Genomic DNA, 60,902 nt, shown 5'->3' with positions numbered 1-60,902 from the left:
ATTATCGCACCTTAGGCTGTCACAAGAGAGCAGGAAAAAAATAGGTGTTATCAGGAATTTTTTTATTACTCTTTTACCACAGAAAGCCATCAATGAAATTTAAGACACCAGGAGGAAAAGTGAAGAACATGGTATATGGAAGGTAAACTGAAAAAAAAAAAATCAGAACTAGGAAATGTAGAAACATGGTCTTAAATTTTGGCATGTGTTTTTCCCACTGAAACTCTATTGAGTCCTATCACATGCTTGAGTTACACCCAGCAGATAGGAAAAGTAAGTCTGAAGCCCAACAGAATGCTTTTAATTTCTGGAGAATCAAGAAATAAGAACAACAGAGGGTTCAATAGGAGAGTTATTCAGATTTTGAAAAAAAAAAATATATGAAAAAAATACAATCTTACGAGACCAAATAACATCTTTTGAAAGTGGGATAGGAGATTTGAATGATTTTATTTGTGTAACGGGGCTCTCAAAAGTGACCCCATGTGGCAATTCCAGCTGACACTTGCCTCTCCCTGATGGGATAAAAGGGGAAATGCACTGTAAGAACTCACATCCATCAGTCACTGGAGATGTAGTACTACCAGAAAAGTCAGCCTGGCAAGTAGAAGAGAATAAAAAGTAATATTAAAGACAGTCCCCAAGAAATGCTGCAACATCATTTGGAATCAGAGTGCTTCAGACTATTATTAAAAATTGAAAATATTTCAGATTGTGTCTTTTTAATGTGTCAATGGAATATCATTAAGTTTCTATAAAAAGATAGACTTAAAAACCCTTTGAAAGCATCAAATAATGAATATCAAATGTTTTGATAGGTGTACTTATACTTACTATTCTATAAACATTCAGAAAAATCAATTTACAGCTTTTCAATTGTCACAGTGTATATCATAAGTGCAAGATAAAGTTAATAGCTCCCAGGTTAGGAGTTCACCCACAAAGATGGAATAAAGCAGAGTCTTTGTCAAACTCTTCTCATATTGAACTTGCCTGTTTACTGGGACATGTGCTCACTGGAAGGCATTGTATGGTCTACAGAAAACTCATCTTCTGTTTCCTCTTAAGCTATAGAGGGAATTGGAAAAAAATGGACTTGTGGCTTCCAACTATTTGGCATAAGACCCTTCATTTTCCATGCACTATTTAATAAAATCACTTGTAGAGTTTTCAAGTACTCTTAGATTAACTCTTCTAATTAAGCCAAATATTTGTCTGCGCGATGTCTTTCGCCAAGCTGCATATGATCCTTTCTCACTTTTTCATAGAATGGCCTGGGTTGAAAAGGCCCTTAAAGATCGTCTAGTTCCAACCCTCCTGCTCTGGGTAGGGTTGCCAACGTGAGCAGGCTGCCCAGAGCTGCATCCAGCCTGGCCTTCAATGCCTTCAGGGATGGGGCATCCACAACTTCTCTGGGCAACCAGTTCCAATGCCTCACCACCTTCTGAGTGAAAACTTTTCTCCTAACATCTAATCTAAATCTCCCCTGTCTCAGTTTAAAACCATTCCCCTCATCCTGTCACTATCAACACACATAAACAGGCATTCCCCCTCCTGTTTATATGCTACCTTCAAGTACTGGAAGGCCACAACGAGGTCTCCCCAGAGCCTTCTCTTCTCTAAGCTAAACAAGCTCAGTTCCCTCAACCTTTCTGCATAGGAGAGGTGCTCCAGCCCTCTGATCATCTTAGTGGCCCTCCTCTGGACCCATTCCAAGAGCTCCACATCCTTCTTGTGCTGGGGGCCCCAGGCCTGCACACAGTGTTCCAGGTGGGGTCTCACAAGAGCGGAGCAGAGGGGGACAATCACCTCCCTCCCCCTGCTGGCCACCCCTTTTTTGATGCAGCCCAGGACAGAGTTGGCCTTCCGGGCTTCAAGCTCGCACTGCTGGCTCATGTCCAGGTTCTCGTCCAATAGGACCCCCAGGTCCTTCTCTGCAGGGCTGCTCTCAAGTTCCTTGCAGCTGGCCTTGTTGAACCTCATTATATTCTCATGGGCCCACGTCTCCAGCCTGTCCAGGTCCCTCTGGATGGCATCCCTTCCCTCTATTGTACCGACTGCACCGCTCAGCATGGTGTCAGCTGCAAACTTGCTGAGGATGCACTTGATTCCTATAATCCTATAACCTATGTCATTGATAAAGGTGTTGAAGAGCACAGATCCCAAGACCGACCCCTGAGGGACACCACTTGTGCCTGGCCTCCACCCAGACATAGAGCCATTGACCACAACCCTTTGGCTGCGACCAGACAACCAATTCTTTGTCCACCTAACAGTGCATCCCTCAAATCCATACCTCTCCAATTTGGAGAGAAGAATGTGGTGAGCGACCATATCAAAAACTTTGGTCAAGTTTTACAAGGTAGACAAATTGGTAGATTTTTGAATAAGTTTAATACATCTCACACGTATACTACAGGTTAGTAAAGTGTGTGCTGCTATTTTGGAATTGTTTGTTTTTAATGAACTATTTTAAGTCTCACTCGTTGGTTCACTAGCTTCAACAACATGCTGTGTGGGGGACACCAATGCAAAATGCTGACTGAAATCATCACCCCGCTTGTCTCAGTTCACCATTAACCACGTCCCCCTGCCTCGGCACCTCCCCATCTCACACATCCCTCCAGCCCTTCTCCCCCCACACCTCCTCTTGCAAATCTCCAGATTGCATTTCTAGCTTATTGGTTTCTTTCACCTCAGTTCACCTGATGGATTTTTAGATTAAGAAATTGCTGCTTTAGAGTGCACTTTCGCTTTTTTTGAGCTAAAAAAAAATGTTGCATTTCTACAAAATAGTAATAAAATCCTCATACTTAGCATGACCTTGATGTTAATTCTTTAGATAGCACCGCATTCATGACGATTGTAGGTTGTCAGTCTCACGTCAGTGCCTGGTAAAATCATGGAGAAGACGGTTCTCGAACTTATTGAGGCACACCTGGGGGACAAAGCAGTCATTGGTCCCAGCCAGCATGGGTTTGTGAAGGGTAGGTCCTGCCTAACTAACCTGATTTCCTTTTATGATAAGATCACCCGTATGGTGGACCAAGGGAAACCAGCTGATGTGATTTTTTTGGACTTCAGCAAGGCTTTTGACACGGTTTCCCATAGGATCCTACTGGACAAAATCTCCACCATACAGCTAAATAAAAACATCATACGATGGGTGAGAAATTGGCTAATGGGCAGGGCCCAAAGGGTTATGGTAAACGGGGCTGCGTCAGGCTGGCGGGCGGTCACCAGTGGGGTCCCTCAAGGCTCCATTTTAGGGCCGGTACTTTTCAATATTTTTATAAACGATCTGGATGTAGGAATAGAAGGTATTTTGAGCACGTTTGCTGATGACACCAAACTTGGAGGAGTTGTGGACTCTGTCGAGGGTGGAAAGGCCTTGCAGAGGGATCTGGATAGGTTGGAGAGCTGGGCGATCGCCAACCGCATGAAGTTCAATAAGAGCAAGTGCCGGGTTCTGCACCTGGGACGGGGAAACCCTGGCTGCACGTACAGACTGGGCGATGAGACGCTGGAGAGCAGCCTAGAAGAGAGGGATCTGGGGGTCGTGGTAGACAGCAAGTTCAATATGAGCCAGCAGTGTGCCCTGGCAGCCAGGAGGGCCAACCGTATCCTGGGGTGCATCAAGCACGGCATCGCTAGTAGGTCGAGGGAGGTGATTGTCCCGCTCTACTCTGCGCTGGTGCGGCCTCACCTCGAGTACTGTGTGCAGTTCTGGGCACCACAGTATAAAAAGGACATGAAACTGTTGGAGAGTGTCCAGAGGAGGGCTACGAAGATGGTGAAAGGCCTGGAGGGGAAGACGTACGAGGAACGGCTGAGGGCACTGGGCCTGTTCAGCCTGGAGAAGAGGAGGCTGAGGGGAGACCTCATCGCAGTCTACAACTTCCTCGTAAGGGGGTGTCGAGAGGCAGGAGAGCTTTTCTCCATTAACACCAGCGACAGGACCCGCGGGAACGGGGTTAAGCTGAGGCAGGGGAAGTTTAGGCTTGACATCAGGAGGGGGTTCTTCACAGAGAGGGTGGTTGCACACTGGAACAGGCTCCCCAGGGAAGCGGTCACTGCACCGAGCCTGTCTGAATTTAAGAAGAGATTGGACTGTGCACTTAGTCACATGGTCTGAACTTTTGGGTAGACCTGTGCGGTGTCAAGAGTTGGACTTGATGATCCTTAAGGGTCCCTTCCAACTCAGGATATTCTATGATTCTATGATTTATCTGCTTGAAGGTGCTCGGGCTCTGAGAGCATTGACTCAGACAATTTTATGTGCCACGCTAATACCTGCCCCGTGGGGCACCATTTTTGATTTCGTACAACGTAACGCCTGCTCTTGAAGAACTGCGGCACGGAACCGCGCTGATGACTCACAACGCTCCACACGGAAAAACCCCAATGGTACAAAACCGGGGAGCCCCCAGCAGCCTGCAACACAAAAAAACAAGGGGCAGGGGCCGAGGGCGCTGTGAGGGAGCGGGGCGTTCACCCGGGGCACCACGGGACCACGACCCGCGCCTGACGGCAGCCGGGCGGCGTTGTGAAGCCCGCCCGCCACGGCCCCGCTTATATAGTGCGGAGCGCGGCGGTGACGTCACCCCCCAGCCAATAGCCGCCTCTGTTTACCTCCGCCCCCCTCTCCGCGCCGTAGGGGCCCGGGGAGGGGGCGGAGCCAGCGGCCGGGCCCCGCCCCCTCCCCAGCCCCGTCCCCAGCCCCGGCCCCGTCCGCGCCGGAAGCGGCGCAGCGGCGGGCGCGGGCCGGAAGCGGCCGTTGCCGAGGATGAGCCAGCGGGACACCCTGGTGCACCTCTTCGCCGGCGGGTGCGGGGCGCGGGGGGGGCCTCGGGGCCCGGGCGGGGGCTGAGGGGGGATAACGGGGCCCGTGAGGCGGTGGGGAACGTGGGCAGCGCCCCCCGGCCCGCGCGGTGCGGTGCGGGGGCCGGCACCCCGCGGTGGGGGTGCCCCGAGGGGAGGCCGCGCGCTGAGGGCCCGGCTGTGGGTGCGCGGCCTGCTCGGAGCGGGGCGGGGGGCGCGGTGCAGCTTCCGCCCCCGTCTGCAGCGGGCGGGGGGACCGGGAGCGGCCCCACGCCGGCGGTGAGCGGAGCCCGGCCGAGCTGGGCAGGGGGGAAGCTGTGCGGGGTCACCGCCAGGCGCCTCTGCTGGCGGGGGGGCTGCGGATCGATCTGCTGGAGCCCTCCTCAGTCCTAGGGGGGCCCTGAGAAGGAAGGAAGCTCGGCTTCCCTTCGGGCTGCAGGGGAGGTTGCATGCAGCCAGCGCTGATGTCTTAATCTGCTGACCCTTGTTGTAACGTCTGCGTTAAGTCTTTAATTCCCGTTTTCATTACTGAAGCTCTAAGTGATGACATTGCTGTTTTAGCGACGTAGGTGGGGCCGTTCTAGGATTTTTTGGTAGCTGCCTAGCTTGCTTCATGACAATTCAACATCAGCTGTCAAACTGCAGTGCTTCTGGGCTATTACTGGTTCATGTGGAAGTTGGCATTGTATTTCTAATAATCTCTCCTCCCTCTTTTTCTATATCTTTCTGTATCCATATCCCCACCCAAGAGGTTTGGTTGACCATTTTAGCAGTACTGGGTAGGGGTACAGTAGCGGAAGAAAATTGCTCACCAATTTCTACCTGATTTGATTTCTTAAAAGTAATTTTACTCTGTTAGTTTCATTATTTTTTTTTTGAGAATCTCACCTTTCTCTGCCTCGTAACTGCATGTCAGTTGTAAATGTGGCTGATATTGTGTAACAGAAATACTAATCCTGTGTTAAAAATAACTAATTCAGTACTTATTTTGGAATGGTGGGCATATGACGTCTAGCACCATCAATGAATTGAAATGGTGCTTCTTTATTTCTTTAGAAAAGGAAGCTCTTCTAAGTGATTTTGCTGGACTGGTTCGTGCATCAGCCAATACATCAACAAAGTACTATTTTCACGTGCAGTCCCCACCCAATGTATGTCTTAGACTTCCTTGACTTTAAATAGATTCTCTGAAGGTGTACGTGTAAGCAGTAACAGCAGTCCCATTCAGAAGCAGAAAATACATAGCATGGGAAGAACATCACTCTTGTTGGAAATAAGGTGGAAAAATAAGAATTCCATGTTAATAAAAGAAAAAGCGTTACAGCCTTTTACTAACATGTTCCAAAAAAAGCAGTTGTAACTGCTACGATTTGTAACCAATTAGTTCTATGCACTAACTTTAGGACGTGTCTTAGGACATTTAAACATAGTTTTCTAGGCTGTTTGCAAAACCACCATCATGCACTCCTAACTGTAGAGTGATTGCAGGGAGCCTTCCAGAATGGATCAGCAGTGGACCTGAAGTTCAGTTTCATGCTGTGACACATTTGCAGCCGCTTACTTAGCTCATATTTTGTCCTGATGAACTTATTTGTCAGGATCTCTTTCCACAAACTGTGTAGCTACCACCCAGCTCCCTCTGCTAATTGTATCTCATCCTTGTGGGGCCATAGCTGGGATGCCTGTAATGTTGGATCCTGACACAACATCATATTTCATGGGAAGCTCAACTTTCCGCTGAGGTACTTGGTTGCATCCCTCCGAACTCACCCTTTTCAGGAGTCAAGCAGTTGGTTGTATTTATGTTGTCTGTTTTTCCATTTGGTAGTCAGATAACCACTGCTGTCACTGTAGACAACGTGTTGGCCGTGTAAACTCAGGTGCTTTTATTCCAGAATCCCTGTAGTGGTTAAAATAGTCAAAATTCAAATAATGCACTTAAGATAGTTAGAATTCTTTAGAAAGGTAGATACTGTACATGTGAGAGACTCGTGGATTTTTCTTTATTTCAGTTAGGAAGATGTTAGTTAATAACTTAGAGCGTAGGATGGTGATTGGTGGTGTTTTTTTGCCTTTCTAACTGCCTGTCAGAAAATAGGCACTTGACCTGTAATTGAGTTACCAAGCACCTGGACTCCCTCCTTCCTTAAAATACATTCCTGGCATAACCCTGAATGTCTTTGAGAACTAGTTCTTCCTGTTGTGAGGCATAGGAGAAGGTTAGTGCCTTTCTGCCTCAACTTTAGGTTAATTTTGTGTTTAGGTACTCTACTGCAGGGGGGGAAAAAAAAGGCAATTCTTTCTTGAAGCATTGAGTAGCTTGGGTTTTGCTCCGTGATATGACCAAATTGCATTAAAATAGCTGTATCTGAAGAATTGTGAAGCTAATGTTTCTCATATTTCCTTCTAGTTGACTGATGTTTTCAGCTGTCAAGCTGTTTTACTTGATACAAATGTCACGTTGTAAGTATTTATTTGCCCTGGGTCCTAATAGAAGCTATGCTCTCGGCGTTAGTGTTTGTTTTGGATAATGGAAAGCAGTTCCCCTCGTGTTATTTTTTCCAATTTTCACTTGTATGTTTTTGTATGTCAGCACATCAGGGGGATTTCATTTTTACATTGTTAATTAGAAACAGGTTTGACTAATATTTCTTAGTTTAAGGAAGTTAACTTAAAATTGTTACTTTTTAAAATTTCAGCAAAAAGTATAATCTGTGAACAAGGGCGCTGTGGGCTGCTGGCTGCTGGTACTCCTAGCCAGTGTATTAATGAGAAAGGTGTGTGTAATGTACAAGTTTAGCAGTATAATAATCGGAAACCCCTGGAACTTGCAGATTAGTGAGATGCATTCTTGCTGGTTCTGAAAACTTCACTTCCCAAAGGTCTTAAATTCCTTCTCAACAGAGGGATACCGTAGGTTTGATATTCAGACCTGCAACTTACCTGTCGACGTGCACACCCGTTACTCTTGTGCTGTAAGATGGGTCTGTGAAATTGCTGCCAGTCTGGTGACCTGAATTTGTGGTAGGTGGTAAAGAGATTAGAAAGCGTTCTGCTTGCAAGTGGCTCGGTGTTTTCCTGACGGCTTTTTGAGATCAGTTTTCTCACTGTTTATCTTGTCAGTCAGTATTTGCAGGGAACTCTTTCACAGAGGAAAGAGAAGCAGCAGGTAAAGTACATGAATGAATGTAGAACCAAGATAACGGAGTCAAGGGTTATCTCTGAGGCTTTGAGGCCGCAGTGCCAAATACAGTGAAAGGTGAATCTAAGGTAAGTGCTATGAAGCCTCATCCTGGGCTTGTGTAAAATAAGCAATTACCTAAAGGAAGAGAAGCTGGTGGTTCTTAAACAGCGCTAGTTACAATTATAGGTCAGCTGTACCAGCGCTACTGGGAATATTAATCCTCTTGGGAGCGTTTGCAGACAGTCCAGTGGCTGTAATGCTGAGACCCTCATCCACACCAGAGCTGTCCCTGCTTTCACTGCAGGGGTGTCCACACGTAGCAGCAGACTGCAGCCCACAATGCTGCACAAGGGCAGCGACTCCTAAGCAGGTACTCCCAACCTGAAACACCAAAACGTTTTCTTGTCCAGCTGTCCCTGGAAATAAATCCCTTGATTTGAATGCTGGGCAGGATTAGCTTATGGAGCATATGTGTATTTCTTCCCTTGCATATCGTCACAGTAAGAGAGGTTGATCTGGGACAAGGGGTTGACTTGTTCTGAGGATCTGTGCTGAAGTGCTAGCAGAGTGTAAAGCCAAAATATGTCCAAATACATTAATCAGGTGAGGTGATGGTCTTCTAAATATACATTTGGAATCAAGTGCACTTTTTTTTTTCCATGGGTGCTCTCTGGATTAGGCTTGTATTGCAGTCTTCGGAAATTCTTCTGTCCAAGAGATACCAAGTAGAGACAACTGTTCTTGGTTTTGCTGTAAATCTGTTCTGAGTTTGTTTGGTAGCTGTATATCTACCAGTTTTGCTGACTGCATCGGCTCTTGTGCTGTCTTGTGCGGTTCAAGCTGAATATTTAATTTTCTGACTTGTGTGGGTTAGTAGTGGTCTTTTAATCTTCCTTTTTTCTCCATGTGTGTTTTTTTTTTTTTTTGTGTGTGTGGATTTACTTTAAGTTAATTAGTACCTACAGGGAGATTATCATGCCCTTATACAATCAGGTGTTTCTGATAAAAGTCAGCTTTCTTATAAGCACTTGGCAAAGCTCACAAAGGCTTGTAGTAAACACTGATGAGAGGCAAATGTCAAGTTTGGGATAGGTAAGATAACTAGGGTCTTTCATGACATTCATTAGAAATCAGTTTTTACAAAATGATTTTTTTTTTTCCAGTTTGGAAGCTTTGGGATTAAGGGCTGGGTCTGTGTCCTGGTTTACACGTTAGCAAAGTGCCTTGCCTTGCTTCAGGAGTTAGCACTGTGCCCTGTGTTGCAGCGCAGTGCAGAACTTCAGGTGACTCTCACTTGCTGACTGGCCACCTTCGGGCAGGGGCGCCTCACGCTCTGCCCTTTCCACTTGCAGTTTATGCGCCGTCAGCAGAGTAGTTGCTTACCCACTTTCTCTGGTGAAACTCAGCTAATCTTGAAGCAAAAAAGTTACATATTTGTAACTGTTTTTACAAGTCACAGTTAGTAGGGCCCAGCACTGGAGATGCTGAAGCTCTGGTATTGTTAGGTAACAGAGATTTCTGGAGTAGTTTACAAAATCCCACGTGTGGTAATCAGAAGAGAAATAAATGTCACTATTTTCTGATTTTTGGGAAATGTTTTTCAGAACTGTGCTACTCCCTAAATTGTGTTAAACTACAAAAAAAAAAAAAAAAAGCCTGAACCAACCAAGCAAAAAACCTAGATTTGATCCTGGGAGGAGGGCAGCCAGAGTGATAGTGGTGATCTGCTGGCAATTTATAGAGCGCTCCTAAGCTGGAGCTGGAGGCTGCCTGTGCCTGGCATGCCAGGGTGAGGAGCACAAAGAATTAGTGTCTCTTTCACAGTGCTTCCATTAGTATGTTAAATAAGCAAGGCTTGAAACATATTTTTAAGTAAAATACTGCTGGTGGCAGAACACCTGGCATGTTCCTCAACAGTTGCTTATTTTTACGGGTCACATAGTTACTGAGTTGTCTCTCTTTGTTTATCTACAGGCTGCTCACTGAGGTTTCTCATGAACAGATTATTTTGCCAAGCCTTGCAGTATTTACCTTAAAATTCAAGTGAGCTATATAAATCGGTGTGGTTCCCGGGTTATCCTTGCACTTCGTGGGTCAGTTCTAACTTGGATCTTGGTACTACTAAGCAAGACTGGTTCCTTGGTGTTGCGGGGGGGGGGGGGGGAGGGGTTCTTCTACTTCTTAGACTTCAGGTGCCGTCTCTGTTGCATGAGGGTTTTTGAGGGCCGGGGAAGTGATGTATCACATTTTGCCAGGAGTGGAGATTTGGGATTTTGCAAAGACATGTTGTGAGTGGTATGGATCCACGTAATTCTTCACAGAACTTCTCCGCTTTCTTCATTTGGAAGTTGCCATTTGAGATCTTGAAAATGGGGAGGGAAGAGAATTATAATCCAGCCTAGCACTACTGACCGGTTTATCTGAGACATTTTATCTTGTTTAAAGAAAGAAAGCCAACCCCTTGATAAGAAGCAGTGCCCAGAGTGCTGATCACTGGAAATCATGATGTGAACGGCAGCAAGCGGGGCAGGCAGCGAGTGCCCAGCTCTCCCAAGGAAGCAGGTGGTCAGCTGCTCTTCTTCCCTGGGGGTAAATGGCTCCTTGTCACGGAGCAATTCTTCAGAAGGCAGACTTGAGAAGAGCAAGCATGGAGTAGCTGCATGTCTGCCCTCTTCCCTACCAGTCTCATAATCCATTGCTGGGGGCCTGCTCGTAATGCAGCTGCAGGGAGCGCCTGACAAGAGCTGCTGCAGTCAGCCAGCCGTCGGGGTGGCTTGGGTGTGCTGCAGGGGAGCGTGCAGCTTGCAAGCTCAGTGTTAATCTTCAACTTCGGAAAAATTTTCCAGTGCGGAGTAGCTGGAGCCAGAGGCATTAAAGGCTCCAAATTCCAGGCCCTGTCGCTGAATGGGGGCCGAGTTTTCTCCTGCTCGTTTCTTTCCCCTTCCGTAGTATTTATCATCACACAAATATAAACCCTACCACGTGCTTTCGCTTGAAAACAAGTCCTCATGTAACCTGCCTGAAATCAAATGCGGAAAGATCTTAGTGGCAGCAGGCTCCGGGGGATCAGAAGCAGAGGGGTTGCAAGAAAGGAAACAAACCCTGAAGCTGGCTGCCTGTGTTGCCTGCACACACACATTGCCAGGCAGCACTGGCTGCTGTGGAATCGCAGGAAGAGCAGTGACTTGCTCAGTCTTAAAGACACACTTGAGACTATAAAAACTCTGTCAGGCTGTACCAAGGGCTGGCCTGCTGGTGGCTCACATGGTATTGCATGTCATCAACCCAAACGTGTCAGGGGTTTCTACTGCTTGCAACACTGGCTAAAATATATTTTGCTCCCCTAGTCTGTGTATTCCTGCAACTCCTGTTTTAAAAATATATTTGTAGCTGAACATTAGAAGTGCTGGCAAGCAAAATGCTCGTTCAGTGATGCTTTAAAGATACTACTCTGAAAGCTGTGTCGGTCTGCTACTGTGCAGCATGTCAGGACCTGACCTCCATCTTCCCGTGAGACTGCACTTCTTCAGACTCACAAACTTAATTTCTTTCTTCAGACCTGAAAAGAGGGCAAACTTCAGTGTAATGTTGGAGTTAGGGCTGGGACGAGATGCCTTCATGCTCTAGTAGTAGGCTGTCTCTAGGTTGCTAATTCAAACAGACCATTAAGAGAACATCATCAAACATAATTCTTTGCTTGGTACTATCAGTTTAATTCATACAAACATCAGCCTTTTAGGATGTGACACTGTACTAATAACTGCCATTTCTGGTGTTGTTTGCAGCAGAAAAGAGCGGTACTTGACAGACTCTGAAAGCTCCTTTTCCATGAAAGCCTGCAGGAGTACTTGAGTCCCAGCTATTCCTGCTAATTTGTACTGAACTCTCCTAATTTGTACTGAACTCTCCTTTGCACTTAGGAAGACCTTGTTTAAAAGATACTGATGAACAAATCTTGCAGCATTTAAAAGTTTGTTTCAACAAACTAGCTGATAGTTATCTTATTCTCAGTGCTTGTCAGGGTCATACACCAGCTCTTCGTACTCCTTCAGAGGAGTGAATACTGAGCCCTTTGAGTTCAGTGCAAACTATATTTCTGTGGTTGTTAGTGGATTTCAGGCTGAGTTGTAACAAATGAACACCCTAATATAAATCTGTTGTTTAAAAACAAAACAGAAAACCAATGAGTGCATACCATGTCTAGGTCGTAATTTTAAGAAGTGTATTTGGCAACGTCAAGAGAACATGGGAAAAGTTTCAAGGGTAGCATTTATTTTCATAACAGTGAACTCCAAGAATTTGGGGTTATCTTTGGAATCAAAATTTGTGGATTTGATATTTTTCCCTCAGAGGCTGATGCGGTCGTAGTTAAACAGGAGTGTGGGTAATTATTAATTAGCCTATGAACAAGCACCAGAGAAGCCCTCTGAAGAAAGCTGCTAAAAGGCAGCGTGTCCCTGGCTGTGCTCTCCTTGAGCAGACTGGGAATAACGCCGCTGATAGCGTAAGGCACGCACAGCTTCCCGTGGCCTTCATACAGAAATGAGCGGCAGACTTCTGGCTTCCCAGATTCAGCCCTACAGGGAGCTGTTCTTGGAACCGAGTGTGCCTTGCTGTACGGGGCAGGACTTGGGAAGCACTCACAATCATTGCTGTTGTGGTATCACGTCCAAAAATACAAAGGGAGTTTGTTAATTTCAGTGGTATAAAATTGCCACGTTACAGTTTTTAGCAGCTTCCCAAGATCTGATGCATGTAGCCCTGTGTGTGTGGTGCATAAATCTGTTCCACCCTTAAGGATTTTTGGCACCTCTGTTGTGGTCAGGAGCATGCTGAACATTCAAAAGAAGTTAAAATTTACCACAGGAAGTTAAACATTGGAGATGCTGAGCTAGTTTCCCGAAGTGATTTGAACAGCATGTGATGAAGACTGTGCACCTTCACTACTTCAGAAACTCTTTTTGTCTGTTCAAATTTTCACTACACATTAAGTGATTAACAAACTGACTGAAGTGTGCTTGCCTTCAAGGGCACGTAACCACAGTTATCACGCACATTACAGTTATTTCTTCCCCTTTTGCAATTCAGATGTGTTCAGTATAACATTAATTATACGTTATTGTATTCTCTTTTTTTTTCAGTTTAGAATACGCTGATCCTCTTTCTCTTTGCAGATGTGGAGGTACAGTTGGTGCAATTCTGACATGTCCACTGGAAGTTGTGAAAACACGGTTGCAATCCTCCTCTGTGACTCTATACATCTCCGAAGTCCATCTCAACACTGTGAATGGTCCCAGTGTCAATCGAGTAACTAGAGTTTCTCCTGGACCTCTCCATTGTTTGAAGTGAGTGTGCATAGGTAGTGGGTTTCTGGTTGGGCTTTTGGGGAGGGGTGATGGGCAAATCCATGTAAAGGATTCACCCTGTTATGCCTATTATGATGTTACTATGAGATGACTGCATATTTTGCTGTTCAACTGTATCACATTCTGTTTTTCCAAATGTCTTTCATGTGTCAGTTTGCACCATGAATTAGTCGAAACATACATCCCCTGTAGGACTCACGGACCCAAACTATATCCTAAAAACTCACTGGGAGCAATGTAATGCTTAAAATTAGAATAGTTCATTTGGAAGAGACCTACAAAATCATCAGCTCCAACTCCCTGACCACTTCAGGGCTAAACAAAAGTTAAAGCATATTATTGAGGGTGTTATCTAAATGCCTTGTGAACACTGACAGGTATGGGCCACCCCCTGCTAGGAAGCCACCTCCAGTGTTTGACCACTCTCACGATAAAGGCATTTTTCCTAATGTCTGCAGAACAGAGGCAAGATTCCCTTCACTCTGGGGGACTCCATCTTGCCAGTGAGGGGAAGGTGGCTTCAGCATTTGGGTATAGGAGGAAAATTTCCTTCCAGGAAAGATGTGCTGCTGCTTCTTGCATTAGGCAGACTCAGACAAGTGTAAGAAGCTACTGTTATCTGTAATGAATCAGTGAGAAGTAGTTTGTAGGCAACCCCTTCTGGCAGTTGCAGTGAAGGATTTAAGTGCTCAGGTTAGAGCACAGTATTTTTTTAAATGGAGCTTGTACCTAAATAGCATGTTGGGCAGAAGGTTTTTCTTAGTCTGGAAGTCTTGATTGAAAGTTTTTTGTTTGTTCATTTGTTTTTTTTGCGGGTAAGTGTCTGATGGGTGAACACGTTGGGAACAAGTATGTGAGTGGGTAGGGCTCAGGTTGTGACAAGGAAGGAGAGCTCCATCTGAAACACTGGCTTTTGCCTTACTAACTTTCTCATGGTGGAAGCTGAGCAATTCAGCTTCTTTCCTGAATGTTCTGGATTTTCTGCCTTCTACTTAGAAATGGGTCCAAATAAATTGCAGGATGATCAGATGTTTTTCATATGCTCCTCTGATAGAAGCCCTAAAATGCCTAAAATAGGTTGTTTTTCTATCCGTCTTTGCAGGAAACAAATTCAGAGTGCGGTAGAGGTAGTTCATGATGAACTTCATTGCTAGGGCTGTTTTTTTTTTTGTTTGTTTTTAAATTGCTACTACACATGTTAATTCTTGATCCTTGGTATGAGAATATGTATCTACTGTTCCTTTTGTTCTTTGCTTAGATGTGTTTTATTCCTTGTAAGTATCAAATTACTGAAATGCCACGTAACTTCTGTAGGCTTCAAATTCTTTGAATACAACAAATATGGAAAAAAAAAATCCCAGATGACATGGCAATGTGCTGTGTCTGTAGAAATATGTAGTTGTAGAACATAATTATTTTAGGCCTCTGCTTTAAGATACTAGTGATCTCAGTGGATTTAGCAGGGAACTCAATCTGGATCTCCGTCACTTATGCCTTTATCGATACTTGATGTTTTCTGATTTGTGGGTTAGGGTTTGGTTGTCTTTTCTCACACCAAATTCAGTGCAGTGTGCCAAGGCTCTCATGAGTGAGCTTAAAGTACTTGTTCGTCTAAAAGCGAGTTGAATTAGGCAAATGCTGTCAGAATTCCAGTTAGCTAACTGTTGTGGAGTCAGTTCTGCATCCTTAGTGTCAACAGAGGTGACTTTAAAGGCATCTGTGCCAGGAAACAAACTGAGAAGAGCTAGTGCAGGTGACTGCATTCTCTGGCAACAGAAGCGAATTCCCTTATTCATAAGTATCTGTTGGGCATATCATGTTGCTGATGCCTGTTATATCTAACCTCGACTGAGTTTAAACCAGAGGTCTTAATAATGGAAATCTGACCGACCTTGCAATGCGGACTGCCCCACATAACACTGGCAGGTCAGTTGAGGCTGTATGGAACATTTGTACTGCTCTCCCAGCTGTGGGTTTGCCGTTCTCTGGTTTCACTAAACAGTGCAGGCTCTGGGATCTGATCTTTAATGCAAAAAGATTGTGTCTTATTTTCAGAGTAGAATTTAACTCCTGCAGCTGGTGTCTGGGAATGCAAAAGAGCATCAATAACTACAACCATTACAGTCCTTTCTGCCTGCTGTTAGGGGAAATTCTGCTGTGACTTCCCTTGAATTCTTAGTTACTCCAGCAAGTCTTGGGACGCTGTAGATCTAGAGGAAACAAAAAAGAGACTTTACTCATAAATTTCTCTGAGACACTGAGGTTCCTGCTGCTTTGTATGCATTCATATTTGTGCTTACACGCATGTATTTGCAACACTTCATATTGTGGTGTAAGGTGATGTTCAAGTAGTAGTGTGTTATGTGGGCACAGATCACGTGTTAATTGGGTACAGCTTTGCTATCATCTGATGCTGCGACCATGCTGAGCTTTATGGAATATGCTAAGATTATCTCAAACAGTTCATTCCAAAAGCGTTAGAATTGCTTTTAGGATAACACACTTGTCCAAGTAATGAGGATTTCCAAAGTGCTTTTTAATACTCCAATTATTGCTGTGAAGCAACTTTACTCACTCAGTGGATTCATATTAATTGTTGTAGATATGAAGCTACGGCATTGCTGGACATATGATATGCTGATTTTCCTAAACAGTCATGGTGACTATTTCACACTGACGCAACAGTTCACAAACACTGCTTTATTTTTGATTACTGAGAACAAACTTTGTAAACTTTTGTTTTGATTTGACAGCAAAACTGTGATAAAATAGACAATCTCAGCTGCTGGAAATCAGAATAGATTTGGAATCTCTTTCAGTGCTATGGATGACTTTCTTCTGTTTGTTCTGATAGTAAATTGCAAGCAAAATGGCCATTTATACAATGGTAGTTTGCTTTATTGAGCAATTGACTTGTCATTAACCTGCACATCTCTTTGAAGAAGAAATATTTGTGTGTATTGGCCCGTGTTTCTAAATAAATAAGCACTGAGTTTTATGTTGCAATGTCCAGTGAAGCAGTTAATTCCTAACTTAAAAGCTGTGCCTAACTGAATTGCTAGAGCAGTTTGCAGTGATAGGGACGCAGGTAGTCCTCGTTTCTCCTCCTTCGGTCTCCCATATCTTGCTGTACTTTTTAAAATACTGTATCTGATTAGCATCTAGTTTGTTGGACAGATTGGTTTCACTGAAACTGGATATTAATGGGTATCCTCGTAATGTACCAAGATAACTTGTTGCATAATGGTCTTCAACCTGGTCTCTTTGTTTTAAAAAAACATAGTTTTGTGGGAAAGATATTCCAAACACTGACATACGAGTAACACCTTGCTTGATGTTTCAGTTGACTAGTTACCCCTCTGTTTCTCTGTAAGTCCCACAAAGGTGGGAGGTCATATCTTACCCGCAGAGGTGGGGATTGTCTTTTCAGGAATGAGTTAAAGAAAACCCACTTGTTGCATGGCCAGCAGCAGTACTTGGCCAGGAGCACACAGGCAGTGTTTCAGAACTGATAAGCGGTTGCTGATGGATGGATGGAGGAGGGAATACCTCCTAGCCTTATGGGAGGGCCACTTCTCACATCGGGGGGAATCCGTTTCCTTATATTTCAGCAGAGTCAAAATAATCACTGTAACTTATAGAAAGAGTAAAGCTAAGAATGATTTCTAGTGGAACACTTTGTAGAGTATCTTATATACTCTGATTACCACCAATTTTTCTCATAACCACTAGAAAAAAGATCTCAAAGACGTTGAGCGCTTCTGGCATAGAAGGAGCTGCATTGTGGTGCTGCAACTGACACGGATGCCTATAGGTTTGTGAAGCAGTGCCCAGTGTAAGAGGAAGCTCTCTGGGGGAATAGGGAGGGCAGAGCAAGGGGTAGGGGGCTGTAGAAGGCTCCCTGACACTGAAACAGTTCACATACCACTAGAGGTCACGTGTAGTGTAGTTTGAATCTTGCAGTGCAAAGGTAAATCTTTCAAAATCATGTGAATGACACAGCACGTTTTGAAACGTGCTGATTTAAATCATATGATTTATAGGGACAGTGGAGGCAACACTTCTCATCCAAATGGCTGCTTTACATTGAACTTTTGACGTGTACCTTACTGTACTGAGTCTTGTCGAATCAAACCAGGGTAGCACATGCAAAACCATGCTGTCTTTTTGAGAAGAGTGGGTGATAGCTTGCAAAAGATGTGCTTGGCTGGACATGATTTAAGCATCAGAGTGAACGTCTCCTTAAACTGCCCTTAGGAGGCACCCGACTGTTCCTGTAGCTGAATCTTTATAAATTTTCCTGTTTTCCCTTTCACTCCCTGCCCCTCTCATCCAAAGAAAGTTCCCAAATTAGGAGCTAAATGGTGATGAATATAGAGCAGAAACTGATATTTCTCTCTAAAGCAATTTAGAAGAGCTTACGGGAACATGAACATTTAAGTGCTTACTATTTTCTCTCATATAAGGACACTTTAACTGCTTAACAATAGGTAGCATCATATGTGCTTGATCTTTGGGGAGAGTCTGTATAGATGTCGTAAGCCATTACTTCTGTCTTTATTTCCTGGATTTTTATGGTATGTCAAGCAGCCGTTGAATTTATATTATGCCAGTTCTGGGAAATGATCCATCTTTTGTGGTGAACATTGCATTGTCAAGGTTATTAATGGATGTGTACACAAAGATTAGAGCTTAAAATGATTTTGTAATGGTTGTTAGTGTGTTCTTTAATTTTGATGTGAATATTAAAGTATGTCACTTTTGTTTTCTAGGATGATCTTGCAAAAAGAAGGTCCTCGTTCTCTGTTTAGAGGGCTGGGTCCTAATTTGGTAGGCGTTGCTCCTTCCAGGTAAATACAAACAGGCATTCAGTAAGTGAAATAATTTCAGTGAAATTTTGGTTGCTGTATATTTTTCAAGGGATTTAGGGTTTATTTCAAGTGTGTTATTGCATCTGTAGTGTAAATAGTAAATATCTAGTAAATAGAAAAAATTGTTTCAGGGTTAGTTTGTCTGAAACAATGAGTCACTCGTGCTGCACAGCTCTAGTCCAACATCCCTGCACCAGCTACCTGAGCATTTACTAACGCCTCTTTCTGAATGTTATTTGTTATTGAGCTTCTTCCAGTTAAGAAGTTGCACATGTAAGCAGAAGTTTGTGCCTTATGCACAGGTAGATTTAGCCTTCAGTTAATCCATCATCTTCAAAAAGCAGTTGTGTGACCAGCTTCAAAACACCGTGTCTTTCTCCCCTCCTGAATTCTGTTGAAGCACAGACCACTGGCCTAATGCAGTGGGAAGCCTGTTTTGAAAAAGAGCAAGAATGGGCTGGGTGAGACACAGCTGTCACAGATGAGGCTGATCCAGCAGTGGGCTGGACTCCAAAAAGTAGTGGGGCAGTGACAGAGAATGCAGCAAACCAGAATGTAAATCTGGACCGACTGGCAGTGGTGTTGTGGCTGTCAGTTGTTCTGCCGCAGCCTTAATGCTCTAGCTGCTGCTGTTAGCAGAGTGAGGTTTATACAGACCTCAGTTACACCAGTTTGAATTGATCCTTGCTTACAAGTGTTAGCTGAAGTATGTTCCAAAAATAGAATAGCTAAGGAAGAGCATGAAGGCCAAGATGTGTAAAACTACTTAGTCCTAATGAGGCTAGCTATCTTTTGGCCTATTTTTGTTCCTTTCTCTTCTGTTTTTAAGGGAAATGTCTTTTTGCAGCAGGAATATATATTCACAATGGTTTTATTCCTCCATTGACTTAGTGCACTTCTTCCCTTTACTTCTTGGTCTGAACAGAAGATTATTCCTTATTCCTGCACGCCCAGTTGGGGAATATTTTAATGATAGTGGTTCAAGGGTCTTGGATGCTTCTGGAAAATATTATTCAAATACATTTTCTATTCAGCATTGCTCTGTCTTCTACTTGAATCTGACACATAAGATGTTGCTATGTAGGTTCCCTGTATGAAGAGAAAAGCATAATTCAGCAGTTGGAATACTTTTATTTTAGCGGGTTTTTTTTTTTTTTGAAATACTAGGAATCCTTGAGGTATTTTCTGATCATTACCTTAGAATTGACATGTGGAGAAGCTGAAATCATTCTAGTAGCTGTGTTCTTGACACCTGTGGGATCTCAGCATATAATATTTCATCATTCTGAATATAATCCCCTCAATGAGGAAATGAGCATAAGGAAAATCTAGGGTCATGTTCTCTTAATCTGCTGTTGGGAAATTAGCATTTGAAGACTTTGCCACATGCAATGCTACTTGTATTTTAAAACCAGGAACCACCAACAAAAAACATAGGTCATAGGTAAGGAATTGTTTTCACATTTTCTAAGCCAGATAGTTCCTAAACTGAAGAATGCAATTCTGCTCGGTAGTCCAGTCTGGTTCTAAATGTTCATTATGGATGCTTTCTCTCATTCCAACTGTTGCCATTGCTAGGAAGTTTTCTCTTCCTGTCCCTTTAATCTCTTCAGTTTTGTTCTGTGTTCTCCTTCTATAATAAAACAATGCATGATTGCAGTTTATATCTTTAGTACCTGCAGCTTTATTCACCCTGCACTAAAAGCATGCAAATGTCCACCATGTGTGGACCGCAGGCTTGCTCTGCCAGCTCTCACTTTATCCTCCTGCACAAAAAAAAGAAATTTTCACATATAATTTATCAACCCATAAAGGCCCATTGATCTCTGCATCATCATTCAGGGAAAGTAAGCTCTTGGAACTTTAGCACTTTTTTTTTTTCATAAACATGTTAACTTTTCTTTTTCCTTTGTCAAGAGACTTAAAAGATGCATTGCAACCATCATTCTTAACTCATGATCATTCTTAGCACCACTGAATTCCATTTTGTGATTACCCTCAATGAAAAAATCCTCAATTGCAAAACAAACAAACAAAAAACCAAAACCAACAACAACCCATCAATCAGACTTTCAGTAAATTGCTTTTCAGTAAATTTTGTTTAGTTTCCTTTCACATCTTCCCTCACATAAAATAGTTAGCTTGCTTTTTTCAGTGTTCATACTAAAAATGTCTACTTGCTGTAATGCCTTATAAATAAGCACATCTCCCTTGCCCTCTGGCAGACTGTTTTCATCCTGCACTTCATTTCAATTTGGTACTAGCTAAGTGGACTTAACAGCAGGTCTTTGTTTAAATAAGCTGTAGAGAAGCATGTTTCGTAACACATCCAGTATACTTAACTGGGCTCAGATTCCATTTTAGAAATTACAGCCACTGAGCAAACACTATCATTTTTTATAATAAAGAAAAACATGTTTGTACTGCTAATGAGGTTAATGGTCTGTTCATGAAAGCTTGGATTTTTTTTCTTTTGTAGAGAGGTGTCTAAGTTGTTGAAAAACAACAGTTGCAAATTCAAAATGTATTTTCTGTGTACTTAAAATCATTGTAATGGCTCTAATGAATGAAAACAAGTATCTTCATCATATTACATTGACATGCTAACTTTTTTGCCTAGCTTTGTCTTGATAGCAGGTTACAAACTTGAAAGTAGTACAAGTTTAGAAATATTTTCTATGTAGTATATTCGGGGGGGTAGGGGGAACATACAAAGTGCCCAATCAAAATACAGAACTATAGAAAGCAAGTGTGGTTCCCATCTTCAGAGTTGCCGAAGCTTTTAAAATATAAATGTAATTATAAATATTTAATGTTTCTTTTAAATAAACAAGTCCTATATATTTTCTATTTCTTCTCAAATTGTAATGTTGAAAGGAGCTTACACCTTTAGAACAAAGTCTGTTAAAGAAATACCAAACAATGTAACTTCAGTTCTCACTTCAACAGTGTTCTGCTTTCTGGGCTAAACTTCCTAGTGTCACAGAAACCGTTGCTGTACTTCTATTTATAATTAGGTATTCTTCCCCTCGCTGAGTGTTAACTGGAGCTGTTGTGTAAGAAATAACATTGTAAAGTGTGCTCATTTTCTTCATTCCTAAAACAGTCCCAATGCTTTGCAGGAATTATAACGTTGAGTGTTTTTTTTACTTAAGAAATAAGGCTTGAGAGAAGATGAGCTTGAGTTAGTGAAGTTAGTGGCACTGCTAGTAAGGGCATCAATGCATAAAACATAGCATAACTCAGATCTTGTTCTAATTTTAGAGCGATATATTTTGCTGCTTACTCAAACTGCAAGGAAAAGTTGAACAATATTTTCAATCCAGATTCTACCCAGGTACACATGATTTCAGCTGGTGTGGCAGGTAAGGATCTGTAGCTTTTTAGCTTCTTCATTCTAGATTCTACAGACAAATGAGAGGTGGCAGTAAATGTGGAAAAAATAAAGTGTTCAGTGGTTGAATGACTTCTTTCTGCAATGGTTACCTTTTTTGGCCTCTGGTTAAACAAGCCACCTGGAGACTGTGTGCATGAAACTTTGCACTTGATGTTAATTGAAGTCTTTAACCGTGTGTGTGAATAGCATTTTCCAGGAAAACTTGCATGTCTGCTTCCTCAATTCTAAATTTGTGAAATGAAAAATGAGTGCTTTAAACACAGTAACTATCTGCTCTGCAAACTATAAACAACACAGTGTGCACTGAACTCTGGCTAAATAGTTTGGAATCTATTTTTTACCCTCACTTTTTCTGTTGCAGCTTTGTATATCTGACTTGTTTTTGCCTTTCTGAGATATACTTGCACATATTTGTGTAACTGTGTAACAGCCCCCTCCTCCCCTCCAAATCCTTTGCTCAGACACTAGTCTACATGAAGTTTGCTCAACCACTCAAGTGGCATAGAAGAGCAGACTTCTAGCATATTCATATATTTTCAAGTCTGGAAATGAATTCCTACTTCAATCTGCAGTGTAACTTTGTTATACATGTATTTCAGCAATTGCCACTGATTGTTGCTTGATTTGTGTGTTCTGTGCTGTGGGATTGTTAACAAGGGGAGTTAAAGGCAACTGAGCTGGTTTCTGATAAAGGACTTGTCCTGGGAAAACCAAAATGAGCTGGCAACAATTTGTTGCCTGTCTTTTCTACGAAACAATGTTTCTTTAGAAACAAATATTTCAAAGTTTTTCTTTTTTTCAGTATAGGTCATAGATATTTCACAGATGAATTCTGACCTGATAGCCTCTTGAACCTTATAATTCATGTCAAATTTTGCAATCAATCTAAAATGAACTGTCGAAGGTGATATCAGAAAGATGAGTAGGGTAACTTTTCTGTTGAATACTTGCTAATAATCTGGTACAAAGAAAATGTTAGATAGCATAGTAAATTTAAGGGACGTTAGCTTTTTAGTTAAATAACACACTAATGCTTATCTCTATCACATGAGAAATGTGATGGCTGTATTTAACCTTCTGACAGACATAAGGACAGCTATTTTATCTTAAATGGGCAAATTAGGGTGCTCAAAACCACAGTGTTTTTATCACCTGCCAGTGTGTGTTCTGTTTGTAGGTGAGCAGCACGGGGAACATGCTGGAAAAGGGTTTTCATGAAAAGTTCATCCTAATCAGCTAATCTCCTCAGAAACCCTAATTATATAATTTTTAATTTTTTTTTGTCTTCAACTGTTTGTTAATAGGAGAAAACATAAAAATAAAATTTGGGGGGGAGGGGGAATGTATGGGCAATAGGGGAAAAAAATTAAGTGTATCGTCAATTGAAGACAAATTGTATAACTTGTGCATTGCTGCAGAGAATTGAAGCTTCAGAGTGTTCCTTATTTTTCAAGTTACTGTCCTGATTCCATCATAAAAATAAGTTTTATGGAGATATGATGTAGTGGCTTTTCCCAAGCACTTGCAGATGCAGACTATAGCTTGTCCAGGAGTTCTGTATCTGCTTACTGACTTGCTTCCCTTTCAGAAGGTTGGTATTACGCATTTGCACTTACAACTTCTGGAGACTGGGGTAAATCTATTTTACCTTAACTGCTGTTTGCCTTTTTTGCATTTCTATACCAACTTTCATATTGAACGCTTCTGTGACTGTTACTTTTCTCACACTTACCTAGTACTGCAGCTGTATTGCTGAACCATGTAGCTGATGAAACTGAGGGCAGAGCATAGGTTCACACTACAGGTCGTGGATTTTTTTTGTTTTCTTCTTTGTGACCAGCTTGGCACTGTATATTCCAGGCGTTCTCTGGAAGACCTGTAGAAGGAGGTTCTTTGACAAACAATTTCTTGATATTCAGCACTGGCAGTGTACTGATATACATGGACTGTAGTTAAAAGTGCTTTCCTGGGAACATGCTAACCATGTTTTTGCAATTCTAATATATTTCAGAAAATGCACTTAAAGCAGCCATTAAGTTTTACCTGCAAGGTTTGTATTGCTCTGTGATGCAAAACATCTCAAGGAAATGGCAAAAGAACAGGGGCAAGATCAAATGGGAATTTGTAATTGGTTGACTTAAACAGGTTAACACAAGATCACCATAACATGTTTTGGATATTAAGATTTCAAAATTGGCAAGGTGGATAAACTTGCAACAACTAGCAAAAATAATCAGTATTGGTTTTTTCTTTTGCAGCTGCCATGGGTTTCAGTAAGGAATTGAGTACCTGAGTGTTAAATAAGTGATTATTTTTTTTTTCTTTGGATAGACCTTTCTCTCACATAAAGGCTTCTCATACCTGATGAGCATGAGATGACATTTGCGTTTATGAAGTTTTTCGTGTAGATTGCAAAATACAGTAATACAAAAATGTAATTAAAAAAAATTAAAAAAAATACTAAGTTATCCATGGCTTTATCTCATGCATACATGAAAGTACTTTAAATAGTGAACTTCAGACAGCTTTAAATACTGTTTGCATGTATGATAGGTTAATACATAAGTATCCCAGGCTAGACTGATGCTATATTAAATAAGGATTTATTTATGCACACAGCTTTTTTGGGTGCAAGAAGCTGAGGTACAGTTTTTTAAACTTTTTTGGTTTTTAGGCCTGATTCTTCCTTCTCAAGATAAATATACATTCTTAGTTTTATTAACACTTCTTTGTTAAGTTTGTTTTATCCGAAGGAGGACAAATAACACTACATATTAATAAACCGATGCCTTATGCAATTCAAAATTGTTTTCCTTTTTCTATGTGCTAGCTTCCAGCATATAATTCACATTACCATAAATCCTAAAATACCTTTATATCCCCATAAAGGAATACTCAGCAATCCTTTTTGCTCACCACCTGGTTTATCACACGATTCTTGCATGCTTGCACAGTGAAGAGATTCGAAGCATACTACAAGAATGAGTGTTTGCTTTTGTGAAGATGGTTTCTCTGTACATTGCAAACTTAGGCTAAATTCTCAGATTCACTGCAAACTCTGCCTTCTCATTGTACCTACTCAACCTCTCTTACCACAACAGAGAATAAAATCTTACGTAGGGAACTGAATGAGATGGTGACTTCCTGTTTGGCTTTCTGAATTGCCTTTTTAGTGATTTATAGCATTATTCAGGCAATGCAGATGCAAATCTGCTGCAGAACTACTTTGCCTAGTATACTATTGCTGCTGGTTTTGGAACTCTACTGGCAAACCAACCCAAGTGCAACTTTTTTTTTTAATTTGGGACCACTTTATTACCTATTAAGGTAATATACTTTTTGTAGCCTTTTAGTATATACACAGATAACTTGAATACCAAGTACAAGGCACATGTAATTCATTGATTATTGACATTAGAAAGATTGATTTCATAAGGCATCTATTTTTTTCCATCCTAAGATGACTTTACTTTTTTTTAAAGATATTTGGGAGGTAGTGGGAAAGGAGAAGGGCTCACTTGTAAATCTCATACATAGGTAAGTATTTGGAGATGTAAAATTGAACTGCTGCAAATGAGCAGAAATTTCAGTACTCAGTGCATTTTACACAACTATTTTAATACCTGTGGCCTGTTCTGATTATTTTTCTTGCGTTTTTTCCTAAACTTTTACCTGAAAAAAGTTAGATCTCACAATAACTAATTCACAAATCCTTCCAATGGGATTCGATTTGTACACATGTGTCTGATGAGGTCACTGCTTGTTGTTATGATACAGAAAAGCCTGTGTCTATTTTAGGCATTTACTGTACATTTCTCCCGTGAAAAGAGTGAGATCGTGTCATCTCATGCTCCCCATCCGCAGGTCACTTCCTGCAGAAATATGGACTAACTTAAACCTCGTGAGTACTGAACTGAGCGTCTCTTGCAGCCTCTAGTGTAAGAACCACACATTGGGTTTGTAATATCTATTAAATAAACAAAATAAGGGGAATTCACTTTCATTATCTTGAATTCACATTATGTGCATTGTGCAAAGACATCACGTCTCCTGAACTCTGTTAAGAGTTAACTTTGTGCAGTTCAGGGAAAGGTGGAAAATACCTTTCACTGATGGCTGCTACTTTTACTTAGCTCTGTTGGCTAATTCCAAGTCCCTTGCTGAGTTAAACAAGTTTTTTGTTGTTGTTTTTTTTTTTTGTGTGTCCCCAAGCTGCCTTTAAAATGCTGCAGCTGATATTCTTTGTTGTCACGTTATTTCAAATACCTCTTTTTTTCATTTTCTTTTTTGTTTTTAATATGTATACAATCTCCTTTCTGTCTCTTTCTCTTTTCTCTTTTGGTTTGTTTTTATTTTACCACTTTGGATTTCCAATTCAGCATTCCATATTCACATGCGTCTATCAATTACATTGGCTTACAGATCAAAAAAAAAAAAACCACTTCTGAAATATGATGCATAATAGGAATACCTGGGATCTTACCTGTCATTAGCTCATATAGCTCAAAAAGTAGATTGCGATATTTTCTGTCTGAAGTTTGGATATAATTTCATAGAACAAACTAAAATACAGACAATACAGGAATTTCTTGTATTGCCAGATTGATTTTAAAATTAATCTGGAATCTTAATCTCTTGAGAATACAACACGTTGATAAGCATTGTAAACCATTATAAAGTTTAGTTTTAAGACTTCAAAAAAAAAAAAAAGAAAGGAATAAAAATGAAATGATAGAGCTTAATAGTTGTTGAAAGCCCTGCACCTATGTTTTAACTAGTACTTTTGCTATAGACTTACTGTATTTAAAAATAAAAGCTTATCTTATCAAAGATCGCCAAATTGTGGATATTTCTTGTTTTGGAGCCTCTTCCTTGAGGTCAGCATCACTCAACTCTTTATTTTTCTTCTTGCACTGGCTATTTACTATATTACCTGTAAGAATTGAGCTGTAGTCATTTCATCTTGAAACCTGAATTATTGAAGGCTCTTTGATTTGAAAGCTTTGATACAAACTGTTGTGCTACGAAGGCTTATGGCAGCCCTGGGGAGAATAATGCCTGTTGCTAAGTGTCTGAGCCTACTGTTAGGAGTACTGTGCTTAAATAATGCTTAAAGCAACCTAGGGAGAGGAAGTTCAGACAGAATAAGCCAACCTGTGCCAACCACTATTTGCTGACAGTTTCCAATATACTCTCCTCAGAAATATGAGGCTGCCGCTGCGGGCAAATGTTACTTCTTGGATAACATTTGGACAGCAAAAATTGCCTCTTGTTGCCTCTGATTTCACCTCTGTTTCCTGTTACAGATTTAGCATCTTCAGAGACCAGTTCTCCGACTTCGATAGGAAAGAGAAAGGGCCCAGCAGATAATGCTTCCAAGTACAGGCTAGCAGTAAGAACATTTCAGAGCATGTAACGCTAGATAAATAAGAAGCAAAAACGTTTTGTTCTTGTTTGACTCATTAAACACTCTCTAAGAGCTAGGAGGCACTTTAGAACTGATCTTGGCTTTTTTGAGAGAAGCCTTTTCTGGAATACGTGTGTTTGTAGTGGAATTGAGTTATTTTTTTGCCACCTTATTTCAAAGCCTTTCTTTCAGTCCTGTTAATTACTAGTGCCTTTCATGCACTGTAGGTGTGGAAAGATTCTGATTTTAAGGTAAGAAAATTAAAGCTTTGCTAGTGCTAGTATAGAGGTGTACATTTAGTTCAATTTAGTTCAGTGGAATTCCTGTACCATAAAGCCTTAGACAGGTCAGAAGGGCTCAGACTAGTTGAATTGCAGAGCTTTTTTGCAGATATGTTTAAAAAAACATCCAGTGCCTTGTTAAGGCAGAGTAGGTCGCTGATACTTTGAGTTTTTTACGTAATAATTTGACTGTGTGGAATGCAGGTATAAAAACATTTTAGGCTTGTTAGTATTTCACTCCATCGTATGGAGGGCTATTTATTTACTTAGACATAGAAAAAAATAAGTAGCGTATCAAAAAGCAACCCCAAATCTTTATGACCAATGAGTTCACAGGAAGTTTTTTAGTTAAGAGGTTTGAGACAGTTTAAAAATCTATTTAATCAAAAGATTAAACTGAAATCCCTTAAGTGTTCTTGCTATTTTGGCACAGAAGTATAGCTAAATCCTAGTACCTGCTAAACCTCATAGTTTGTCTGGAGAACTGTAACTGAAAATCCTAATAACCTATTTAAGACTTGGGGGTGGGGAGGGCAGAACAAACCTTACAACAGTTAAGATCCCCTGGCATTTCTCAGAGTATTGCAGTCATTTGTGTGCAATGTAAACATAGATTATGATTAAACAGAAGTAACTGGTATGCAAGCAGTTCTGCTCAATATTTATATTTATGTAAGCTGTTAATGATCTCCATAAACAAGCTCATCAATAGCCTGTTCGTTGTATAAGTATCGTGCACCAGATATGCACTGAACGAGATAACTCCTCGTTGCTTTCCTGCAAGCCCCGTCCCTTCCCTCGCAGGAGGGCAGCATGTCTCTGTAGTGATATATCAGTGATGTGTGTCACTTAGAAAGCAAGTGTCTAAATTTATCATCTTTTGCCTGGCCATGTTCCAGCTCTTCCCTTTTCCTTTCCTCTCCTGCAGACATGTCACCTCATTAATGGTGCACGTGTGGTATTATGACTCGAGATGGTTTTTTATTTTGATTTTTTTTTTCAGAGCTGCCTTTCACTCTGCTCTTTTTCTCTCCACGGTTGTGCAGAAGTAAGAATGATTCTTACTTCTTTTCTTTCTTTCTTCTTTTTTTTTTTTTTTTTAATTTGTTTCCTTCTTTCTCTTCCTTTTCTTTTTCTTCAGTGGACAGAAAATCAAAGCTTTAACCCATAGTCCTGATGCAAGCCTGAATAGTTGCTGTCTGTCTGGATAGTTAGAAGTCATACTATTTACTTTAACAATTTAAACACTCATACGCTTGTAAAAGTATTCCTGGGCCAACCAACAATCTCTGCTTTGAATACTAAATAAAATATTACCTGATAAATTTAACTGCTCTTCCTAGTTCAGTATTAAAGGTCTCTTAACTGACAGTAACACACGCCTTTTAACTGCACCAAAAGTAGTATTTATTCAGTTTGCATGCTTGTAAACTCGGATTGTATTTCAGGTAGCAAATTAAATTGACACAATTGTTTAAGTTATATTAAATGTTGTAGCTGTATCTGCAACCTGTTTGTACTGAAATATTTTCCAAATTGATTGGCTGATATTAGTCTAGCTAGCTTTGTTTATCTGTACTGTCAAAAAAAAAAAAAGGGTTGGTATGATTATATAGACAGAAGTATACATAATTGGGCTTATTTTATATGTGGGGAAACCCTTGCTAAGAGTAAACTTAAAATCTTAGTGTGAAATTAAAAAAAGCTAGATGATTATTAGCTGTATGGGTTCATAAAATGTCAGTAAAAGGCTACAATGGGTACTTTGTAAAAATCAGTATAGTCCGAGTTTTTGCATCCTACCTTTCTGTGTGTGTTTCAAACTTAGCTGCAGTTGCCTTTATGATACTATCACATCTAACTTTTTCTTTTTTAAATATTAGGTTTTACTGCAATCACAACAACCAATCCCATTTGGCTAGTAAAGACACGATTACAGCTTGATGCAAGGTAAGAATTTACTGGTGACAACTGGAAATCTCACTGCTGTTAGATTTAAACTTTGCATAAGTGTTCTGAACCGAAGTATTTGGATCGACTCTTTCAATATCCAAAACTTTTGAATTACGAAGTTGGTACTGATCTATCTGCGAGTTACACTTGTTGTTATAATCATTTTTCTTTAATCTCTCTGTTCTAAGGCATGCTTGAGACACTGTAGTACACTGGCCAACAAATTTGGAACGAATTACAGGGTTAACAGTCTTATATTCTACCAACATGTGCTTACGTTTCCCTTCAGTAATGCGGTCTTTTTGTTGTTAGTTGTTGAGCTAAAAGTTCCTGAAATAAGAATTTAAGTGTTTTAAATAAGGATTTAAGTATTTTAGTGAAAGTTTAGTAAAATGATGAAACCCCAATCTGCTCTTAGTTTTTCACGTATAGTGAGCTCTAGTCTATAAAAAGCAGAAGCCTGCTTTCATTGATCCAAACACAGGAATTTCCCTAATGTGGAACAGGCAATAGAAGTTGTCTGAATTTATTACAGAAATTGATTACACAAAGTGTTTATTGGTACAGTACTTGTAATGACGTAGAATCTTATGCAAATGGAGAGGAAGACTGACCTCTATTGTCATCTATTTAAAACTAGGGAGAGACTGATGAGATGCAAATGTCTAAATACAACCGTCCTGTTCATTTTATAAACTTTCTGTAAAGGAGTGCAATATCCAGTTCTCTTTGCAGCTGTACTAAATCCGTTAATGAGCCACAAAACTTGGTAGCTTATCTGTTTCTGGTTGTAAAGCATGAAAGCATTGCTTCAGAAAATAACATTGCTCTGTGATAATTTCTCAAAGGAAAAACAAAACCAAAACAACCTACCAAACTGACGTTGTCAGTTCTGAGTGACATTGTCAAATGAGATTCATTTCTGGGGAGAATTGTAACTATCAAGCCTAGGCAACACTAATCTTACATGTTTAAGAGTTTACTGAAATAATTAATAGAATTAAAAAACTAAATACAAACACAGTGAAATCAACTTAATTCCTTCCTTATAAAACAAAGAAAACTGAAAAACCTCTGAAGGTTGCTGGGGCAGAATGTACTAATTTATGTAAAGAGGGTTGAAATACACCAACCCTAAGCCCAAATAAATGGTTTAAAACTATAACCTTGATTGTTCTTTTAAAGTGCATCTGTTACAGTCTGTGCCAGCATACAGTGTGATAGCATTTGTTTGGGAGGATAGGTGTCTGTGACAAGTGGTAATTTCTGATGTACATGTAACAACCTTAGATGTACAGATCTTCTAACTACTTTAGTGCAGTGGTGTTCTCCTGAATCTTAGTCACGACAATGTGTATCCTAAGGAGTATCTGGGCATCAAAATGTCATTAAAACAAAATAGATTATTGCGAGCTCTTCTTGCTGTACAGCCTGCAGTTCAAACCTTAGCATGTTTTTGTATTGCTTTCAAACTAACGAGTGCACATTATTTCTGTATGTAGTAACAAACCCGTTGCTCATATGGGAGCTTCCTTCTAGAACAAGGAAATCCATCTTTAAGTGTAGAACACAGCAGTTATACAGGCTAATCTAACACACGCTGTGTTTTCAGCTTAAAAGAGTTTTAGTTTTTAATATTTCAGGTTTTAGAGGCATAAAACACTTGGCCTGTATGATTATTTAAAGGTTGGACTAGATGATCTTGGAGGTCTTTTCCTACCTGGTTGATTCTATAATTATACTCACTTGGTTTTGTTTATGGTGAGGTTTTCTTCAAAATTCCCACTGGTCCCAGTAAAAATGGGGAGAAGGCATGTTTTGTTTCCAGAGTGAAGTTGTTATAGACTTTGAGGCAATGCTAGGGCTCTTAAATGTCAGAACAATTTCTTGCAGCAGTCCTGTAAGAAAGGTAAGACAGGTTTACCTGTTCAGGTGTAGAGGAGACATACAGATTGGGCTGTTCTTGGAGTTGCAGCTTCTAGGTTTAGCTGTTCCTCTTGCTAATTGTTCTTCATCTCTGTTCTCCTGTCCTACCAGCAGCACTACCCACCACTCCACAGCATCTGCCACCTAGCTCAGTCAAGTTCTGATTCACAGCTATGTGTACACATGGACCACTTAAAAAAGTGCCTGATACCTTGCTTCAGTGCTTTCTGCTGCAGAGTCAAGCCATCGGGATTGAAATTCTGCCATCTAGCGATGCCTTATTCTACTTGCATACTGTCTGTCCTGATTTGACAGTATGCATATGACTTAATGTAACTTCTTAAAAGCTTATTTGCTGTTTTAATCTGTGCAATTTGCTCACTCAGGAGACCTCTGCTGGCAGAATCCGTATGCTTCAAGTGCCTGTGCTCCCTGCTGCAATGAAGCAGATTTTATGTAGTGTCATAAGGGTCATGCATAGTTGTGTACAGTGTGTTAGATCTTTCAGTATGCAGAACTCAATTCAGTAAGTAAGCTAAAAATGGGAATTAGATTTTCTTTACCCAAATATTTTTTGATAATGTCTAATGTAATTTGGCTTGAGTTTTTGAAGTTCCTTCTGTCATGAGAAAATAAATAGCAAGAGGCTGAGGACAAGTATTTTGATGTCCTTCAAGTCCGGTGTGCATATTGCAAAGTGTAAGGAGCATATGCCTTGACATCAGCTGTGGCTTAGCTGAATCAAATAAAAGCTGCCTATGTTGTGTTGGTTGTCATGCCCTCTTCAGATGTTTGCTGATACCTCTGATGCTCTGAGGCCTGTTGGAACCCTAGCTCTCCTCTGTTTCTTTCATGTTTATGAGCCTCTCACCCAATTCATCCTAAAGGCTGTACTGCAAGACATGCCCTTCTGGAATGGGATGGGTAATTGCTGTAGGAGCTGTTTATTTGAGGCAGAATTTAGGGGAGAATCTACTCATTATGCAGAAGGAAATTGTATTATTTTTTTCTCCCATAAGCCTTAACTTATAAAGTCTGCTTGGGAGTCTGTTTTTAGGCAATTTAGTCCTTTGTTCCACAAGACACTGGGAGGCCTAGAGCCGGTTGATTTGTCTCTGTAATATTTTACTTTAATCATACTATAAAAAGTTTGGCTTGGAATCAATGTAGTACTTTACTTGTGTTCAGTGCTGAAGGTATTTAGGACATTCACTTCCAAATTCTGTGTTCCCGTAAGTATTTGAATTAGGGACCCTTAGCATCAGTGTGAGATGTTTCCTAAATCTTCTTGTCACTCAAGAAAAACTGCTTAATTATTTTCTAATCTCAATTTGCACTATCTTGATGTCTGTCTTGTTTTCTTCTTAGGAATCGTGGAGAAAAACGAATGAGTGCGTTTGAATGTGTCCAGAAAGTTTATCGATCAGATGGTATTAAAGGCTTTTACAGAGGAATGTCAGCATCCTATGCAGGCATATCTGAGACTGTAATTCATTTTGTTATTTATGAGAGTATTAAGAGAAAACTACTGGAGTATAAGACTGCTTCTGCCATGGACAATGAGGATGAATCGGCAAAAGAAGCTTCGGACTTTGTTGGAATGATGATGGCTGCTGCCACTTCCAAAACTTGTGCAACATCAATAGCATATCCCCATGGTAAGTGGGGCTTGTGTAGCTGAGATCGTGAATCAACGTGATCAAATGGAGTTTTTCCAGCGATTTGTAGCAGACTTGGACTTGCTTGCTCAATAACAGTGCCTTTATCTAATGCTTTTCACATTCAGCTAGTCAAAATGAGTATAGTATTCAGAAATGAAAATATTTTAAAATGGATATCTATCACGGCTATTTTTTTGTCAATGTTTATTTCTACAAGGGAATTGCCAGGCTGTGGCCCAAAGTACTTAGGGAGAAGGTACTTTGTTACTTGGAATCTACACAGCCAGCAATTTCACATAACTCAATAGTGGACTGTGGTGGTTTACCACCAGTAGATAGTTAACCACCACCACACTGCTGTCTTACTCCTCCCCACTCAGGATATGAAGAAAATACAAAGGAAGAAGCTCATGGGTTGAGATAAGACTGTGTCAACCCAATGCAGAAAGAAGAACTTTCTGGCGTGTAAGAAAATAGGCAGCCTAGTTTGGTTTTCAGTGGCATTTGATTTTTCCAGCCAAGTAGTTGTATGTACATTAAGCTTGATGGATTGAGTACTTCATTCATGGCAACTTTGAAGTTAAAACATAAGCCCAAACAGTTCTCTTCTGGATTTTAACTGAGCAAAGTCTTCTTGCTTAGCGATTTAGTAGACAATACATAAACATTTAACTTGTTTTCCTCTTACATGTACCTGCTTTACCTCTTTGTTGTTTATTTTTTTAGAGTTTTTCTGTTATTAAGAACCTGAGGAAGGGGATTGGTTGCCATTTAATGTAAAATTACTAGTTGGTTGCTGAGAAAGATAAGTGGCAAACATAATCATGTGTGGTTTTCTTTATACAGAGGTTGTACGAACAAGACTAAGAGAAGAGGGAACAAAATATAGATCTTTCTTCCAGACGCTATCTTTGCTTGTGCGAGAAGAAGGGTATGGATCCCTTTACCGAGGTTTAACTACACATCTGATCAGACAGATTCCAAACACAGCTATCATGATGTCAACCTATGAAGTGGTAGTCTACTTGCTCGATGGATAGCAGCGTGTCAAGGCTTTCTAGAGGAAGCTGGAAGATTGAAAGACTGAAGTGGACCATTGAATGTCAATGCCAAATGCGGTGGGCAAAAGGAAAGTTATATCAGGAACATGCAGCTATGGACAAAATAGAAGGTTGTGGGCAACTGAATAATTTTGCTGCCTTATTGTATGGTCTCAGAAGTGTGGCAAATGGGAGCTGCCCCTTAGGGAATGCATTTATACATCTCTTAATTCCAAATTGCTACTTTATTTTCATCTGTTAATCTAGACAACGCTATTCAGTTTTCAGAGACCTGATGAGTGAGAGAGGGGGTGTAAAACATTCTCGGGCAGCCTTATTCCCACTTAATGATTGCTCTCAACTACATCCTTTTTTGTTCTGTTTTACCGCACAGTAACCTGTTGGAAGAATGGGGAAGATGATACTTTAATACCTTTCCATACCTGAAATTTCCATTTGGTTGCTCTGAAGTTTCGTATAGAGACTGAGGTAGTAGTCAGTGTGTAAAGTTTTCAGTGTTGCTACCTCGAGATAGGATATGGCGCAGGGACCCAGAACTGAATTATTTCTTCACTTTAAAAAGGTGATGCTCGTTGGCTGTTTGTGTTTTTTTTTTGTTTTTGTTTGTTTTTTAAGTTTGAGCAGTGTTCTAGGTTAGTGAGAGAGGATCTGATTGCTGAACTCTTCAGGTTATCCATCTCTTAATATTGGTGTATGTGGATTTCTAGTTCTGCTGCATCATTGTTTTTAATTTCTGAAAATTTCCTTCCTTTTTAGAAGAAAGAGACCTATGAAACACTCTCCTATATCATCTGGTTTCCTTGCCAACTTGTCAGGTCACTCGCACAGCTATGGTAGTAGCTGAATGCTGCTACTTAGCCTTTTAAAGGATACTTACTGTGATAGGATATCTTACCTAGTCCAGCCTAACATTTGTGAAGACAGGATTTATTCAAATAGCTCAATGCTACCTAAGAACAAGCTGTTTTATCCTAAAACTTTGGGCAAAGCCTGACCTAGCTTACTAGTATCTGTATCGGTGTAGAGGGGAAGAACATGCATCACCATGGCTAGGGTGACAAAAAGCAGAAAATGTTGAAGCTGAGATAAATCTCTTCAGTGCAGACAGCCCCCGTACAGAATGATGGAGAAAAGAGTAAATTAGATTTATTTTTTTGATCAGCATTCCCCTTGATAATTGGTGTATCACTTCTTCCAACTTGAGCCTGTGTGCAGAATTTCAGTTGACAGTATAACCTTGTCCTCCAGATTGTTTGAATTTTCAGGAATTGTTTTTTGTTCTATAAACCAGTTGCAAAACCATGAGTTGCATTCAGCAACAAGGCTTAGCTAGTTAACTCTGTCATAACTTAGAGCATTTTCCAAAATCATACAGTCGGAGTGTCAAAACCAGAAGTTTACTGTTACAAGAACTCGTGTTTGTTTCCAAACAGAAATCTTCTGTCTGCACCTAGAATATTTATCAATATGCATCCATGATCCTTATGAAGAAGATGGCCATTGTAATTTGGGGGCAATAGCTTTCTACATATAAATGCCACTACACTGGTATGACAGAACTGTGCTATCAGCTCTTCCAGTGTGGTGCTTCAGTGTACTTAAACTGTGCATTGTGTGCAATGGCTTTCTTATAAATGACTCCTTATGCACTTTGTGGCCTTCTGGCTTGTGACTTTTCTTCCTCTTATCGATTATCTGTAGTCAAACTGTGGTTAGTACATGCTGTTGGGTTTTAAACAAGGCATGTGGTTTGATTTCCGTGTAACTGCAGGATAAAGCATTTCATGCTGTAGATGTGTAGGATCTCTGTTGCAGTAGTTCTGTAGGCTTTATGTGAAAACTTGAAGCTTACAGAGCAAGCAGTCTGTTTTTTTTCATTCCCTTTATTTTGATCTTGTCATGTTCTCCATGCTGCCAAAATTTTGAATACTTCATGTAACTACTGATTGCCATCTATAGCACACACAGTGACCTTGGAGTGGAAGCTTGGCTGTACTGACTTCTTTGTCCTTGGAAAATCATGTTTTACCTTTTTAAAGACAAATACTGTGGTCTGTGATCTGTCTGCGAAGGTGAACTTGGTTGATTTAAAGAAGTGAAGGGAGTGCTTATATGTGTGCTCTAAATAAAATGCACCTTTTTCTAGTGATTTCTAGGAAAAATCGGGAGTATTATTCATGACTCTGAAGTCTTGCTGTGATGCCATTATTCGGATAACTAAACTAAGTGCAGGCATAGCTGCTTATTGTAGCTTTAAATCTATAGAAAGTGGATTACTCTTCAGGCTATCCAAGTTATTTGGTCACAGACAAACTTTAACTTGGCAAGACAACATTCAACTGTGGAGTTTGTGAGTATAGCTGACATTAAGCCTTGCATTAGCCTAGGCTTCATGCAAGTCGCTCTCCTTTGTTTATTGGAAACAGTCTCCCTTGATTACACATACATCTCTTCCATTAACTTACTGGGTACCTCCTGTGTGCCTTCTCTGGGTGAGATCTGACCCCTGCAGTTGCTTTCAAAACAAAAGTTGAAGTAGAGAATGTTGACAAGGCCAACTGAGTATGGGAGACAGCAGCTAGAAGTAGACAATCAGCTTATGGTTCCACCTTCTTCAGGGGGGTTTAAGCAATGTTTTTGCCTTCAGGGGGTGATCATGTTTTTTGGCTTACTTTATATAATATAAACCCAAAGTTTTTTGGCTTTTTCATTAAAGTACAGTACATACAAAGTTACCTCTGAAATACTTCCCAAAGATCTTTAAATTATTTATGTAGTTTTCCTGATTATTTATTCCAAAAGCTCAAAGGGAATTAGAAGATGCTACACTCTGTACTATTCTTCTACAGAACCAAAAGGAGTGCATTTAAACTTTCTTGTAATTTAAATGGTCATCCTAATTTCTATTTGAATGTAGCTTATTTACGTCACTTTTTTTTTTTTTTTTCCCTGCTAAAGAGGCAAATTGTTTTTTGGATGTTTAAAACAAGCCTCAGTAATTAGTTTCTTTCCACAATTTCCCTTGCCTAGATAAACCCTTACTAGCTACCAGTTTTGACTCAGCAAAAGGTTAGGTTTGGGAAGCACTGAGCCTGCACTTTGCAGAACCAGCCCAAAGATGGCAGTGGAGCCTGCATTGCTCAGAGGGAAAAGGGGCTGCCTGGCTGCCTGTGTGGCTGTGCTGCTTGTCACCCAGCTGCTGTAGCATCCTGGGGGTGACGTGCCAAGGATGGCCCGAGTTTGGAAAGCCAGAAAAAATCGATTTCAGCGAGTGCCGTCACATTTCACTGCCCCTCTAATTGCCCTACAGTCCCTGTAGTGCTGCGTGCTGACAGGTGAGTTGTGGTGTGTTGCAGGGGGCTGAGCCTGGCCTGTAAAATGACCGATAGTTCTGCTGTTTGTCTGAATTACTCATCTGCTAGACTATGTTGTTTTAAGTAGTTTTACACTAGGGTTTTATGGAGTTTTTGTTTATTTTAATTGTAATTGAAACATCAGCCTGTCCACTAGTACATTGATATTGCACCTATCTAGTTCCCTGTTTACATAATGCACTCCATTTGTTTCCTTTCTAATTGAGATGTTTGTTAATGACAGCTTCTGCTGTTACATTTTTGTTCTTATAATTACATTTGTAACATTCCTCACACTGTAGCATTTGAGAAGAATACTTCCAGATCCAAAATATTGGAGAGCCTCTGTAAATGTTGCTTCCTGTTTGAACTGTTTAAATTCAGAAAACAAGCTGAACACTGAAGTGTGCCTAGGTAAATGTAATCCTTTTTCAACTTTTGTCTGTAAAGATTTAGTTAAGTAAGTTTTCGGTTCTTCTATTTAAGTGAGTCTGCCTACCCTGCATATGTGAACTTAATTATGCCCTAGGAGTCATAGCTAAACACTCACAAATGACAGTTCCAGAATACTTTCATGCTCATGTGAGGTTTGCTATTATTCTTGCATACATGTAGTTGGCTGTAAACTATGTGCATTTACTCTGTATTTATATAGTTAACTCTTTTGTTTGGATTGCTTTAAACTTCAAAGCAAATTAAAATGATGAGCTTCTACTCAAATGTTGCCTTCTGTGCTCAACTGTACACCACTTTGAACCTTTTTGATTTCTTATTTTTGATACATACCAGTGCCTGGACAGTTGTGATTAAAAACGAGCATTTTAGTAGGAGACCATGGTGAATCATTTGATCTCGTGTCTTTTTATAATAACGGCACGTAATGGATCTGTGTTGTACCTATGGGTTTTTTTGTTGGGGTTCATGGGTGCTTTATATTAGTCTGTGTTCTTGCAGTTGAGTTTGAATACTCGTGTTACTGTTTGTCAACTGAGATTCAGTAACTGGTGTTCAGAAAGTTTGTGCCATTTAAAGTGCCATCTAGCACAAGCTACTGTTTGCAAAAATGAAGGGCAGTAATTCCTTAAAATGTTCAGACTTCATTGCAAGTGCACTTACAAGTAAGTCTTTGAATCTGAAGTGCTATTAGATACGATTTCTTTTTAACTGTAAGCATTTGATCTGAAGTCTGTCCTGAGAACTTCCTCACAAATCATTCTGCAAAAACATACATGGGTTTTGTTTGGGGTTCTTTGTGCCGCATTTCCTTCCCCTCCCCTCCAAATCAGTGTGTTTTGGAACTGAATCCTTAGCAGCTTTTGATATGGAGCCAGATTTGATGTTTCCAATTTCATTATTTCAGATGTTCAGAAGTTTTTCAAACCTTACATTAAAACAGCATGTCTGTGATAACTTTCATTTCTTTATTTTCTTTCAGTACATGTTAATTTGAATTGACCAAGCCTGCTCTGCTTCTGAGACTTCTTAGCATCAAGGTCAGCCAAGCTTCAGAGGTGGTCAGTCGTCTGGAATTAGTGCAGGCAAGCAGCGTGCTTATCCCTGACACATCTGAAGTTACGCCTCTAACTGGCATAATTGTAATTGTCTGCAATTGATCTTTCAGTCGAGTTCTCAGAGAGGCAAATTGGCAGGGCAGAACTCAGGTTAAGTGCTTGGGGATGTTTTGACGTTCATGCTACTTCACTTCTGCTGGAGGGGTTGTATTAAGCTTGCCCTGGACAAAATCATGTGTGTAAAGTAAAGGTATGTGAGGTCTGAATTGAGTTACATTTTGGCATTAACGCACTGGTGGTCTGACACAGATGCAGCTGAAAACCATGTGAAGCTTAATAAAGATCTCTCACAAAAGAAGGCCCTTAAATTTGATAATGCACTTAAAATGAGGTAACTCCAAAGACAAATACTCCTCAAATCTTCTAGGCAGTGTTGCCAGCAAGTGTGCTTGTTGCTGACTCAGAGTGTGATTTATTTATTTTTTTCTTGCACAGCTTCTGTCAAATGCAGGGGATGCCAGGACAGGAATCTAGTTCTTGTGAACTAATTGGTGCAAACAAAACATTGTATTTAACTGAGGAAGATATACCGGAGAGAAGGAACTTTCATATTTTAAATGGAATGTTGCAAGGGATGCAATATTGACTGGTTTCACTAATGCAGGCCTACTTGTTACTGATACACTTGTGTAAAGGCAACTAGAAGCCTTTAAAGACAAGCTCCAGATGATGAATCTTAGTCCTGCTTCTGGGTGGATTGCTACGTAAGGGAGTGTTTCTTCCCTTAACTGTGGTTGTTCAGAAGTCAGTAGCTTTTTCTAATCTTGCTCCTGCAGCAGACACCTAGGACGGGACTGAGGCTTTAACTGCTGAAATTATTGCATCTGGAGTGTAAACAAAATTCAAAGCAGTCTGTTCTGGAACTTCAGCATCCGTCTAAAACTCTGAAAATAGGCATGGTAAAGTGCAAGTCTGCAGAAAAGATTTCAAGAATTCTTATAATTTAGGACTGTTGCTACATAATTAGGGACTAGATAATGTACTACCGGTATTTAAGAGGGAAAACAATTAAAATGAGGGAACTGCAGGTTTGTGCATCTCTACCAAGCAAAACTCTAAGCAAATCTCTCTTCTGCAGAACGTTGGATGCAAAGGTAAATGGACAGTAAGTAAGAGTTGATCACTTTGAAATAAACTGGTGATTGTTTGCAATAATGTGTATTTTAGATGAAGAAAATGCAGGAAATCCAATCCATATGAATTTTGTGGAAGTATCTGAAGTGGAGCCACAAAGGAAATCTCTAGGTTATTCCAACATGGGTAAGATCTTGGCCAAAGAGAGGAAATGTTTTGTAGTAGGAACTGATGCATTAGTGATGAATAGTACAAGTACTTAAGGAAGGCTCAAGAAGATTTCTGCAAGAACTGTACTTGGTATTGTATTTAGTATGTATGTCAGTGCTTCTGGCAGAAGAAAGATTTGTGTATAATCAATTGGAAAGAATTAGCAGTACGCGGTAAGTGTTGAACACAACAAAAGAGAAGTAGATTGTCATGACTAGCAAAATAAGATTAAATATTACTGTAAAATGCATATTCGGTCAGTTATAAACTGCTGTAGGCTGGGAGTGTTACTTTGTAAGCTGGAAAGGACAAAGTACAGTCAGTTCAATAATGATGACTGCTTTAAATTTTTATAGATTTACAATATTTTAAATATATTTTAAAATAAAAATATAGTTCTAGAATGCTAAAGCAAAAGCACTTTTATATAAGAAAGTTGAGCTGCCCTGACTTGGGATACTGTACTCAGCTCTAGTTCATCACAGCTAGGAAAAGAAGTTTAACAAAAGTAATTGGGGAAAGAAGTGTGCATATCCTGCCAGCATAACTGACAGAATCTGAAAAGGGATATGGTGATTTGAGCAGCCTGGTCTGGTGGAAGGTATCCCTGCCCATGGCAAAGGGGTTGGAATTAGATGGTTATTAAGATCTATTCCAACTGAAACCATTCTATGATTCTGTGATTTTACTGCCAGTATTAAGTTATAAACCCCAGTGCTACAAAATGAAGGGTTATTTGTTGGCTGTTATTGCATCCTACATAATAATCAATGCAAAACAGTCTTAAGTAGTCCTGAGAGCAGGAAGGAGGGAGGCACTTGAGTGCCTGAACAGCACATGGAAGAGATGCATGGTGTGGTCACCTTTTGATAGCATGGGTCTACATTTACTAACCTAGATGGCCTCCTCTGTGTGTTTAGTTTGAGTTAGGTGCTCTGTTTATGATGGAGTTAATCACCCTGTGCTTGGGCGGTGCATGTGTCTGTCTTTCAGGAGGATTTACAGAAAAGAATTAGGGCTCATTTTACCGTTTTCCTCTGTCCTCTCTTAGAATCAACAAAGACCAAAAACTTGTCTTTTTAACGTTCCCTTCACGTATTTGTCTTTAAGCAGTTGAAGCTTAGAGACAGATAAGCTTAAAGATCGATTCTCTTAGCAAGAAAATATATGATGTTCAATTGATCTGAATTTTTCTTTTACCACATGTTGCTTTCTTGCAAGTCTTGCATTTTGATAGTGTCTAAGGGATGATGTTGTTTGCTGTTAGGAAAGAATACCTTTTCACTGAGTGTGCAAGGAGACAAATTCCTGGTGTAAAACTATTTAGTTGATTTAGGCTGTGACTGAAATTTGCTAATTCTTATGCTAATATAAATAATTGTATCCTTGTTTTTTTGTTCCTGCTATATCTAGCTGTACTGGTTCCAGGTCCCTACTGCAGTTTAGTGAGTTCTTACAGTATATTCCAAACTGTTCAGTTAAATACAAATCCCCGAACTATCAGTCTCTCTCCACTTTTCACTTTCACTTAATATTAGCTACTGTTTTGACTTAGGGTAGATATTACAGGGAGCTTCCTCCTGGGCTGGTTCAGCTTGCTTTGTTACTCTTGCACACAGTTGCTTCCCTCCAGTTTCCCTGGGAAAGGAATTTGTAGATCTAAAGTGAATTGGGGTGATAAACATGCTGGATCTCCTGACCACGGGATGACTTTCTAAAGATGATGTGGCAAGAGTCCCATATAATCATGCTGTGCTCACTGAGGGTAGACTTTGGCTAAAGGTGAAATGAGGGAGTGGTGTCACAACAGATACAGGATGAAAATCCATCACTTCCAAGGTGACACCTAACCCTGTAAACAATATTTATGTACTGAGGGCAAATTTCTGCATTAAGCAAGGCTTTGGGAAAACTGAGTGGGGAGTGACTGGGAATGTTGTAAGGGTGTCAAGGGAACTTGGTGCTGAGGAGTTTGTCTTCTCCAGCTTACAGGTTAAGAATTTCCCTGGAAAGCATCAAAATTTGGATGTGACATTGATATATCTCAGAGTAAAAGTAAGATTTGTCTTTGCCATAACAAGAAGAAAATTGGGAAAACAAGGACCAGAAGGAAATGTGATTGGGTGTACTTTTATTCCTGTTTTAATGATCTGAGGCTAGATATGTAACAGTACTTCAAAAACAAACAAACAAACAACAATAAAAAAAAAACCGTGAAATATAGTCCCCTTTGCCAGCAACTCCCCCATAAGGGAACAATGCTCTACAAGTACAATTCTGCAGAATTTCCATTCCAATTTTGCTGTGCTATATTCTTCTACTGACCAGGCTGGGCAAGGAGTTTTCCTGTAGATAGCAATAGTATGAATAATTCTCGGGGCTACATCTGGCTTCTTGCTGTCGCTAGCTCCTCGCAGCATCTCCAGAAGCGTGTCCTATAGAAACGTTTCTGTGGACTGAGGTGACCCGCCTCTCAAGAGAAAAGACCAGTTCCTACAGGACTACTCAATAAACACTCGGAGTAGGCTGGCTAAAATTAGTGGGAGCCTTGTCATAACAGATACTGAAGGGAAAGAACTTTTCTTGGGAGGAAAACGCACCCTCATTTCTCTGGTTTAACCTTTGGATAGGGAAAGGAAATGAATGATGAAAAAACCCTAACTGTTCTTGCTGAGATACTGTAGCACGTGTAAGTCTCCTTCCAGAGATGGGACAACTCTGCAAGGAATTCTGTGGGAAATCACAATGGATTGCTCTGTGTGCTCCCTGTTTTCAGCTGTACCCAAGCGCATGGTCTTCAGGTAAAAAAAAAAATAAACAGGGAGTTCCTTCTTCATCCTTTGGAAATAGGTATCTTATTGTTAACTCTCCTTTCACAGACTGCGGGTACTATTTCTTACAAGGAATAATTCTTACTGATGTGCAAATATATATTTTATTTTTTACACCTTTGTCTTCTAATGGCAGGCAATCAGAATTTTTTTCCTGAGTTGGTAGGTTTTCATGATGGGTCTCATCAGCTGCCTTCATTCTGTCATTCCTTGAGGTGTGCTTCTTTCCCTTCGGTCTCTTCTGAAACTTAGCAATCTGTAAAAGTTTACAGAGTTTCTATTATCTTTGTCTGCCACTACAAATGTTTCCTGTCCTTCACAGCGATTGAATGACTTGTAAGTTGCTTTGGGGAGCTCCAGCTGGATATGCTTAAATTAAGGCTTGTGAGTATGGTTTGAATTACTTGCAACAAAAATGATCTATTATCATTCACACATTTTCCTAGGAGATTAGTTGAGGAAAAATACTGAAAAATGACAACTATCCAGCTACACTTGTAGGGTGGTCCAGTATTATTCCCCAATTCACTCGGGCAATAAACAGACATTTAAAATGCTTTCTTTGCAATGCTAAAAATCACAAAACCAGTACAAAAATATTGATCTTTCCACACTAGATGGAAGAATATCTGCCAAAGTCCTTAATTGTTGTAACTGACGGGACTATTGCCAACTCTTTATAGCTTGGATGTAAATGGAATATTACCTCTTGAGCAACAGCAGCTCAGAGCTGTTGAAACCACACACCGAAAATACCTTAACCATACAGGGGTGAACCAGTTTGAGCTTTCAGATGCTCTTGCAGTTTCTTCATAGCACAGTTCAGCCAGAACTATACTCTCTTTCCAAGATATCACTGTCTTTCCCAAGATAAGATATTGTTTCCTTAGAGCAAGACAGGGACATGGGACACTCCTCACATTCTGCTATTTCTGTAGGACGGTGTTCTGGTAATTCTCAGGATCTGAGCTTTTCATTTAGTAAAAATGCCCCTTCCCTGAAAAGGGATGCAGAACTAACTTTGGAGGCATAGGATATTTAGAGATGATACTCCTGAAAAGATGTTGAAAAATAAGTAGAAAACATGGAGTTTTAGCTGACTGGAAAAGACCAAAAGGCATAAAGAGAGCCCCTAAAATATGTCAAGAAAGAAAAATCTTGGAGAAACTTAGCGTTTCATTCTTTCCTAGATATGAAAAGATACTTCTCATTATTCAAATGGAGAGAGTTGGTGATGCATAGTGGTAGTATCTGCCAGGCTTTCCTGTTTCTTCACAAAGGTGATAACATTGGGTTTCAGAGCTGTAAATGCCTTCCTAAAGAAGGGTACAGGTGAGGAGATGTTATCTGGAGAAAGAAAATGAAGTTGTGATTTTGAGCAGCTTATCTGAACCCATAGGATAAATTGAGGCTCTGAGAAATGAAATCTATATTCAGTTATATATACCCTGAATGCATCTTACTCAGTTTTATACGGTCTTTCTAGTCTGTGTGTCCTGGGGAATCTGTAGGGAGCTTTTCCAGTATCTGGTTTCTCCTTAGCATTATGTCAGAATACAACTTTGAACGGAGACGAAATAAAGCTGTAGCAATTACAAACAATTCCCTGTTTGTACACCAAGTTCAGCTCCTCTTTGCTGAAGCTAGATACAACAGCTGGGAAAAGGTGATGGATTTCAGCTGTTTCACCTGTTAAAAGTGTTAATGGATGCCTCATTATCTGAGAAGTCTGTCTTTCTACAAAAAAACTAAAGTCAGCATTGCAAACAATGCTTTTAACATTCAGTAATACCTACAAACCTACTGAGCTAACAGACGAAATAGTATTCTAGAAGTCTGAGAAAGGCAGAGGTCAGAGCAAGGTGTCAGCAGTGTCACCAGAGAAAATCAAGGTGTGCTGTGTGTAAATAGAAGGCTGAATGATTTTCATAGTAAATTTGGTTCATTCAGTCGTTTATGTGATATTAAGGACAGGACAAAAATAAAAACTGAACTTTAGGTGTTAGTCACAGTGAAGCTTTGAATCAGCAAAACCTGTCCCAGATGACTCCGGAGCACAGAGCATGTTAATAGTAGTATTCCCAAAATGGTTTATTCCATCTAAGTAGATTTAGGGATAAAGTCGTTTATTTGGCAAATTTCCACTAAAATGCAAATATTGTTTTACACAGTAGATCATGGCATGCAGGAAAGAGCTTTTTCATAAGCGGTGTGTCAACGTTAGCTCTGTACTGCAGTGTTTGGATGAAGGCATCAGTGCACAGACAGGCACACGTTGCGCTGTTTCCCTGGCTGTGATGGATGGTTGCATTCAGGCCTCAGCATCTACTAGACCTGCAGCGTGGTGTTACAGTCTTTGTGATACAGCAACGTAATGTGCTGATACGCCATGAAGTTGTCATGACACAGCATTTCTTTCCTGTATTACCGCAAATGAGAAACTTCACTCACTTTCTTCTCTCCATGTCTGTAGTTGCTTGTGCTAAATTAAGATGATACATCAAAGTGCAGCTTTTAAGGGTTGATTTGAGAATCGCAGAATCACAGAATTTCTAGGTTGAAAGAGACCTCAGAAGAATCTGTTATCTTTTCATTTTACATCAAAATGAAGAGTTAAGGTAGCTCTGTGTAATCTGCATGCCCAGGTTCCCTCTTGGTTGATGGAAGAAGATAGAGAAGGTGGAGGAGCCTCATCTTCTTGTTCTGATGCCCTTGGAAAGAGTTTGTTTCTCAAAGGAGCATGTCAGCCCTGGTTAAATGGGAAAATGGAAAGCTTCCTTTGCAGCATAAGCACTGAAGTTAAGATGTTTCCAAGTATTACAGACCAGAGAGAAGATAGTTACAAAAAAGCATTAAGCTGTTGTAGCTGATGGATTTCAGATGGCTAAATGCCCAGGGCTGTAACCAAAGCTGAAACTTTGCTAACAAACACCTTTGAAAAGTTTTATGTACTCCACAAGTTATTGCTATCAGCACCTCATTTAACACAAGTAGAAACCATCGCAGCAACAGTGCAGCTGTGCAAAAACGGAGTTACCTCCTTATGTTGTAGCACAGGTAAAATAGCGAAAGTCAGTAGGCAGTGACCTTCAGTTCTACAGTTAACCCCTCTTTTATTGGATCTTAAAATTTAGGGATGAAGAGTATCTATCTGGACACTTGATGATATATGCAAAAAGGGACTTGAGTGCGAGACTTGGGCATTTAATGTTTTGCCTCAGACCCCTTGCTGCTCCTTCCTGAGGGTAGATGAACTGTTGGAATGCCCAAGCACTTTATTTTGCCAAGCATCTGGAAATTGTTCTTTGCTCATATCCACAAATGCCTCAGTGGGACAGGAACGTGCAGCTCAGCCCTTAGCTCGGTTGAGATCCTGGAACTCAGCATTCACTTTTACAGCTTCCTTAAGGAGATCGTCCTGGGAAAATTTATGAACTAAAAATGCAAGGATGATTGCTGCTTTCTTTAGCAGTATAGGTGGTGTCATTCCAGTTTGTTGTTTGTTTGTTTTGCTTTACAAGTAACAAAGGTGAGAGTGCTCAGGAAAGAGAAAGGGGGCCCAGATTCAAACTCCTTTTCTGTCTAGAAGACTCTTGCCTTTCAGAAGTTGAGACAGGCTGTTCCTGGCTCAGATAAACATTTCCTGCTTCTCTTTTCAGCATGCATCACAACTGTAAAGTATTCAGGAAACTTGCAGAAAAGAAAGGAGGGAGATAGAGATATTGTGCTGGCTGGTTCTTGCCTCTTTCCTCAGGTCACTAGCTAAAATTGAGAACAAGGAACAGAATTGTGGCTCTGCTTCAAAAGAGCAGTTTGCCTTTTGCCATGGAATTTATTTTTCTTGTGTAGGTTCTTTGACTTTCCTTCTACAAAAAAATTTTGTCTTTGTTTTCTGCACAACAAATCCACTTCAGCCCTGGAAGTTAAAACTGTCTTTCCCAAGAATAAATGGGCCTATATGCATTTGAATTTCCTTTATTGAAGGAGAGCCTTGGATTTGCTATGACATTTCCTGTGGCCCAGAAACAATCCCCCTTGCTCTGAGGATCTTTCAAAGAAACTGTGTCCAGTCTCCCAGTTGAGTTCTTTGCTGTTGTCTTGTGGACAAAGTGCTCTCTGCACCAAAGGTCTCCTAAGGTTTAGAGGTTAATATCTTGTCTCAGTATTTGCTCGTCCCTTACTCTAGACAGATGTATGTGAATATTCAGAATTTTGGTGTCTTTTAGTCTGTCTGAATTGTGAACTCTTGTACTGCTCATGCCTGTGCTCTGACTACCTGGGACATTTGGCAACCTCACTTAGAATTCACAATCCTTTCTCAGGACAGGAAACCAGCAAAATAGCAAGCTAATTTCTAGGTATCAACGTCCTGTACCATGCCTGATATTATTAGTTTGTTCTTCTGCTAACTTTTTGGTCAAGTGGTAATGATCTGTCAAGAGGAGTTTGATCTCAATATTATTTTTTTTATTATTTTATTTTATTTGGGGGAAAGGAGAAAAATGAAGGGAGGTAAAGAGTTGGCTACAGATTGTTTGTTTCTTTATATTGTGTTCTGAAGTATTTTTGCAGGTATTGCTGTTGATAAACTTCAACTAGAGTATGTGGGGGAAAAAAAAACAAACAACTAAAAGGGTCTCCACGGAGGAAAAAAAATGTTATTGCAGTGGGAGAATACCCCAGTTGAACAGTAGTTCAATTCTGTTTTGTCATGGCTATCTGTAAGCATATATTAAGAATGTGCTGATGGAGCTTAGAAAGCTAGTACATGACAGAAGGAAATGTAGGATAAACAAGGAGGATATAATAAGAATGATACACACTTTTATCTTATGCAGACCTTCATTTACTCTCTTCCTGCTGTTATGGATTGATTTTTGTGGTAGAAATTACTACAGCATACAGGGGTGCAGTTGCATCTCTTTCAGCCTCTATAAAGAAATAATTGGTATTGCCAAAGGTATACCAAAAGAGAAAAACCTCAACCAACCACTGGTCAGAAAAATTCATTATTGATGTAGTTCAGAAACACAGCTCTTAACTTAACAATTAACACTTTCAGATGAACATAAATCAAATTAAAAAAAAAAAAAGCTCAAAATGAGGTACTTTGTAACCTATGAGAGTCTTACTGAAGGCTTGCTAAAGTCAATGCTCGTTGTTCAACTCCGTATTTTTGTCCTACAAACTGTACTGATGGAGGTGACCGTAACATGAAAAGATTTTATCTCAGTCATCTATAGTCTTTTGTTGAGTTGAGGGTATTTGTATTATGATGAATACTGCTGTCTTAATATTGTGGAGTCTTAGTCATGGAACAGGATTTCTGTGTAAGGCCCACACACAGGTCTTTGAAGAGGAATGTGTTAGTTGCTTTATAAGCAGGCTACAATTAATGCAGAATGTTTTAGGTCACTAGTAATAGATGCAAATTAATTTTCATCAAACTCTTAAGTCAGATAAATGGTGTAGTTAAGCTCTTGCTTTAGAATCCTCTTGGTTTAGTTTTCAAAGCTTTAGGAGACGTAGTGGGAAGAAAAGCATTTCCACCTGTAATGGCTAATTTTATTTAGCAGAGCTGTTATATGACCTCTTAATCTGAAGTGTTAAAGTGGTTCACTCTGAAGAAGTAGTGTAACTCCAGGAGACCTAGAGGGACTACTGAAAAGATGACTATTTTTGTAAAAGGTCATTCTGAACTTTTGACTCTGAAACTTAGGCTTATTCTTGACCTTGGGATTTCTAGTCCCTGGCCTGATGGTGATCGAGAATATTGAAAACAGAGCTATATAAAACTACCAATTTTCACTTAATATGAAAGTTGATAGTTTTGCAAGTATGTGAAAATTTGATCCAGTGTACAGTTTGCTCTTTTTGCCAGCCAACACTCTTATTCATGGTGTAAATGACTGAAGTTCTCCCTCTGGGCAAAATGGTGAATTTGTTCAGGCACAGATATCTTTTTTCATGGAGAAATATTATCCCCCTTATATCAGAAGCAGCTTTTTATACAGAAACATGGTTTTCCCCATTGTTTTTCTAGTCATAGGAATTTTTGTGCAGAAGCAGTAGTATGGTCTTATGGGAATTGCATACCAGGTAAAGTGGTTCCAGTCATTGTTCTCTAAGCAGTATTTCCACACACACCCCCACTAAAAGTTTTCCAGGTTATAAGAAGTCAGTTAGATGGCATTAATAGAGGGAAAATTGTTTAAAAAGAAAGCCTAAGAGATTAATTCACTCTCTTTCCTTGTTTATAGGCAATCAAAAATCTAACATGATTATAAGGTATTCAAGGGGATGAAAAGCACACAACTTCTTAAAAAAGCCCTTTGCAGGTGAAAGACAATTGTAATTCCTTGCAACCAAAGTTACCTGCAGCACAGGTAGGGTCACCAAACAATAAATAATGAATATGTTGTAACAGAGGCACCACAAATTCACATGCACAAATAACATCTTTCCTGTCACATAGAACTGAAAGTGTGTGAGCTTTCTCATATTTTACCTGAGTATGTGAAACATTATGGGAATTTAGGATGACTGAGTGTAAAGAGTTTTACATATAAATCAAAGTTCAAATTCTTAGGCTTGGATTTTATCTATTCACTGAGCATGTTATGTTGGAGGGTTCATTCTGTGTTCATAGTTTCTGATTAGGTTGACAGTCACAAAAGTCTTGACCCATCCTACTTCATTTAATTTAGTGTTGATTTTTTTTTGTTTGATTTTAAACAGTAAGATTGAGAATTAACAAATCAAGTGAACTATCTCCCCTCCTTGCTGCTAAATTGATTTGCAGAACTGTTTGCCCTCATCTATGGAGGGTGGGGAAGTTTAAGGCTTAAGCTTCTAGAAAGAACTAAGTTGTTTAATACAGCTATTCAATATACAAGCATGTTCCAGACTAGGAATTTTAACTAAAGACAACAAAGCTAAGATCCAGGTCTCAGTGGAGCTGAAGTATCAAAACAGTATGGTTTTGTACATTTGCTTGAAAAGCCTGAATGTAGTTTGATTTCATCAGTGTATGAAGATGTGTGTTATCCTGTCAGTGCTTTTTTTTTTTTTTTTTTTTTTTTTAACTGTATGACTGATAATCAGTTGGAGCTGGACATATGAGTTGGAAGAGAAAAATCTCAGATGGGAACACTGATACAGGTGCAGAAGAGAAGAATTTGAATTTTCTGTCACACTTTGCTAAACATTCATTGCAGACATTTTGCTGTTCTTTGATAATAGTGAGAATTTCTGTATCTGGGACACCTAGTAGATGCCGGTGAGTCAAGACATTGCTTCCAATACTAAGCCAACTAACACCCTGTCATGCTGTCCTGTGGCACTGATGTTTATATAGATCATAAACTCCAAAGGATTTATAAAACTTTATGAAATTACCTATGTGTAAGCATAATATTGCCTACAAGAATCAGTGTGATTTGTAGGCTTTATGGTTGAAAACCAACCTGAGTGGTGACTATAGACTATCTATTAAAAACTTAGGAAAGAACACTGAAAAGCTGAATAGTTTGTGCAGTCCAGAAATGCCCCGACTCAGCTCTCCAGAAGAGATTTACCATTCTGTTAGCCTGCAGTAAACCAGCATTATTGCTATTTTCTATGACATGGGAAGTACTGAGCAGCATCTGTGGTGCTCTCCAGTCATGATGAGAAATAAGTCCCCGATTGCTTAGCGATGCAGGATCAAAAGGAGATTCTGCTGTGATTAAATCCAGGTTTATCTTGTTACGGGAACTTGTGACATGTAATGCCATTCATAAATTGATCATACTTCATTTTTAAACTAATTAGGTTTACTTGTCCTACTGAAAGGTTGCCGCAAAACCTCACTTTTTTTTCAGGGTAAAAAAGGTGCTCTAATTTACTGTCCTAACAGTAGTCCATATAACTCAATATAACCAATAAAAGCAAGTACAGGCAGCCCTCTGAAGAGTCACTTCCGTCATATAGTGCTTATATCTGAGACTAGTAATTTCCATATTTTTTTTTTACTTGGATTTATTTTGCTTTTGAGTAGGTTGGGGAATTAGGGAAGCATCCTACATATGGAAAAGTGACAGGTTTTCATGTTCTTTGATATACTTAGTAATACTGTTTTTTATTATTAAAAAAAGTTTATTCATATTTCTACAAGCAATTGGAATAAGTCTGCTGTTGTATTTTGTAGTTAACAAATAGCACAGCTGGCTCAGCTTTGATGCATCTTCAGCAGTTATTTCAGACAGGCTCTTGGGTCGTTTTAGCTGTATCTTCAGTCAAAATTGCTGGTTTGCAGAGTGACGCATACATCTTGTAGGAGCTTTTCTATTAATATGCAGACACTACATTTCCGTTTGGTTATACATGGAATGATAATATCATTGAAAAATAACCTTGTAATAATTCTACTTTCATCCTTAAATGGGCCTGATTCTGCTATCCCACCTTGCCTGGGTAAATCTCATTCATTTGAAGAAGTTTGATTCAGGATCCCCACTGGGTGAGGTCTTAACACCATCCTACCCTTGTATAGTATCTCTTGCATTTTTTGGTAAGATGGTGCAAGGCTACCCTGAAGTGAGCATCAGACATACCAGTGTATTTTTAGCTCTCCTTCCTTGTTGTTGTATGCTTACAAATGCTTCTGCAGTGCTGGGGGAAGCTGCTGTCCTAACGGCAAGGCACAGTGTCGGTCCGACCTTCAAGACCAAGGAGGTTCTGCTGCTAAGAAGTCATGAGAGAGCAAGTGTGTGTGTTCCTGGCTGCAACTGTGCCATGTGCATCAGTGTCAGACTGGCAAATCGTGTTTCCAGCTCCATAGAAATTAGCCATATACTGACAGGAAGCAGAAATAATTATCAGTATTTGTTTAAAATGAGGTGGATTCAGCCGATGAGTCTGAAACTAAAGAGTTCAGTGACAACCAGTCTGTATTACAAATTCCATCACTTTTATTGAAAAGCTAGCTTTTATCTTCCCATTTGTTTCCTGAGAAATATTTGTTCCTTTCCCATTACTTGATGCTGTGAACTACATTATTTATAGAAGTAGTTATGTGTTTGTATTGATTGAAAAAGCTAATGCCAGTAGAAAGAGCCTTTTTTTGTTGTTTTTTGTTTTGGAGAAACAAACAAACAAACAAACACCCTTCCTGTGGAGATTTAAATTACCCGTTGTTGGTTTTGTTTGTTTGTTTTTTAAAAAAGCATGCACAATCTGTCTTTATTGCTCTTCTTTCTGAAGAGAAAGCTTTACAGATATTTTAGTGGGCTACGTAAAAAGCTGTGTCCTACCCCTATGGCAGGAATAGCTTTCTATTCATTTCAGAAGGGCCTTCTGTAGATACTAGACTATAAATCCCTAGATGAAAATTTGTTAGGTTCAAAGGTGATTGTACCTGTTAGGCTCAAAAAGTCTTTAAATTAGAGCCACCTAACCTAAACTTAATTTATGCTGGCTTCCTATGTCTCCCAGGTTCTTGTTTTGGGACCTGATAAAGGATACTTTTGCTCAACCTTAAATCCTAACACTGATAAGGCAAAGAAAGGAAATGTTAAGGCACTGCAGTTAGTTGTTCTTGATCCATTTACAAAGCCTGCATCCTCCCTGCTGACACTCCTAATGGCTGCAGGTTTTGCTGAGGCTTCTCCTCGCTGCAGCACAGAAAATGGTTAGGACCACTTGGAGCCACACCGGCTTTTTTATGCATTGTGAATGAGATGAGGAACTAAGTAAGCAATACATATCCTTTAGCTCCAAGAGAAGAGCTGATACGCTTTGCATTCCAGGGAAATAGAAAATGCAGTGGCTGCTGCTGTCTGTGCCAGGTGGGACCTGGGCAGAAGTGCTGGAGGGATTTGCTGTGGAGCTCAGTTGGAGCAGGTCAGGGCTCTGCTGTGACTGCTCTGAGCCAAGTGCCTTGGCTGTGAGCTTGGCCAGAATCTCTCTTCATCTCCTTTCACCACACAAGCCCCTCTTTGATTCTTTTAGCCACTCTTACTGCATTCTCAATGTAAGCTTCTTATTCCCATATTTCTTGTGCTAGTTTTTAATATTTTCTTTAGTAGGACAGGCATGCTGATTTTTGACAAGTATTAGTAAAGTAGGTGTAAAGGGTGAAGAAGTCCAGTTATGATCTCTGAAATCTGGGTTGTGCTCAAATAACTTGCATCATTTTTATTTTTGCATAACCAAAGCTATTAACTAATGTGACATAGTGGGGAAAAAACATTACTAATGTATGTCACTAGCGTTATAGAATTAAATAAGTCAATTCATAGTTAATTTTCCTTTATTATTAGGTTTTTGTTAAGATAACCATTATGGGGATTTTGTGAATTCTGTGAAACTGAGGTGAATTGCTTGATGTTTAGCAGTTTACAAACATTTTCACTGTGAAATTTAATTGCTATATTCATGCTTCACGTTCATCTTAATTTTCATGAAATGAAGTTAATTCATCATTGAAAGAATACAGACACCAAATGACAGATTTTCTTATTCTAGTGCTGGATTGTTTTCTGTAAGTATTTTCCTTTTTTATAATCCAGTTAAGATATTTTGCAGATGAAAACATTTGCGTTTTGCCCCTATTCTAAGAGACAAAGGAGGGTATTTTGATATAACCAAGAATTGTGTTTCAGGGCCTGTGATAAGGGAATACAACAGAAACATTTCATAAATCTTTGCGAGTGTTTTCTCAAACCAAGGGGAGCACTGAAATACATTTCAAAGTAGATTTGGCATTTGGCTCAAGTAATCCATGTAGTTATCTCTGAGCGCTTCCCTGTCAGGCTTCTGTAGGTCAGACATTCTGTTTTAAAAACATGTGCTTGCAGGAAGATGAAGGGGGGTGGTTTGAGGTACTTGAGAGTGAAAAGCAATCGGTATTTGCAAGACATCGTACGTGGTCTTGAAATAGGGCAGTTTCATGGGATGCACTTTGAGGGACAGGGGAAACAGCTCAATGTGCTGGTATTTAGACTGCTTACTGGCTTGCTTCCAAATCTTAGTTGGAAAGCTGGCTTTCTTTCTAAATTTTAGTGGTTATCTGCTCAGCAGTATTACTGGTAAGGATTTTTATTAATAGAACTTTTTGAAAGGTTTTTAGTTTGTGTCATAGCTTGAAGAACTGTTGTCACCACAATCAAAAATGAAAAGCAGGCTTTTTTTGAAGTTACCACGCAAAAATCAAATGGTTCTAAAATGACAATATAAGTAGATCCAGATAAATACAGAAAAGCATACATTTTGTTTCGTCAAGCATGCTGTTCTGAAGGGGAACTATGAATTCAACTCTGATATTATCTTGCTGTAGGAGTTGTCTCGTCCTTTGCAGTAATGAATGAACTGTAGATTGAAAGAAATGGGGATTTTTTTTTTCTTACCTGATTGTCTGAAGTTTTCCAGCTCTCTTTTTGGACCTGGAGGCTGTTTGACTTCTTCGCACACAGCTCTGACTGCATCCTGGTCTGCAATGGAAGTTCCTGGAACAGGAACTTTCTGCTGGCCTGGGAGCAGCTGAAAACTGTATTTGGGTGTGCTTTGTCTTGGGTCAGCTTGAAGAATTTATTCTCCAACGTGGTTTGTCTGCTTATTAACATTGCCTGCTGGATGCATTTTTCCTCTTAGGTGTGCTGGTATTGGCACCTACATGATGCTGCTATCAAACACAAATCTTTCAGTATGATTGTATTAACAAATGTTTTTGATGGTGTGGGTTTTTTAAATAGCTCATTTTGTCAGGAAAACATTAGGGTGTGATTTCATGTGGTGTCATACTGCAGCAACAGTAAGGGATGGGAGAAGTAGTTGAGAAGGAATTTAGAATAATCTCACTGCTCCAGCCAGAACAGCATGACCAGACCACCTCCTGTGATGTATGTGGCAAGAGCTACCACAACTGCAGGAAGATATCTTTTAGCCATGCTTTACTGTATGTGTTACATCTTCTTTGTCCTATGTGACTAGTAGCCAAATATTTGGTTCATATTGAAAGTCATCCAGAAAGTAAGGAGCTGGATGCTTAATTTTGATTTGTGCCTTTGAAAGTCTCCCTTCTATTTTGCTGTTGTTCATCAGCATTTTAATCCAGCCAGCCCAGCTCATTTTGAGATACTTCGGGAAAAAAAATAGAGTGAAAACATTGTTACACAATACAAGCCTGCTTTGTGATGCAAAACTCGTTCATAGTGAAGAAGTTGAATCAAAGGCTTGCTACTGCCAACTGATTATTTGATGTACTCTGGCTAATGCTGTTACGCTGCCAAAAATGTGCATTTCCATCATTTTTCCTTCTTTTTTCATTATGAGGATAAGCCGATAAATTATTTTTCTGCTTGAGTTTTGTTTGATTTGCACTAAATTTGCTTTTGTGAAACTGTTTCCTTTCTTCCTCAGCAAATTTGAAAAATGACGTTTTATCTCTGCAGCTGAATCCAGAATAAATACATTCTTTATCAGATTTATACTTTTCAAACAAAAGACAGTAAAATATTTGTATAATATGTGAGAATCTGGAAACCAAAATGAACATGTGATGATTCCTCATGTGATGAGGAACAGAGATGATTCCTCATCTCTGGAAGACTTAAATGTAGTGATAAAAAATAAAACTAGTGTTAGGTTGCCAAAGATGTGCCTTAATTTACTGCTGTTGCAAACCATTACAGAACCTGTAAGGCTTTCTCTCTGACTGTCGTCTGTAGAAGGTCTTTTCTTGGCTCAAAAACGTGTCAAGACACATATTCAGGTACAGTTCAGAGGTGTTCAGACATCAGAGTAAAGCAAGTAATAAAAACGCCTAACCCAGAGCACTCTGCAGTACCAACCCTACCAACTCTGTGTGTTTTTTCAATATGCCATTGCAAAGTAAAGATTGATATTCTGCCCACTTCAGTCAGTAAGAATCTTGTTGTTTATGTCAGTGCAGGTAGGATTCCACTGGGGAAGTCTTCATAGCATAAATTCACACCAAAACAAATATTTAAATCTCTGTGTCGCAGTACTCAGAAATCAGCACTTTCAGTACAAGCTTCTGTATTGGATGCAGCAACTCTTAGCTATCCCATCTGGAGCTATGATTTCATCAGGTCTTGCAAACAAAGCACATTTCAGTGTGGTTCAGAGGCTGAGAAGGAAAACCCAGGATGTTACAGTCAGTGTTTTTAGTTTAGTAAACAGCACTATTCCTTCTGTTCCAGTTCTTTCAGTGATAAATTATGCTTCTCAAAGTAGGCAGAATATTTATTGGATCGAATACCACTACTGACTTAGTTTCCTTGTGGTATTTATTCCTGTGCAATCACTTGTTGCATGGTTCTTGATTGGGTATAGGACTGACATGTACCCCACAAGGCAATGTGGTAAAGCCTGTGAGCCAAGCAATTCAGTGAAAGTGCAAGAAACCCTTCCTGACTGAATTCCCTGCTTTAACTATCACTGCCAACTGGATTTGTCTTGTGATTCTTGCATCCAGTTATTGACTAGCCCTAGTGTTAAGCTCATAGGATGTCATGAGAACGCAGATGAGACCAGTGTGCGTGAGGCAATGTGTTTGCTTGCCTCTTGTGCTGTATGTCAACAGCAACGGGACACAACAGGATAGTAGCTGTAAATTGGGGCAGATCGCCTAGTGGGAAGATGGGAGATCTCAGTTGTCATCGGAATGGGTAGCTCTCTTACACATGCTTAGTTCAGAGACAGCTTGCAATTACGATTTGAAAGTATTACCATACTCTAGCTAAAGCAGACTGGAATTTATTGAAATAGAGCTGTTTCCCCAAATATGAAGTGTTTCTATCTGTTTTGTGGAGATGTAAAGCCAGCAGGAGGTCCCCTTGGGCTAAGTTAGAGATCTTCAAACTGAGGTCTCATGACAAATGCATCTCTAAAAATGCGTAAATAATCAATCTGCCAGCTCTTTGGCAGAGCTTTTGCTCATGTCTCCATAGTGATCCTGACGATCTTAGCAAATGGAACTGGTCAGTCGGAGAGATAATTGAGGCATTAAACTATTGTACCCTGAGATAGCTCAAATCTGTCATAGCTGTGTCCTCACTGGCTAAACTTAATGAAACAGAAAACAGGCTGTGGAAATAATGTCTTTAAAGCTATCCCAGAAACAGGAACTGAAAGAGTTGGGCAGTGGTTAAAGATTATGAAAACAGAAGTTGCCAAAGGTATGCTAGGAGCCTGGATTTAGGTGATATATTTCAGCAAATGGATGCATGAGAGAGTCCTGAAAATGCTAGAATTTCACTAGGGATAGGAGAGAAAAGACTGACTTTTTTTAAATTTTAGACAGGGAGATGCTTTCAGGTCTTGGCTGATTTAACATTTTAGTAGTCCAGTGGCATGACCTGAGTTTAGCTCAGTCTGATATTCCCTGTCCTAATGAAAGGCAAGAATAGGTTTTCAATTGGGTTCGTTAGGTTTTGGATTTACCCTTGTTTTGTGTCTTCTGAACAATATATTTACACAATGTGTTTGATCTTGTGTAGAATTTGTAAAATCATCTTCATAAAAGTGCTTGGCCTCTGATGTGGGTACTCTTTTGGGGTTTCTTACAGTGCAAATAGAAGACAACTAGAGTTACAGGCATTTAAATGTTGAATTAACTTCTATATGAAACCATATATCATGGACAATCTTAAAGGCTGTTTACACACCACCTGCTTTGTACCTTTCTCAGGCCTCAAAACTGGTGCCATGATGGCAATTTGGATGCACTTTGCCCAAGCCTGTTGAATTCTGTCTCCTTAGGGGCACTACAAAAGCAGTCATAGCACCCAGGAAAGAAGATTGTGTTTGGTAGCCTGAGTACAGGCCTCAGTAATTCTCAAAGCCTCCCGGCACTGAGGCACAGACCTGGGGTCTTGAACTTAGGTTCTTACATCTTGATGTATAACATCCTGAGCCATATTCCCAGTTGGAACTAAACAGGCTTCTTAATAATAATAATAATAATAATAATAATAATAATAATAATAATAATAATATTCCAAGTGGTGGAAATGTTTAGCTGCTTTGAGATGACTGAGCTCCTGCATATATAACTCTGATTTGTCATCTTTGACCTTGGTTCTGCAGGCATCTAAGTATGGGCATCTTGTCAGGAGTGATTATCAGTGCTTGCATAGATGTGCTTCCACTTAACTTCCTTGTGTCATGAGGTTTTGTGCAAGTTTTTGTCTTAATGAAACTTGTTGAAATTGGGGTGACTTGTATGACTAAGCAATGGGGAACTTTGGCTCACCAAGGCTATTGTATCCTTTGTACTGATATTGGTATGGGCATGGGAATGTACTCATTAAAAACACTGAAAGTATAACCTGAGAAGAGAGGACAGCAACCTAATATATGCAAAAAATTAAATAAGTTCACTTTGGGTCATTTCAGGTCACTTGTCAGAGTTCGTAACTGCCATCTTCCTCTGCATCTCCAGGACAAACTTTCCATTGCAGTGGTCTTCTCAATATCTAAGAGAAGTTGGTGAATAAGTTGAAAGGTACAGTAAATATTATCAGTGCTGTGCACCGTGCCATAACTGCCCATTTAACCACCCTTCCAAAGGCTTAAATAAGACTAAAAGTCATTTTTAGAGGAGCTGCAGTAAAATGATTCTTGAGGTAGCGCTGTCATGTTTGCTGTCCCAAGACTGTCCTGCTGCAGCTCAGACAACTCTGCTTGTGCTAAGAAACAAGGGTGAGGACAGACAAGAAGACAAGATGCAGATATAGCAATGTGCCTATGAGGCACATTCTCCCACTTCTGATGACTTACACAGTGCCTGGCATTGTATTGTCACCACTATTCCAGCTTGTAGCATCTGTTTCTCTGAGCTGGTGCTTCTTCCTGGGTGGTGACTAATGAAATAATATTCTGAGCTGTACCACCATATGGCTCAGTGATGCTGTCTCTGCTCTGGAACCCATCATCTGGGTCAGTAACTGTTCAAAAGTAGCTATGAATATAACAAGGTGTTTCCTATCACTGTGAGTAGTACTCACACAACTGTACCCCCGATAAGCTGCTGTGAACACACTCCCCAGACGGAGTTGTGATTTAAACTGACAAGGGAATCTAAATTTGTAATGAAGAATGACAATCCATCTTCCATTCACTTTACTACATAACTGTGTCCCATCTGTCTGCCTGCATGCTAACTGCAAGGACAGCATGCTCCTTAGATTGTCTCCGTGCATACTAATTCTTAAGGGCAAAAACTCACACCATTAGAGAGCTGACAAAAAATTTGGACATGCGCAGCATAAAGCAGCCTTCCAGGTCAGGCTCAGACACTCATGGCATTTCAAAATCTCTTTTCTCCTAGGTGAGAACCAAGTAAATGGGTGAACATATTGAGTTTTCTTATAAATTCAGTTCTTTAATATTTGATCTAGCTCAGAAATGGGTTTGTGGAGTTTATTGCTAGTCCTATTTTTTTGGACTACTCCCATACACTATTGGTATAGGAAAAAACAATTTGAAAATGGGGAAAATAAAAGTAAACATGCTTTAAAAAGAAGTTGAAAAATAATTGCAGAAAAACAACAAGAATTTAATCTTGTAAATTGCATGGTTTCATGTAAAATGCAGCCAAGTGTTGATTATATGCTATAAAAAAAAAAAAAATCCAAATTGTAGTATAACCTATCAAGGAAAGATTGTTAATAGGCATGTTATCAGGTAAATATTACTAATGTCTGGGTAGGGGAGGGCATTTTCCTGTTAATTAAACATGCTATAAGCAATACATCAGACTTCTTTTTTGGTTTTCTGTATTGCCAAGTGTCTCTATGGTGCAGCCTTCAAAGACAGTGTAAGGCAAAAGTAGCTGTAGGCTTTGCACCAAAACCTTTTTTATTTTTGATACCTTTTGTTTGTAATCAGTGCTGTAGTATTTGCCAGATATGACAATTCACATCCAGGTTACATACCATGCATGCTGTACTTAAAAGTGAATTTATCTGCTCTATGTCATTTATAACCAGGTAGTTAGTATGAGAGCCTCAAATTTTGTAACTGCCTACACTGGCACATTGTTTAATAGTGTGGCTCGCATTGCAAGATATTGTCCTGTTGAAACCTCTGAGTCAGTCTGCTCCGCTGCAATGGATTGCATGGAAAAGTGTTGTCTGTTTTTCAGCTCTTCTCAGTGTAGAATAACAGCTGGGAACTAGGAAGAGATCCAGTGTCATGGGCCGTCCATTGTCTGTAGGCACCAGCTGGCTCATGATCAAAACGTGGGGCCCCCTGCTGAAATTCCTGTGGTAACAAGATCAAGTTCATGCAGGTAGGGGTCTTCCCTTGTAGTCTTGTTAACGTGTATAGACATTCCCTCTTGTGAAGATACACGGTATTGCTTAGTTCTCCTGTGCAAAGGTTTGTAAGGAAGCTGTGCTCATTAAGAAGACAGCTATGCAGACAGTTTGTTCTCTGGTCTCTAATTAGTCCTTTCTTCAGGCAGCTTTCTTCGAATTGTTTACTTGTGCCAAGCAGAGGTGTTAAGGAAGATTTGTACAAGATATACTTGTTCCCTTCTCTATGCTTGGTGAAAGGCATGTATTAAATAAGTCCCCCATAAAACATGCTTAAGCCTTGCACTGCTGCGTGCCAGGTGTTGGAGAGCCTAACAGAAAGGGCACTGAGCATCCACTACTGCTTCTGCAAAGGGGCATCACTGGTGTCTGAAGTAAATACATGTATGTGAATACATGGTGAGAGAAGGGTCAGCAATAAGTTATACGAACACTGGAAGTATAAAATCAATCTGTCTGTGAATTGTCCACTTCTGTAGCACCATAGCGGGCTGGTGCAGTGTCCCTGCTCCACAGGCCAGGGTCCATGGGGTGAACCACAAGATTCTCTCATTATTTGTGTCAACAAGCAGATTGGTTAAGACTAAGAAGTAATGCAACACACACTCCGAAAA

The 60,902-nt window shown here is 40.0% G+C and overlaps 1 protein-coding gene across 4 annotated transcripts; it reads left to right on the top strand.

The window, feature by feature from the left end:
- Nucleotides 1–4,677: 4,677 nt before the first annotated feature.
- On the top strand, nucleotides 4,678–38,111 carry SLC25A36 (solute carrier family 25 member 36). 4 transcript variants are annotated; one of them, XM_027464052.3, is made up of 8 exons: nucleotides 4,678–4,827; nucleotides 13,180–13,350; nucleotides 18,144–18,221; nucleotides 21,507–21,607; nucleotides 28,331–28,375; nucleotides 29,211–29,277; nucleotides 32,575–32,864; nucleotides 33,714–38,111. In XM_027464052.3, exons 1-8 carry the CDS (start codon nucleotides 4,787–4,789, stop codon nucleotides 33,905–33,907), a joined length of 987 nt encoding a protein of 328 aa, XP_027319853.1. In that variant the 5' UTR covers nucleotides 4,678–4,786; the 3' UTR covers nucleotides 33,908–38,111. The 4 variants fall into 4 exon arrangements, with proteins under 4 accessions (XP_027319853.1, XP_038039442.1, XP_071898334.1 ...); XM_072042233.1 differs by lacking the exon at nucleotides 4,678–4,827 and adding an exon at nucleotides 6,485–7,284; XM_072042234.1 differs by lacking the exon at nucleotides 4,678–4,827 and adding an exon at nucleotides 6,970–7,040.
- Nucleotides 38,112–60,902: the final 22,791 nt, after the last annotated feature.

This window comes from Anas platyrhynchos, chromosome 9, assembly GCF_047663525.1.
Source record: "Anas platyrhynchos isolate ZD024472 breed Pekin duck chromosome 9, IASCAAS_PekinDuck_T2T, whole genome shotgun sequence".
NCBI classification, from domain to species: Eukaryota; Metazoa; Chordata; class Aves; order Anseriformes; family Anatidae; genus Anas; species Anas platyrhynchos.
The sequence above is the reverse complement of the archived record's forward strand: the minus strand, read 5'-3'. Positions and strand labels throughout refer to the sequence as shown.

Excerpts from the sequence above, each read along its gene's own strand:
- SLC25A36 (XM_027464052.3), top strand. The coding sequence starts at position 4,787 with ATGAGCCAGCGGGACACCCTGGTGCACCTCTTCGCCGGCGG. Across the intron at positions 13,351-18,143 it reads GGACCTCTCCATTGTTTGAA|GATGATCTTGCAAAAAGAAG; the intron begins GTGAGTGTGCAT and ends TTTGTTTTCTAG. Across the intron at positions 28,376-29,210 it reads CTCTCCACGGTTGTGCAGAA|GTTTTACTGCAATCACAACA; the intron begins GTAAGAATGATT and ends TTTAAATATTAG.